At 27.6% G+C, this 72,089-nt stretch overlaps 6 protein-coding genes across 11 annotated transcripts; 5 read left to right on the top strand and 1 right to left on the bottom strand.

Annotated features, from left to right (window-relative positions):
• Nucleotides 1–601: 601 nt before the first annotated feature.
• LOC110630993 (probable auxin efflux carrier component 1c) lies at nucleotides 602–4,388 on the bottom strand. Its single transcript, XM_021778670.2, has 6 exons — nucleotides 2,722–4,388; nucleotides 2,303–2,570; nucleotides 2,113–2,198; nucleotides 1,622–1,779; nucleotides 1,047–1,123; nucleotides 602–940 (listed from the first exon to the last, which is right to left on the bottom strand). Exons 1-6 carry the CDS (start codon nucleotides 3,908–3,910, stop codon nucleotides 874–876), a joined length of 1,845 nt encoding a protein of 614 aa, XP_021634362.1. The 5' UTR covers nucleotides 3,911–4,388; the 3' UTR covers nucleotides 602–873.
• Nucleotides 4,389–24,022: 19,634 nt separating this feature from the next.
• Nucleotides 24,023–29,016, top strand: LOC110631070 (phosphomethylethanolamine N-methyltransferase). The gene is made up of 12 exons (XM_021778780.2): nucleotides 24,023–24,297; nucleotides 24,486–24,601; nucleotides 24,764–24,901; nucleotides 25,054–25,191; nucleotides 25,347–25,490; nucleotides 25,945–26,055; nucleotides 26,145–26,286; nucleotides 27,445–27,725; nucleotides 28,131–28,292; nucleotides 28,395–28,448; nucleotides 28,536–28,610; nucleotides 28,705–29,016. The coding sequence occupies exons 1-12, from the start codon at nucleotides 24,285–24,287 to the stop codon at nucleotides 28,801–28,803; spliced, it is 1,473 nt and encodes a 490-aa protein (XP_021634472.1). The 5' UTR covers nucleotides 24,023–24,284; the 3' UTR covers nucleotides 28,804–29,016.
• A 4,415-nt stretch (nucleotides 29,017–33,431) lies between these two features.
• LOC110600389 (WUSCHEL-related homeobox 1) lies at nucleotides 33,432–36,236 on the top strand. Its single transcript, XM_021737235.2, has 4 exons — nucleotides 33,432–34,069; nucleotides 34,162–34,491; nucleotides 34,724–34,800; nucleotides 35,373–36,236. The coding sequence occupies exons 1-4, from the start codon at nucleotides 33,880–33,882 to the stop codon at nucleotides 35,949–35,951; spliced, it is 1,176 nt and encodes a 391-aa protein (XP_021592927.1). The 5' UTR covers nucleotides 33,432–33,879; the 3' UTR covers nucleotides 35,952–36,236.
• A 15,583-nt stretch (nucleotides 36,237–51,819) lies between these two features.
• LOC110631110 (thaumatin-like protein) lies at nucleotides 51,820–53,017 on the top strand. The gene is made up of 2 exons (XM_021778826.2): nucleotides 51,820–52,012; nucleotides 52,167–53,017. Exons 1-2 carry the CDS (start codon nucleotides 51,946–51,948, stop codon nucleotides 52,844–52,846), a joined length of 747 nt encoding a protein of 248 aa, XP_021634518.1. The 5' UTR covers nucleotides 51,820–51,945; the 3' UTR covers nucleotides 52,847–53,017.
• Nucleotides 53,018–56,990: 3,973 nt separating this feature from the next.
• Nucleotides 56,991–62,297, top strand: LOC110630870 (thymidylate kinase). Of its 6 annotated transcripts, none has more exons than XM_043950569.1 (7): nucleotides 56,991–57,193; nucleotides 57,306–57,453; nucleotides 57,660–58,016; nucleotides 60,398–60,509; nucleotides 60,598–60,657; nucleotides 61,137–61,241; nucleotides 61,908–62,297. In XM_043950569.1, the coding sequence occupies exons 2-7, from the start codon at nucleotides 57,416–57,418 to the stop codon at nucleotides 62,016–62,018; spliced, it is 783 nt and encodes a 260-aa protein (XP_043806504.1). In that variant the 5' UTR covers nucleotides 56,991–57,193; nucleotides 57,306–57,415; the 3' UTR covers nucleotides 62,019–62,297. The 6 variants fall into 6 exon arrangements, with proteins under 6 accessions (XP_043806504.1, XP_043806505.1, XP_043806506.1 ...); XM_043950570.1 differs by having other exon boundaries at nucleotides 57,398–57,453; nucleotides 61,721–61,940; XM_021778498.2 differs by having other exon boundaries at nucleotides 56,993–57,130; nucleotides 57,398–57,453.
• Nucleotides 62,298–63,760: 1,463 nt separating this feature from the next.
• On the top strand, nucleotides 63,761–64,577 carry LOC110630947 (probable calcium-binding protein CML26). Its single transcript, XM_021778606.2, has one exon. The coding sequence runs from the start codon at nucleotides 63,765–63,767 to the stop codon at nucleotides 64,464–64,466; it is 702 nt and encodes a 233-aa protein (XP_021634298.2). The 5' UTR covers nucleotides 63,761–63,764; the 3' UTR covers nucleotides 64,467–64,577.
• The last annotated feature ends 7,512 nt before the right edge of the window (nucleotides 64,578–72,089 follow it).

Genomic DNA, 72,089 nt, shown 5'->3' with positions numbered 1-72,089 from the left:
ATCAAAACCCATCTTGTAATTAAAAGCATCTCCTTAATTAACATTGCTTTTAATTTTAAAAAAAAAAAAAAAAAAAAAACCATTGCTTTCAAATTAAATTGTATTTCACAAAGCAATTAAATTGTATTTCACTCTATATATAATGTATTATATTGATAACCGCCAAACGTTTTATATTTGGACAGAATCAAACTCTAAAAAAAAGGTCTTACTCAAGCCGACCAACCTCACACTGCGCATCCCAGCCCGATAACATAAAACAAGTCAGATAGACCATACAAATGGATGAAACAGGCCAATAACATAAAACAGGTCGAATAGACCATGCAAATGGATGAAATAGGTCAGACAAACCACGCAAATGGATGAAACAGATCAGACAGGAGAATTAAATAGCTACATGACGTTAAGAGGAATTCTAACATATCTGTACGTACGAATCTAAATGATAGAAATAAATGGTACTGTAGTAAAAAATACATCACGATTATACGTTACTAGTTGAAAAAAAAGAAAAGAAATAAAATAAAATAAAATTTTTTTTCCTACCAAACTTACACCCACAGTAAACCCTATTTTCTTAATCTCAAAATGCTATAAATATCTTCAACATCTATAAATTTTATATAATTAAATTTAAATATTCATGAAAATTTTCAGCACCCACATCTTGCATTTCCAAAAGAAAAAAAAAACAAGATTTAAGCAAAAAACTAAATAGAAATTTTTTTCTGGGGGCTAAATAATTAGACTAGAAACATTAATTTTACAAATTTCACTAGGAAAATAAGACATTTTGCAAGAAAATATTCATATCTCTCTCTCTATCTCTCTATATATTCTTGGAAACAATTTCTTGATGAATTTGTCTCTTCACAACCCCAACAAAACGTAGTACACAAGAGTTATTGGCAATGCAATTAGCATTCCAAATATCACCCTGCAAATTTGAAAAGAAAATAAGATGAAATTAAGAAAAAAAAACACAAGGATTATGTTAGATATGGTGTTTTCTTTCATTTTCTTTTCCTGGAAAATATACTCACCCTGTGCTGAGAATATCAGGGTGTACATTGTATTCCTTGGCAAAGACAAAGGGGACAATTCCTTGTGGTAGAGCTGCCTGTTTGTTTTGATTTTTAATTCCAAACACAACCAAACCAAAAAGATATGTTAGTTTTGTACAAATGTTTGTTCTTCATCACTAACCCCAAACAAGTCCTTGCTTAATTATAACTGTGGATTAATTATTGCTCAAAAGATTTTCAAAATCTAATTGAATTAATAAAGTATCAATCCTAGATCTCAACAGCAGAATAACACGATAATAAAATTTTTTCCAACCCCAATAAAATTTTTCAATGAATAAAAAATGGGGTTGGCTTGTTTTCTTCATTTATCAATATTGAAGTAGGAAGAACAAGTTCTGCAACCATGAGAAAGATTCAATGTTTATTGCACTAGAAACCAAAGGAAAAAAAAAACTGACAAATTCAAAAAAAAAAAATCTTATCAAGAGATGAGCAAGAATGAATTTATTTATTTTAAAAAAGAAAATATTGGAGTTTTGTAGTTAAGTAGGATTGGTTGTGTCAGAAGGAGGCAAGAGAGAGAGAGTGACCTGGACAATGGCAATGTGTAAGAGAGTTCCTCTAAGACCAACAACAATAGAAGCAGCTGCCATAACAGCTGGACCTGTAAGGAATCTCACAGCCATTGCAAAAGCTGCTATGGAATTTCCACATGCTATGATCCTTGGTTGCAAAGCCATGAACAGACCTGTCATCACATTTAAGAAAAAAAAAAATTACTAAAGAAAACGAAAGCATGCCCATCACTTACACCACCACTATTTCTTTGTCATTTGTCAGATTTCTTAAAAAAAAAAAAAAACCAATCTTTTCTTTTGAATGACCTTTCATCATCACTCCCACCAGTACCCATCAACAAATTCTTGATTTTTGAAAAAAAAAAAAAACTCAACACCATTATCATCCCCACACTGTTCTGGTTTGCTTTGTTTCTTCATTAATAATGAAAAAGCTAATAGGATTCTCTTCAAAAGTTTCATTGCTAAAACAAAAAGGAAAAAGATTTTGATAATATACTGACCAAGACTGAACATGGCCATGCCAAGCCCTGCATCTGACAGTATAGAAATGGATTTTGCTATAATGGCAGGCATTTCTACATGCCACCTGCAACAAGAATCCCACAATTTTTTTACATAAAATAAAAAATTAAAAGAAACCCAGAAATCAAAACAGATTTTATAGACAAATAGATTTGAAATCAAGCTTACCTGAATGAAATTAGAGACCAAGTGAGACCAATTAAGCTGGAGTAAGTATTAGGGTTTCTAATCAGTTTCCTCCAAACCATGATCAGAATAAGCCTTGTCATTACACTTGTTGGAGGCATGGCTTTGGATTTTCCTTCATCTCCTATAATTTTCTCACCTTGATGATTGTTATTATTCATTTCTCTTTCTATTCCTCTGTTGCCAAAGCTGAAATCTTCTCTTTCCATATAATCTTCATGATGTTGATGATTCTCTCTGTGTCCCTCTACTGTAAATCCAAAACCCACCAGCAGAAACATTTATTAATTTCAAATCAGAGAATAACACTTGTAAAAAACTCATGAATTTTCTTTCAATGAGAAATAAAAAGGAAAAAAGCTGAGAGAAAAAAAAAAATATATATATATATATATAAGAACCTTTTCCTGGAGATACAGCCAATCGAACTTCTTTCTGGTCATGAGCACCATAATCATGGCTACCAAACACATCTGAAACAGGAGAAGCACTAGAACTCCAAACGAACATATGAAGATCTCTGCCACCACCATCTTCAGCTTTCATATGAGCTTGACCATTAGGCTTTTTCGGACCAGCTGCATTATTAGCAGCAACTCCACCCTTAGACCCAGTTGGCGAAAACATGCCTGGGTTAGGTGCTGGATAATGGGTTGCACCACCAGACCCGTGGTAATGGAACCTTGGCTTGTTACCCCCACCATCTTCTTCATAATTTGACGGCCTGGGTGTAGGTCCTCGAGATGCTGATAAGCCATAGACATCTGAAGAACCAAAATTTGAGTTCCTCCCAGCAGCCATCATGGAGTAAAAATCATTGTGGTTAAAGCTAGAGCCTCTTGGAGTTGGATTCCTTGAAGATTGTAAAGAGTAAATCTCTGCATTGGTTAGGTTTGACGGCCTAGGAGTTGTAGAAGATAGCCCTTGAGATCTCCTTGAGAAGATATCTGATCTTGAAGCATTGGATTTTCTTACAGTGACATGTAACTTGCCATCTTCTTTTATCTCTGCTTCAGTTTCTAGAGGTTGTCTACCATCAAGAGACATAATATCAGAATCGACATGGATTGAGACAATGGAACCAGCAGTGTCTGGAAATTGCTCAGCGATGAGCATTTTAGCACCTCTATATTCAAACATAAAAAGCATCAAAGTATACCAAATAATACATTGAAGAACAACTATTTGCACCATTAAACTTCCAGAATATTCACCATACATCCCTTTGAGCAAAGGGATGCCCATCACAAGAGTGTTTGGAAGAGTAGAAAGTGAAAAAAGCGTAATGGTCCATTCCAAGCATCCCCTTTTGCTCAAATTAGTCCACAGAGCTAGGACTCCAAGAACTATGACCTTTTGGAGAGTATCAGCAGCTATGAAACGAAAGTTCATGGCGTAAGGATCATTGGAAGATATGAAGTGGAAAGAGAGAAGGGGGACTGCAAAAAGAGCAACAAAACGATTGATTCCTGAACACTGATCAGGAGTGAAGATCTTCCACCATTTCACTGACCCATAAGCCAATATCATAGCCACGTATAGTGGCACCATTGCAGTCATTACATGGTAAAAATCGGTTGGTGTAATCATCTTCTTCGAGCTAGCTTGCTTCTTGAATCACTAAAAATTAATCAAGATTAGAGCAACTCTTAAACCTGATGGGAAAGAGACGAGCTTTTCAAGATTGGCAAAAAGTCTGAAGAAGAAAGAGAAGGAGACAGCCTCTGCTGCTTCTGCTGCTGCTGATGCTGGTGGAGAAGGCGGTGGAGTGGTGGTGGTGGTGATGATTATTATTACGAGAATGGAAAAGCATGTGGGTTTTGGGGGAAAGTGAAGAGTAATCCTTTTTTTGCACTATACAAAATACAGCTTTGCTTTGAGAGTAGCAAGCAAAGCTTGCACACTTAACAGTCCCCAAAGCAGGCAAAGGGCTTGCTTTATTTTAAAATTAATTTGTTAATTTTTTTTTTTAGAGGGTTTCTTGTTTTGAGCTGTGTTTGGATTTGTATATTAATTTTGAAGTTGGTATATGGTGGCTGTGGAGATGGTGGTACAAAAGGGGTAGCAGGAAAAAGCAGTTTGGGTTGGTGGTGCCTGGTGGGGAGGTGACTGCTCAGCCTTATTTCTACTCGGTAGTTGTTTGGAGATCCTTCCAAGGTTATATTTGGTATTACAATTAGAATCCATGTTGAGAAAAATACTATTTTAGATTATGTTTATTTCATGGATTTCAAATTTCTTTATGTTTAGAAACCCAGAAAAAATAATTGGGCTGATAATATTTTTCTAATTAAAATAAAAAAAATTAATCATTTTATAAAAATATAAATTTTATAATTACACTCTAAACTTTTAAATTTTTATTAATTATATTTTAAATTTTACTGACATGGTAACATTATCATATATGTCAAGTGGTACTGCAATTTGATTAGTTTTTAACAGTAGAATAACGGTAAAATACATTTAAGGTAAAATTTAAAATTTAATTAGTAACTAAATTAATACATATGATATAATTAAAAAATTTTGTAAAGGATATAATTTTTTTAATTATTAACTCTATTATATAATAAAATTTTTGTATTTTTTATAATAATTTTAATTTTTTATCAAATTATTAGTTTATTTAATATTATCTTAACGTTAAAAATATAGTAGTGACTAGTGAGTGTATGCCAAACGTTAATAAAAAAGATTAATATATTTATATATATATATATATATTTATATAAAAAAAGAGAGAGGGAGATGATATAATGATAAGGTCACAATCATGTTTGGCATATGAAGTTCGAAGGACATGCAATATCAAATTCCATTTATTTACTTCACGTCAATGGATCTTCGACTGGACCTTCATAGCATGCGTTCTTGGCATGCATTATTTGTAATCCAAACCACATTTTAATTTTAATTTTAATTTTAATTTAATAAATATTTAATTTTTTTAAAAAAATATTAATTTTAAATATAACTTAATCATATTCATAATTTTAAAATTATATTTAAAAATATATATTTTTTATAAATTTAAATATTTAAATATAATTATAAATATAAAAAAATTAAAAAATAATGATAAAATTTATTAATTAAATTATCAAAAAATAATAATTAAAGTAAATTATTGATGAATTACCAACCATTTGAAATACTTACTGTTAAAATAAAAAAATTGAATTCTTTTATTTATTTTTAAAATAAATAAATTAAATTAAATTAATTAAAAAAGTTTAGATTTCAAAGAAGAATATGGATTAGATAATGACTAATATTTGGTTTAAACTGAAAAAATCGATTAAACCGAATTAATTTAAAAATTCGATTCGATTTTTTATTCATATCAGTTCGGTTTGATTTTTAATTTCAAAATTTTTAATTTGATTTGATTCGATTTTGATAAAAAAAAACTAAAAAAATCAAAGTAAATCGATCAGTGATAATAATATATTATTTTTAATCATACAGAGAGATTAGATGATATTAAAGTTAAAATACTAAAAAATAAAAAATTTATTAAAAATTCAAACCGAATTGAATCGAATCAGACTGATTCAGTTCGATTTGATTTTTAATTAAAATTAATTCAATTCAAATTTTATAAATACTAAAATTTTAATTTTTAATTTATTCGATTTGGTTGAATTTAAAATCCAACCAACCAAATGCTTGTGTTGATGAGTAGATACTATGGAGTTTAGAAATCTGAAGGGTTGGTCCACAAGACAAATCATGAAATCTTTAAGTGGGCTTTTCATACTTAATTTCACACTTGAATTTATCAAGTAATTGCTTTATATTATCATCACAATTCAAATAGGCATCCATATTGGACTGCTAACCTAACAATCAAACATAACCCTAAAATCAAAGGTTAACAATAGTTGTTTGAGATTATTATATTATAGATAAGATTACAAATCACTTGATTTAACTGCTCAAGAAGAGATAGCATACCAATGAATTTGATTTAATGTTAATTTTAAATTATGTTTGGCAATATTTCAATGGGAGGAAAGAAAAATAAGAGGTGAAAAATAAATAACCAATTTACTTATTTATTTTATATTTAATTATTTAGATATATATCATGTATTAAATAAATATTTTATTTTTTATTTTTATAAGAAATATTTGTGTGAATTAGGTTTATTATATACCAAGATATAAATAAGTGGATCCCTTATAAAAAAATAAATAGAATCTACTTTAAAAATCTATTCGGTTCATAGTAGACTGGGGTTAGTAATATGCCCGTAATCAATCGGTTGGTTATAGTTAAATATTATTTTTCATGAAATTTGAAGTGTTTAATACATTTTAATAAAAATATTTATTTGTTTTTAATGTAAAAATAAAGTTTATGAGATTATGCAAAATAAATTATAATGTGATTATAATTTTAAAATTTTTATTTTATTTAAATAATGTCTTTAATATTACTGTCCATATTTTTATTTAGTAATATATCTTATAGTTAATTTGTTGGTTATAGTTTGATATTAATTTTTCATATATTTCAAATATTTAAATATATTACATAAAGATTATTATTTATTTTTAGTGTTAATTTAATTAAATATCGAGTATAAATAAAATCTATGAGACTATATTACTATGAAAAAAAATTATAATGTGCTTATAATTCTGAATTTCTATTGCATTTAAGTAATGTCTCTAAATGTTACTGATCGATGTTCTTATTATGATTGATTGGACAATTATTAGAACTATTGAGACTGATATATATTATATTCTTTCTTTTTAGATAAAACAAACGATCTCATAGGTTGAGATATATGAGATATCTATAACTAATATGTAGGGGCTTATTTTATAAATAAGTGTACTAACCGATCCGTGTGAGAAATTCATATGAAAAATAACTTGTGTCTATGGATTACTCAAGTGATGGTTGTGTAAGTAATCATTTAACTTGAAATCAATAAATAATCTTATATAAAAACTTTTATATTTTGATTCATCTTACACATTACTTAATTCATAAGTAATAAATGAAGATAAATTAAATATATTAGGAACTGTATAAACGTGTTTATATGATTGAGATAGGATTCATCACCTTAGGTTAAATGAGGAAATATCCCATTTGTTCTCTGCTAGTATTGATCATGAAATCCTTGTGTAAGGTGAAATAAAATTAGCAAATGAGATTTAAAATTTCATTCAATCGGTCAATGATTAACAGATGAGAACTAATATGATTTAATATTACAAACACATTTCATGTATTAAATGTTAAATCGGGACATTTGTGATAAAGGAATATTAATTACACTATCAAACCATACATTAAGTTAAATTACTTTTGACATTCCCAATATTTATATTTTACTAGACAATATTCTTTACTTTTAAATTAATTAATTAGTTAATTATATTTGTTTCTAAGATATTTGAATTCTAATGGATCACACACATAAAAAAATTAAATGAGAAAATAAAACGAGAAGTTAAATCAAGTAGAACTTAATTGCATATAAATTGATATTGGGATAAAATTATAATTTAAAAGAATTATAATTTTAATCTAATTAATTAAGTAAGGATTTAACTAAAATTGTCTAAAATTTATATGGCATGTTTATTAAAATCTTGGACTATAGTTGTAATTTAATTAATTAAATAAATAAATTATATTGAAAACAGTAAAAAAGAGCATATTAGAGACCGGACACTTGGACGGTTTGTGATTTGCGACAATCCAACCAAAACGAATGATTTCGTATTTTGTACAAAAAAATAAAATATATTTATTTTCTCTTGAATATTATTATTTTTTTCGTTTAAACGTGATCTATATTGGTGAAAAATTTTATTTTTCTATTTCTTTCACTGCCGATTGAAACCCAACATATTGGACAATAATTAGAACTGTTGAGACTGATATATGTTATATTCTTTCTTTTTACAGAAAGCAACTGATCTCATATATTGAGATATATAAGATATCTAGAACTAATATGTCGATTTTTATTTTATAAATAAGTGCACTGCTTATTTTATAAATAATTACATTGCGCTGACCTGAATCTATATGAAAAATAATCTATGTTTATGAATTACTCAAGTGATAGTTGTGTAAGTGATTCTTTGACTTGTAATTAATAAATCATTTTATATAGGACTTCTATGTTTTGATTCATCTTACACGTTACTTGGTTTATGAGTACTAAATAAGGATGAATTAGATATAGTAGAAACTTTATAAAAGTGTTTATATGATTGAAATATGATTTACCACCCTAACTTTATTAGGAAATGTTTTATTTATTCTCTGTTAGTATTAATCATGAAATCATTGTGCATGTTGTAATGAAATTAATAAATTAGATTTAAAATTTCATTATCTAATATTTCATTCAATAGGTCAGTAGCTAATAAATGAAAACTAATACGATTTAATATAACAGACACGTTCCATGTATTAAATATTAAATCGAAACATTAATGATGAAAGAATATTAATTACACTGATAAACTATAAACCATGTACTGAAATGTTACGTTAAATCATTTTTATAATTCTAAATATTTGAGTAATCTTAATATGTTGCTAGACAATATTTTTAACTTTAAATTAATTAATTAATTAATTATATTTGAAATCTAATGGGTCACATGCATAAAAAATAATCTAAAAAAATAAAATGAGAAGTTAAATCAAGTAGGATTTGACCTAATTAATTAAGTAAGGATTTAATTAAAATTTTTCAAGATTTACATGGCTTGTTTATTAAAGTTGTGAACCATAATTATAATTTATTTATTTAATTAGTTAAATAAATAAATACATATTACATTAAAACCCTAGAGTTTCGATATAAAAGAATATTTTATGAGAGTTAGATGTTATATAACACCACACACTTTAGAAAGCCTATAGAATTTGCAGGAAAAGATAAGAATTAGCACTTAAAACATTTTCTCCTTCTCAACTTTTAGAACTGTTATAAGGTTGTTTGATTTTTATTCTGTGTGGATATTATTATATACCGTATACTTGAATGTTTTGTGATTTGTAACAATCAACTGAAACGAAAAATCTCACATTTTGTTGCATATAAAATAAAAAGTATTTATTTTCTCTATTTTTATTATTTTATTTGCTTAAATGTGATTCATATTAATAGAAAAAGAATTTTTATTTTTTTATTATATTTAATTCGATTAAAACCTAACACAGTTTGCCCTTAAAAATTTGTTTATTTTTATATCATGGATTTATATTAGGTAGCTTGTCCTCGTTACTGTTCGAGCTGGTTATGCCTTTCCTCTTGTTTGTACAAAAACAAGAATTTCATATAACATATAGGAAAAATTGTAATTTTGTCCAAATAAAATAATTTTCCACTCAAATCTCTGTATTTTCACTTAGATTGAAGAGGTTATTTTTCTTCCTAACTTTTATTTTCTTTACCTTTTCTAAATAAAAGAAAATTATTTTTTTACATATTCTTTTTACTCTTATTTGTTTATGAATCCAAACATATTGTTAAAACAATTTAATTCTAAACTTGAAAATTCAAATTCAAGAATTAGCATGATGGTAGAATGAGTTTTAGTATAAAATCATAATTAAAAAGTATTTCTACTTACCCAAAAGCTAACTCAAAAAAAAGATTCGAGCGTGACATATATTTATGGAAGATCCAATATCAGATGAAAAGACTCGATATCATATTAAATTTGGATAAAATTTAACTCACTTCAAAAACTAACTTGAAAAAGAGAAATGTTTAAAACTCTTATAAGGATATTACTCCAATTTCGAATCGATTTGGGATTAAATAGTTAATAAACGGTTAATGCATGCTTTCACTTAATTATTTATAATATGTTTTGACATTATTATTGAAATTGTTGTTTAGAAAAATAATTTTTAAATATATTAATTAAAAATACAAAAAATAATTTAATAAGATTCTATTTCATATAGATTTTAGTACAAAATACTAAAATAATATATTTTTTTTTCAAAATGATTTTCTTTTTTCTGAAAAGGTAGGTCATTAAAACATATTAGAAATGGGATTGGTTGTAGCTTCATCTCTAGGATTGAAAACTTCAATAGAAACAGATTCTAATCTATATATAGTAAGCTATTTTTTTTAAAGGACTTGATATACGACATCCTGTAATAATTTAGAAGTGATATATAAAGCTCTTTATTTTTAAAAAATTGACATAAAACAGATTGAGAAATGACATTTAAAATTTTTTAAATTAAATTTAAGAAGTCACGTGGGGAGCTCTTCAAATTAAATTATTATTTTATAGAAAGTAATTATGATTAAAATATTAAATTAAAAAATTTATATTATAAATATGTAATGTAATCAAAATTTATACTGACGTCAGAATGAAACTACGTTGTTATTGATTAAGACTTGGAATATAATGTGAGGTGGTAGTAAATATCCACGCCAGTCACTCCAAAACTAAACTGGATAAGATAAAGTATAAAGAAATACTTAGAATTTTAGCGTACTTCTTCTCCCTTTATATTTTATGAGATTAGAATAGATATGGTATTTCTCTAATAATTCAGCGGTAATTCAACCGTTTGATTGAATGAGTATTGTATTTGTTCATTGTTTGTTTGATATAAGATATTGTCACCTATATAGGTGACAATCCTGCGATCACAGATATAATAGAGATATATCAAGCTGTATTTGACTACAGTAATTTTGTGCCGAGATTCACCTTATTGAGAAAGAAATGAGTCTTTTAATGATAATTCGAACATTAAAGTATTTAAATCTTCTTTATTTCAAGATAAATCACGACTTCAATTTACCGAACAATTGTTATGTGAATTTATCTCATAATGACAGCTCATATCTCACTTATGTAGCATCAAATTATAATAGACAAATATTCTTCTAATATGTATATATTAGATGGCAAAAATACTAAAATTATCTCTTAACTATAAATTTTGGGTCAAAAACATTAAATTTCATTTTTAAATTTACATTTCACTTCAAATTATTATTAAAATATTAAATAAATTCAAATAAAATTAAATAAATTAAAAATAATATAATTCATACTCTTAAATTTTTATGAGTAATGATTTTATTTTGATATTTTATTAATAACTTAAAAATAAATTTAAATAAAAAATTAATATTTTTCTCAATAATATATAATTTATAGGCAAATTTAATCTTTTAGCGGTATATATCAGTAATGGGGTGATGAAAAATTTAGGGATTAATTAATAGAGATGAGAGAGAGAGAGATTAAGAAGAAAGCTCTAAAATTTGCAAAAGAAAAGGCCAACAACAATGATGAGTGTTCTCCTTATCAAGAGAGAGAGAGAAGCTTTTCTTGTTGGCTAACGTTTGGATGTCTCCCACTAGGCTCTGTTTGGTCGGCCATTTAATCTGCAATCCTTTGTGGCTGTGTCACGTCTTTGTTACCCTTTCCCTTCTCCTTTCCTTCTTTAATCTATTTCCTTAAACATAATTAATATTATTTGAAATTATAAATTTTAGTATTTTTCCACTATAAAAATATTCAATAAATTTTCACAAAGAATTTTGAAAAAAAAAAATTTGAAGTTATAAAATTATAAATTCAAACTCAATGATTACATTGTAAAAAAATTATTAACCATATTAATCATGCCTTTTTTTTATCCTAGAAAACATATTAATTAGGCTAAACGTTCAAGGCTTCTTATAAAAATATTTATTTTTTTATCTTTTTAATATTTTGATTAATTAATAAAATTAAAATAAAATTATTATTTAATCCCTATAATATGAAAAAATTCATTAATAATTTTTTAAATTTTAAAAATATATTAAAAAACTTTGATATTTTAAAAAATTTACTAATTAATAATTCCATTAATTTTAACCATTAAATATTATAAAATGGTCTAAAATGTCATTGATAGAGAAATTAATTAGTAAATTTTTTTAAAATATAAAAAATCAATTAATAAATTTTTCAGAATTATAAGAATAAACTAATAAAATTTCTAGGTTTTAATTTTATTATTTAAAATAATTTAAAATATACTTTTATTTTCTAATTTATATTAATATGCACATTTAAAAAATTATTCACTCGTCTTTTTCTCTCATTAATAAAAGTAATTTATTAATTTTAAAATTGATTATTAGATTTGATATTTATGGAAATTAATTTTTTTATAATTAAATTTAAAATTTCAATATTTATTTTGAATTTTCATCAAATTAAAAAATATTATTTTATGTGAAAATTCACTATTTACAATATATAAACTAGGAAAGATTTATCAAATATTTAGTCTAATGTGATAGTGAAGGTGGATTGTTGATATGTTTGTTTGTGTCCGAAGATATAATGATAGATAGGGTAAACAATATTCGGTTTAAATTGTAAAAATTGATCGAATCGAATTAATTTAAAAATTTAATTCAGTTTTTTATTTATTTTGATTCGATTCGATTTTTAATTTTAAAAATTTTAATTATTTAGATTCGGTTTGATTTTGATCAAAAAAATTAAAAAAATTAAACCGAACCGATTCGTGATAATAGAATATTATTTTCAATAATATCGAGAAATTATATTATTTAAGATAGGGGTGAGCAGTATTCGGTTCAAACTGAAAAAAAATCGACTGAACCGAACCGATTTGAAAATTTGGTTTGATTTTTTATATATTTTGGTTCGGTTTGATTTTTAATTTTAGAAATTTCAGTTATTTCAGTTCGGTTCGGTTTTGATCAGAAAAAAACCAAAAAAACCGAACCGAACTGATTAGTGAAAATAATATGTTTTTTCAATAATATAGAGAAATTAAATCATATTAAAATTAAAATATTTTAATTAAATTTTAAAATACTAAAAATAAAGTGTAAAAAATAAAAAAAATTATTAAAAAGCGAAACCGATCAAATCGAATCGAACCGAATCGGACCGGTTCGATTCGATTCGGTTTCTGATCAAAATCGGTTCGGTTTGGTTTTTATAAACACTAAAATTTCGATTTTTGATTTATTCAGTTTGGTTTGATTTTTAAACCGAATCAATCGAATGCCCACCCCTAATTTAAAATTAAAATATTCTAATTAAATTTTAAAATATTAAAAAATAAAAAATTTATTAAAAATTTAAACCGATGAAATTGAACTGAATTAGACCGATTCAGTTTGTTTTTTGATCAAAATCAATTCGATTTGATTTTTATAAATACTAAAATTTTAATTTTTTATTTATTCGATTTAGTTTAATTTTGAACCAAATCAAACTGCCCGAACCCTCACCCTAATTACAGAATTCAAACAAGTTCACAAAAATTTTCTTAATTTATAGTGATTTAGGAGAAAAGCTAATTTAGGGATTCATATTTTAACTAAGGTGGCTACTGCTAGCTTTTGTGTGTGGATTACTCATCCTTGAGTTATAATTGACATTTTATTTCAAGAGATTATTCTAGATTTTTTTATTTAATATTTTAAATCTTAAATTGGAGTTACTGGCAGATCTATTGGTCTTGAATTAACTTTAATCTAATTTATTAAAATTTTTCTAAATTATAATAATATTAACTTAAAAAAAAGTTATAAAAAATCTAGTCAAAGCAGCCGCAAATTAGTAATATTACTTACAGCTAAGTTTGTGTAGATATATTTTCAATCATTATATATTACATGCATGGATTTGCATAGTAAAGCTTCATCATTATCAGTCACTAATTATAATTCTAGTCAAAATAATATTTTCATGTTGGATGAATCTAAAATAATCCAAATCACAACTTTAATTCAAAAAATTAAATAATAAAATAGTTTATTTTTTAAAAAAATAATTTCTATGAAGAAAATATTTTTTATATTTAAATAATGTTGAAAAAAGAGTTTTAATTTCAAATTATTAGGGTGATGATAAAAGCCTATATAGAAAAGTCCAAATTTCATGCTTTATGAGATAAAAGGTTGGTCCATTTAGCTCACTCTCAATATAAAATTGATTTTTAAATATTGACAATTTTCAAATTAGTTGAAAATATTTTTTTTAATTACCAAATTCATCTAATCTTTATAGAAAATAAAATATAATGACTTTATATAACAAAATGCTACTAGTTTTTTTAAAAATACATATCGTAAATAAAATCAAAACCGATAAAAAAAATATGTATTGTACATAATAGTTATAAAAAAACACTTAAATAAGTTGGGCTAACTAAAATTAAAATTATTTAATTATATATTTTTAATTTTTTCAAAGAAAAATTTATAATCAAGTAAAAAAATTTATTTTATGTATTATTATATGATACTTTAAAATGTTTTATTGCATATGTTGCTTTTTAAATTGTTGGAAAATTGTAATCATAAGTTTATTCTGGTGGTAAATACATTTAAATAAATTTGAAAAATTTCAGATTTTCTTTCTCCGATTCCCTATTCCTATTTTTTAAAAAATTGTTTGGAAATTATATAATTTGAAGGACGCAAATCCCACATCAATAATATATAGAAAATATAAAAATTTATTAATTGACAAATTAAATTAAAAAGGCCCAAATTTTTTTTGTATGAAAGCCCATATTCAAATTTCAGCTACAAAATGTCTGGCTTGTTTATTGATCCACTCTCCAATACCACAAGCTTCAATATAGAGAAGTTCATCCACTTTTTTTTTTTTTTAAATAATTTTAGATGTTTCAATCCTCTTTGACACGGAGCAATTAAACTTAAATTTTATAAAAAATTGAATTGAGTCTAATTTCTGTTGTCGATGTTCTATGAAGGCCTATAATAACCTTTTGAAAAAAGATTTTCAATACGAATAATTTTAAAAAATATAACGAGAGTTGTAGATCTGTTACAAAGTTTAAGACTCAAATTTTATCATTTAAGGGGTCAATTTTATATTTTAATTATTTTTTAAAATTTTTTTATAATTTTTCATCTTTTCTTTTCTTAACTGTTTAACACACTTTTTAATTTTTAAAAATTCAATAGAAAATTTCGGCTTCTAACATTTCGTTTTCTGAATTTTATCTTAATCAAATGTTATCAGACACAACTTCTGACAGTGTCCGATAGTCCTATACTCTTTATATCATATCAGTCTATTAAGACGGTAAAATATTCCCAATTGATCCATTCATGAGAATCAAATCTTTAATCTAATTAATTAATAAATTATTTGATTAGGTATTATTTATTTTCCTAAGAGTACATTTAGTATGAGGTTAAAGAGAAGGATTATATATTATAGAGTAATAGTGTTAAAATTTACACTAGATTAATATATCACCCATAACGAGTACATATTCATTACACTACCTCTCCTTATTACAACATTTACAGTGACATTATATCATATTAAATGGATTAAATTTTAACCTCTCAATTTTTTTTCTATTTTATTATATTAAATATGAAAAAATTATTAAATTAATAATTACCTATTTTTAATATTAAACTAAATATCATAAAAAAATTGTCTTAATTAACTATTACTCCATAAAAAATACATTACTAAATGTTAACCTTATTTAATTAATCCTATACCTAACATATACTAAGTTAATATGAGTGAGTAAGAAGGGAATGGAGAAATTCAAAATGACATGAAAGGAAAATGGTATTAAAGAATTTACAAATTTTAAATATTGTGAATTTAATATCTAATAAATTTGAATGTTGAAGACCAATTCATATAACCAACTTTTAAGTAATTTTGGAATTAGAATTTAATTATTATTGTTATTGTTGTGTGAGTCACTCAATTTTGAATACAAGTTGCCAATTGAGTTGGTAATAGTTAAAGATGAGCAACCTACTCCTTGTTAACAAAACAAGTAAACAACTTCAAATATTAATATAATATTTTGAGTTATTTTCTTTACATGTAGAAATAAAATTGATATAATTCAATACTCGCTCAAGATATATCACACGAATTTGCGAGTTTTCTTTTTCAAGACTTTTCATGCTATCTCATGTTTTAAATCTTCTACTTGTATAACTTCATTATTGAAATGTGAAATGAAGGTCTTTAGAGACTTACTCTCATCTTGCCGGATTTTTTGGAGATTAGTAGAAAGTTCCTTAAGAGGTATATATATAATAAACTTAAACTTAAAAACTGCAATAAATTGAGTAAAATTGTTAATTGAACTTAGACTTAGGTGTTGGTATCAATTTTTGGCCAAACCTGTTAGGGTAGATGAAAAGGCTCGATATGGTATAAAATCATTGACTTCTTGAAGCTGAATTATAGTTTTGAAAATCGTCAAATGGCTCATGAGATCCGCCATCCTATCATATTTATCAAAGTTAGGCAGGTTGAACTTTAGAGGAAAGGTTTCTACCAAGACCCTTTTAGATAAGGGTGAAGCATTGCCTAAGACATAATCTTCCTCTTGCTCTTTTTAGTAACATCAGGATGGCATGCACCATCTTCCAGTCTATGGAGAGAAGGTTCGGCCGCCGAAGGTGCCGCCGAACTTGCCTGACTTTCGTCTCTGTCTGGGACTTTCGGCCGCCGAAGGTGCCGCCGAAAGTGCCCTGCCCAGCCTTTTCTTGGGTGTTTTCTATGCATGCTTCTATGATGTTTTAGGGGGTTTTTGGGTAGTCTTTTAAGAGTTGTATTGCATAATGTTATTATGTTATATGTTCAGAGTTATAGTATTGTGCTTGGCCCGAGTTGGATAATCCCTTTGTTCATGAGTTTTATTTTTATGTGGATGTATGTTTTAGACCGAGTTTGACATAGAGTATGCTGACCCTAGGGGTTCTATGAGTTCAGTCATAGTGCATACACAGGTCAAGCTGGTTAAAGGTAAAGTAATAAATGTTTCATGGAAATGATTGTTCATGTTTTGGGATTATACCGACTGTACAGGATGCATAGTAGGCTTGCTACGGGTCCCGGCGGCCTTATGCCGATCTGGATCCTAGCGCCGGTAGCCGTCCGGATTTCCGGGTCGTTACAACGTCCCTTGTAGTCTCATTCGACAACTCCTCATCCTCGATCTTAGTCTTACTTTTTTGATTGAGTATGCACTATTTTCGAGTCCTTGGTGCTTCAAAAGAAGTCTCCTATCTTACTCCAGGAGCCCCAAAGGAAGCCTTTTCCCGAACTTTATATTGCTTGAGAACTGCCTGTAGCCTTTTAATATACTGCACCATTTGTTCGTTATTTAAGTTATTAAGGTCCACTTCAGTGACCACAAAAGGAGTGTCATGTCCACTTCCTGGCATGAAAGAGATAATGCCTCCCCTGTTGGCAATGGATATAGTAACTACTCATGAGTTTTTAGGCATTTAGAAATGAGTTAAAGGAAAAATTAGTTTGGAAAGAGGAAAAGAGAAAGCTTAATGAGCCAGATTTTTCCAAATGTTTGAGAGAACTTAATGGGATCCCACAATGGAACCAAATATTATTGTCAAAAATGCTCTCAATACGACCTGACAATCTATAGAAAAGAAAAGGTTGAGGTAGCTGGTGCCTAGAGGCAACCACTCTGATGTTCAAGTAGTAATCTAATTAATTAGGCGAGTGAAATAATAATTGAGAATATTGTAAATAAGTAGTAGAATGCGTAACTTGAACCTATTTTTAGATTTGCTCTTATATTATAAGAAGATCAGGTTAGTTTGTATTTTTTTTAGAATTCGATTTATACTGGCTAATGGATATGAAATTCCGTGATAATTGAAATTTTAAGGATTAATCTATAATAGCCTTTAATGTTAAGGAACATAATCCACGAAGACTCTGCCAACTACCCGAAGTGGGCATGTCAAAATCAGACATTCTAGATACGGTTACACCTAACTCCACGTCTTCGAGTGATTCAGCCTGGACATCCGAGAATCCTGATTATAGAGATGTCATTACTTGGGCCAATAGAAAGTTACCACCATGTGACACATCTTGAGCGAGTATTGAGTCATATCAAAAGTCCCTCCAAATGTCTTTAATTCTTTAGATTCGAAGGTTTACAGCTAACACCAATTGCATGGACACATGTCGCTACTGGATTGGTTTCATATCCCATGTCTTTTCAACTGTCTGAGCGCTTCGTCTCTCAAGGCCCATTATCAACCCTATAAATTCTTCCTTCTTTGCACCACTACCACTTTTGCACACATACTCTTCTTCCTTGGAAAAAATCCCATTCTTCTCCAGTCGTGTTCTTCTTCAAATTCTTCTACTAAGGTAATTCCTTCTGTTGCCTTTTTTTCTTATCAAAATAAATAGGTCTTCTTCCTCATTCTCTTCTAAGGACAACTCCTCCTCTAACGGCCCCATCCATGCTTCAGCTCCTATAGCCTCTTTATGGGCCGTTCATGATAATGAGGCCTTGATGATAAATGATATCCCATCTGTGCTAATAGAGAAAGACGTAGAGCATTTGTATGATGCCTATCATATCCCCTAAGACGTTTTCAGAATCTACACTCCTCACCAAAATGTTCGAGCCGATGACTATGTTCCTACTGAAGATACAGTTATAGTGTATGAGGAGCAGCCAAAGGCCGGTCTTAGATTTCTCGTTGACCCATTCTACTTGGAGATCCTCAATTTTCACAAGCTTTTCAGCATCCAGCTTTACCCTAATAGTTGGCAAATCCTGGTGGTGTTTCAGTTCATTTCTTTTAATAACAATATTAAGCAGAGTGCTGTCCTATTCTCCCAACTATACCAACTAGGTACTCAGGTCAACAGGGAGTACTGGTTCTTTAGCAGAAAGAAGCATCACATGCCTTTCGATTGACTCCCTTCATCCCTTAAATAGTGGATGAACAAGTTTTTTATACTTCGTTACCCAGTGTCTGGGGTTTTGGAAACCTTCAGATAAGTAGAAATCTCTATGTGGAACTCCAAAAGGATAGAGTGAGTCAGACAAGTAGAAACCTCTATGTGGAACTCCAAAAGAATAGAGTGAGGCCCTAGAAAAAGAGGAGGAGGAGTTCCTAGTATTTCTTCAAAAGATGGCTACTAGTCAAAAAATGAACATCATAGTGTTTGTGAAAAATGTCACGCTTGCCTGACAAAATCAAATCCAGGCTGAGCAGTCCAGGAAAAATTGGCCACCTCTCATTATGCCATGCAAGCGATCCTATCCCACCCCAATGAACATAGTATTTATTTCTGAAACCATTTTTTTCCCTCTTTCATGCTTGCTTACTCATTTTTCTAGGTAAAAATAGTAATTAAACATATTAATTTTAGATTATATAATATTATAACACCCAATCATCAATTAAAGCATCTTGTCATCGATTAAAATATATAAATATAATTAAAGAAGTAGATTATTTTGTTGTTAATTAAATAAGTTTTATATTTTTTATTACAATAATTCTTTTCATAACTATAATATTTTAATATAATTGAGAAATTGAATTATAAAATTAGTTATTATTATATTTACAATTAAATTAGAATTATATTATTATTTGATAAAATCAATAAATTTTGAGTGAAATTTAGAATTATATATAGAAAATATCCAATGGTAATAAATTTAGATTATATAACAATTGACTATGGATGTCTATTGTAATGAATATGGATGTCCTTTTATTATCATATAACAATTAGAATTATATTATTCTGTTGTAATAAATATCTATTTGTAAGAATCTTTAAATCTTCATTTAATAATATATCAATCTTGTAACAGTCAGCTGCCTGCTTGGCGGAATTGCGGCAACTGACCGTCCCACATCGGAAGATTGAAAAAAACACTAATTTGTATATAATAGCTAGCACGAAACTACTAAATAACTTGGGTTAACCATTTTGGGCCAAGTGGAAAGTGGGTTCAAAAGTTATTTGGGCCAGTTCGGGTCCGGCTGTTTCAATTGGTATCAGAGCCACCCTGGATCAGATAAATTGTGCGGAGCTAGTGGACCTGCGAGAAAGGGCTACCCGTGAGAGACGAAGTGGAGCCACCCGAGGTACTAGCGAACCACAATACCTAAGGGTCCAGTCCTGGTTAGCAATTGTAATGGATTCAGTTGCGACGAGGACGTAGCAAAATTTTAGCGGAACCGAGTGTAACAGTCAGCTGCCTGCTTGGTGGAATTGCGGCAACTGACCGTCCCACATCGGAAGATTGAAAAAAAAATTGATTTGTATATAATAGCTAGCACGAAACTACTAAATAACTTGGATTAACCATTTTGGGCCAAATAGAAAGTGAGTTCAAAAGTTATTTGGGCCAGTTCGGATCCGGCTGTTTCAAATCTCTTCCAACCTGAAGATCTTCATTTAATAATATATCAATCTCTTCCAACCTTTAATTTTATCCTTTAATACTATTTCTTTATCGAACCAGGTATGTTTCTCATGTTCAGTAGATGGTGGATCATACTATTGAAAAAAAGAATAATCATTACCCTACAAAGACATCATCTGTTATTAACAATCACGCTAATTTATTCAAATACCACAAATTATCTCTATGAAATAGAGTTACCTCATAAGATTCATATATGAAGAACCTGTGTCCTATATTCCCGACTGTCCATTATGTATAAAGTGTTGCTTTTATCCCATATTGATAAAAAATCATCGAGTCACCCCCGATGGATTGATTTTGGAATGGCAATCCTCCACTTCTAAACATGGACGATATTGCTTAACTTTAGATTCTTCAGTTTATGGACCTTAATAATCGGGGAGATATTATCTAAAAGATGAATGTAAAGTTTTTAATTTGGAGTTAATTTAGGGTTAACGTTTAGAGATTCAATTTGAGAGTTACATTTAGAGGATTAATTTGGGGGTTAACTTTTAGGAGTTTTATTGTTAATATATCAGCTTACGTGGCATTCCCTGTTAGTGATGTAATGGACGTTCGAATTCAGAGTACAAATGGAGCAACTTTAGAAAGTCATGTTTTGATTAAAAAAAATATATATATATATATAATTACAACAATATTTATTAAAAAAATTATAGCTTTTTAAAAAAAAAATTAAAAGTTTTTTGTAATCATATGTTCCACTGCTTCAAAAACCCATTATATGACAATCCAATGATATATTATTCAGAAAAAAATAACAATAAAAATTTAATTGCTACTTTTATCATTTTTTTAATTATCTTAAATTTATTATCCGTTTTTTTAATTATAGCAGCATATAAATTAACTATTATAATTTTATTTTATTTTATTTTATTTTATTTTTATTTTTTTTTTAAATCTCTTTTAATATTTAATAAAATTTAATATATTTAAAATAAGTATAATTAAAAAATATATATATAAAAATAAAATAAATAAAAATAAGACGGATGAAATAATAAATTATAAAATAAAAAAGTATTTATAGAATTTATAAGTTTTAGTTTAAATAGTGATTAAGGTCTAAAATCTCAATTAGGAGGTCAGTTATAATTTTTTTTAATCAAAATTAAAATTAGATTGAAATTAGTCAGTTCAAATTGAGGGTTTAGTTCAATTTTTTATTTCTAAAATAAATTATTTTGTAAAATTATATCATTTAAAATTAATGCATAAATAAATTAAATTATTAAATAATTAAATTTATATTTATTTTTAGCTTATATTATTTATATTTAAATATAATATTAATTTATTTTTTATATTATATGTAATATTATTTATTTTTTTATATCATATAAATTGATACATTTTGTATAATTTATTTATTTAATAAAATATATATTTAATAATATTTAAGATTTATATTTATTTTTTTAGATTTTATTTAAATTTTTTATTTTTAATTTTTTAAAATAAAATCGGATTAAGCATTTATAATTTAAATTTAATTAAAATCAAAACCACGAAAAATTAATCATAATCACTTTAACTTCGGAACAAAACTGGATTAAAATTGTTAAAAAATTGAAATAATTTTAAATAATTTTTAAATCAGTCCGATTCTAATTTGATTTAAAAAATAAATCAAACCATCAACTCGTCTACACGTGGAATGGATTCCGCGAATACAAATTGACAAATTTACTTAATAATATATAAAAAAATACTACTTAATTCTTATAAAAAAATTATTAATTAATTTTTTAATTTTAAAGAATACATTAAAATATTTTTAATATTTTAAAAAATATATTAATTAATTTTTTCATTAATTTTATATAGTTAAATATTTTATCATTTAATTTTTATAATTTTAAAAAATTTATTAATTAATTTCACAGATTTTTTAAAAAATGCATTAATTAATCTTTTTATAATAAAGATATTTTAAATTTTTTATAATATTTAACAATTAAACTAAAGAGAATAAATTTTTAAAATATTAAAAATATTTTAATATATTTTTTAAAATTAAAAGATTATAAAATTTAAATAATATTTTTTTATATAAAATACTAATTTCAATAATAATGTTTAAAAGAATACTTAAATCAACATTTATTAATATCACGTGAATGCAAAGAGTGCAGATATATTTTATAATATATGGTGAAATTTAAAATTCTATAGAATAAAAAATATAAACGGAGATTAAAATGCGTGCATTTGGGAAATCAAATTCCAAAACTTGAGGATTCAGCAGCAATTATTCAATTAAACGACAAATGGTAGGCTTGAAGAAAGTGTCGTTTTGTGAATAAATAAAGTGAGGAATCGGTCTGCATTGCGCTGATCGATGGAAAATGGTGGTCTCGAGATTGCACGTGGACGATGGGCATAGGATCACGTGATCCCATCCCTCCACCTACCTACTACTTTTGTCTATATTTGCAGCTTCGCCCCTTGCCCGTTCGCTGCTAGTTTTGGCCAATAGAGTAAAAGTAGTTAGTTTTCTTTATATTTTAGGAATTAATTTAAAATTAAATTTAATATATTCTAGCTATAAAAATCTTGTAATATTAATATATTTATTTTTAAACTAAAAAAATATTTTTTATATTTTTTGACACAATAATAAATATTTAAAGTGTAAAAATATTTAATTTTTATTTGATTAGAGAATATTTTTTATTAATATTTTTTTAATATTTTAAAATATAAAAATATATATTTTTAAAAAATATTTTTTATTCTTAAAATAAATAAGGTGAGTCTTTTATAGGAAACAATTTAATGTACGGTAACAAAATAAATTTTTATTGTTTAAAATTGATCATTTTGAAAAATTCACTTAAAAAGTGCATTTTATTAGTAAAGTAATTTCTCATAAAATTAATAGAAAATAGAAAGAGTATTAAAATATAAAAATTAAATTGTTAAATTTTTAAAATGAAAATATAATTTAGGATGAAAAAGTAATTTTTATATATAATATAATAAAAATTTTATTATTTCTTTTTTATATTATAAAAAAACTAATTAATTAATTATTCAATTTTAAAAAATACAATAAAGTGTTTTTGATATTTTAAAATTTTTTTATTAATTTTAATCATTAAATATTAAAAAAATTAAAATATCTTTAATATGAAGAAGTTAATTAGTCAATTTTTTATAAATTTAAAAAATTAATTAATAAATTTTTTAAAATTATAAAAACTGAATAATAAAATAATTAATTATTAAAATTAATATATAAATTAAGCAATAAATTTTTTAAAATATTAAAAATATTTTAATATATTTTTTAAAATTAAAAATTTATTAAATTTAATTAATTATTTTTTTATAATATAAAGATTAAATAGTAATTATTTCTTAGTATAATCGGGCAGTAGAGAGGACTGCAAAACTACACACACATATCAAAGCGGCAAAAAGCCCCGAAACCAAACTATAGGAGGAAGAGCTTCTCTTCCTTTGTGGTTGCATTGCGTATTTGGTAATGCAGCAGCGAGGAAGAGCTTTTAACCGTAGATCCAGAAGCTTTTCTAGATCTCGCTCTGCCGTTGAGGGTTGTTAGCAGTTGCACTTTCTCTTCACCCTTAAATCTCATCTCGCTTCTTGCATTTCCTATTCGAGTTTTAGTCTTTCTCTCGTTGAACAATGGCTGCTCATGGTATACATTCCTTTTCCTTTTGTTTTTCTTATCTGGGTTCAAACTGAAAATGAAAAAGTATTGGAATTAGGATCTGGGTTGGGATTAGACTTGGGAATGATAAATGAATTCTGGGTTTCAAATGGTTAGATCATTTTATTCATTTCTATTTTTGAACTGTTCTGCTTCTGTTTTTTTTTTTTTGATAGTTGAAGAGCGTGAGATTCAGAAGAATTACTGGATTGAGCACTCTGCCGAATTGACGCTGGAGGCAATGATGCTCGACTCTAAGGCCTCTGACCTCGACAAAGAAGAACGTCCTGAGGTACCCTGTTCCTCTCTTTTTTGTATCTATGGATTAGCCTTATGATTGCTAAAACCCTGTATGCTGCGAAGCAGCATTCTTCTAGTCTCTCATCTTCTTTTTGCATGTAATCATTCAATATTGATTTTTGCAAGCTTAAAGTAATTGTGGGACTCCGTATAGGTGCTTTCTCTGCTTCCTCCATACGAAGGAAAATCAGTTTTGGAGTTAGGAGCTGGTATTGGTCGTTTCACTGGGGAGTTAGCTCAGAAAGCTGGGCAGCTTGTTGCTGTGGACTTCATTGAGAGTGTCATAAAGAAGGTGAATCTAGTCCTTTATATTCAATTCTTCACGTAGATGCTATATATTTTTCCCCTTTTTCTTTATGCTTGTGAAACAGGAAATGTGAAATATTAGCTCTCGAATCATTTCTATCATTTATTTTTAGATTTATTTTTAATTCATTTTTGCAGAATGAAAGCATTAATGGACACTACAAGAATGTCAAGTTTATGTGTGCTGATGTGACATCCTCCGACTTGAACTTTTCTGAAGGATCAGTGGATTTAATATTCTCAAATTGGCTTCTTATGTATCTCTCAGATAAGGAGGTGAAAGTTCTTTCTGCTTCTAGTATTGATGATTTAGCAAGAGCTAGTGAATTATTGTCTTCTTTGTTCTTTGACAGTCGCTAGCTTTCTAGATTTGTCATGACTAGTTTAATGATGTATTATTCTTTAAAATTACTGTAAACACGGATTGGCAGGTAGAGAATCTGGCAGAAAGGTTGGTTAAATGGTTAAAGATTGGCGGTTATATTTTCTTCAGAGAGTCTTGTTTCCATCAATCTGGAGATGCCAAACGAAAATACAACCCAACCCACTACCGGGAACCCAGATTTTACACAAAGGTTTGCTTGTGTTCCAAATAATTTTTCTGAAAGCAATTTTTTTATGAATATGTATAATTAATTATGTGATTGTGTTTTGTCTTTACTTCGTATGGTTTTGGTTGCTGGAAATAGAATTTTCAGAATGAAAATGTAGCTTTATAATGGCATTAATTCCTGCTGTTAGCTGTCAAGGGCTATAAATGTCAGGGAGCTTGGCATGTAGAGGGACTGGATTAAATTGCTGATTTGGCTTCAAAATCATTGTAGCTTAGCTAGTGGAGAAAAATAATATTGGTAAAAAGCAAGTTTAAAATTCTAGAACATTAATAAAAGATCTCCTTGTAACGACACTGTGACTCATATAGTGCAAATTCATGGCGTGTGTTACATATGATGTGAAAGAAACAAGTTTGTTTTTCATGAGAAGGATGTGTAATAAAATATTTGTCACTAATCTTTATCATATTCATAGGTCTTCAAAGAATGCCATACCAGTGATGGTTCTGGAAATTCTTATGAACTCTCTCTTATTGGCTGCAAATGCATTGGAGCTTATGTGAGGAAGAAGAAGAATCAAAACCAGGCAAGATAAGTTGACATATCTAATCTTGTTTCTTAGTGTCCCATGTGATTTAGTTTACTGACAATGCAAAGTGATGTTTGCATGCACAGATATGTTGGATATGGCAGAAAGTACATTCACAAGATGATAAGGGGTTCCAGCAGTTCTTGGATAATGTTCAATATAAATCTAATGGCATCCTACGCTATGAGCGTGTCTTTGGACAAGGTTATGTGAGCACAGGAGGAATTGGTATGGTGCAGTTTCCTTTTCTAATTTTCTTCAGTTGGAGGAAAATCCAGTTGCCTTTTTTACGCCATTGCTTAATGTCCTTAGCACAATAATGAAACTGGTTTTGAATTTTGCAAGCTAGAGGATAAGCATAGACAACGCGAATGCTTTAAAGGAAATTAGAGCTTATTTGGTTTAACTATTAGATACAGTTGATTACTATTGTTCATAGTTGATAGCCAGTAACTGATATTTGATTGTAACTAATAGCCGATAATTGATTATATTTTATATATTTTGGGTTTTGGTAATTTATATCTAACTCTTATTTTTGGTATGCAAAATGACTAATAAGAGTATATATCAATTTATTTCATTTATAAAATAAATAAAAAAGTGCACTATAAATATATATAACAATTAAAAACATAATTTTTAAAATATAATTGTTTTTCTTGCATATACATCCTTTTTTGCCACTTTAATTATTATTTATAGTATTTTTAATTCATTTATTGTCTTGTAATTTTAAATAATTTATTAATGTAAAAATTTAATTTAAAAAATTAAAATTAATAAATTTTAGCAAGTTAATATAGTCTAAATAAGAAATTAAATTAAATTACCTACTAACTGATAAGAAACAACTAATTCTAGAGCTAATCTAAAATACAGCTAACAAACCTCATGCCAGCCGCCTATCAGCTATCATTTAGTTTTTTTTAAAGTTTGCCAAATATCTTGATTTAGCTATTTAGATCTCTAATTGCATCTAAGGGCTAAACTAAACATCTCAGAAAATATGATTGTTTGCTTGCAACTTATGCACTTGCTGATCCATCAAAATTTTATAGATCTTCGCACAAAAACCCACACGTTGATAGAAATAAGCACTCAAGGATGATTTATATCATTATATGTGATATATGTCTTACTATGCATAAAAGTGAATATAGATCCTAAGACACCAAAAGATATATATACTTTGTTGGTGTGCATTTTGACAACTATCCTTTAATGCTTATTGTTTAAATATGCCTATTTTAACAGGGTTTCCTGAAAAAAACAGTTCCTAAAATATAAACTTATGAATGTGGAAAACTATTTGAAAATTAGGGTAGTAATCTCTTATTACTTTTTACTTTTGCTGTTTATAAATGTACTTTTGCATTTATGCAGAAACAACTAAAGAATTTGTGGCAAAGCTGGATCTTAAGCCTGGTCAGAAAGTCCTAGATGTTGGATGTGGTATTGGAGGAGGTGACTTTTACATGGCTGAGAACTTTGATGTGGATGTCGTTGGCATTGACCTCTCCATCAATATGATTTTATTTGCTCTTGAACGTGCCACTGGACTCAAGTGCAATGTTGAGTTTGAAGTTGCTGATTGCACAAAGAAGACATATCCTGACAGCACGTTTGATGTTATCTACAGTCGTGACACCATTCTGCACATTCAAGTAAGACTCTTCTGATGTTTTTATGTATTTTTCTTTCTTGCCTTTTGAATCCCTTAAATTTTATATGTGGCACACGTCGGTTCAAGACTTTACCTTCCCTAACAAATTAAAACTATTGCTAAAATAGTTACCAGTGAAATAGGATTCTTTGTTTCCCTTCACTTACTGGATAAAATTAAGCTCTGGTACCCTCTTCTCATTCAAAATTGAAAATTCACCTGTCTAATATAAAAAAGCATAGATCCTTCCATTGTATCTATAATGGAAGAGATTCGATAGCGTTATTTACTTGTTCAATGAATGGATGCTGTATTAGGCAGCTATAAAATTGACGCAGTCTGGTATTTGAGTTGATTAAGTTTACATATTAACATGTGTATACATTTTGCTTCTACAATAATTCAGGACAAACCTGCATTGTTTAGATCATTCTTCAAGTGGTTGAAGCCTGGAGGTAAACTTCTTATTAGCGACTATTGCAAGAGTGCTGGAACTCCATCAACAGAATTTGCAGAGTATATTAAGCAGAGAGGATATGATCTTCATGATGTACAAGCATATGGACAGGTATATTGTCATGTGGGATAACATGTTATTTTCCTTTTGCAGTTGTTTGGTTACATTTCTGGAAATGCTAACCTTTTTATTCTTTTCCGAAACAATGCATAGATGCTTAGAGATGCCGGTTTTGATGATGTGATTGCAGAGGACAGAACTGATCAGGTTTCACTCAAACCTTTTGTCCTGTGAAGCTTGTACAAATGTAAACAATGTCGCTTTGCAGTCTAAAACTTGTTACTTATGCTGCAGTTCAATCAAGTTCTGCAACGGGAATTAAATGCTGTCGAGAAGGGGAAGGATGAATTCATCCGAGACTTTTCTGAAGTGCGTTCAACTCTTATTTTCATTCATCTTATTTTATCTTAAACTTTAAGAACTCATTATTTATACTCTTTTCTTGTTTATTATCTATATCCAGGAAGACTATAATGACATAGTTGGTGGATGGAAGGCAAAATTGATAAGGAGTTCATCAGGTGAGCAACGATGGGGCCTGTTTATTGCAAAGAAAAATTGACTGCTCACATGCTCTTCTTCTAAAGCATTAAATAAATGTCCTGAGCAATTAACCATCTTTGTTTGATGATTGTATGACTCAATCCCTTGGCTGAAGTTTGAAATTCTAGAATTTTCATGTCTTGATAAAACTACCCTTTCATTTATACATGAGATTTGAGTCAGAGACGAATTGGCTAAGGTTGAATGTGATTGAAAGGATACTTGAATCTCTTATCATCTTTTCAATTCTCAGACTTGCTTTAACAGAAACTCTGCTCCTTATCTTCATCCAATGCTTATGTAGTTACCAAAGATTGATTCTTGATCCTCTTAAACCACTAAATCAAAACCATCGATTTGGAAATGTACTAAACCGACAGGCATGAGTAGAATATGCGTAATAAGTTTGGACTATATTAGGAGAAGCAAGGTACAAAAACAGTAGAAATTGATTTCTCAATATATTATCCTATGGAAACAAAATTGCACCACACAATAATTAAGAAATTAAACAAGAAATTGACCCAAACAAAGAGGACAAAGAAACAATCCCAAGTTGAAATGGAATGATTCATCTTAGTGACCAATGGACTTCTGAATCATATCCGTATTTAAAGGTACAGCTGTACTGTATGGGTATTTGCAAGGTGAGTATTCGATTTTCTTTAAAATTGAATCAAATAACGGAAAATTTTAAAAATAAAAATTGAATTGAAAAAAAAAATAAATCAAAAATTTAAATTAATTCAATTTGATCGATTTTTTCGATTTAAATCAAATACTACTCCAAGTGTTCTCAGATTTGGCAAAAATCTGGAGAAAATACTAACAAATCGATTCAAACTATCAACACTACTTTTAAGAGGGTGTTTTTACAACATTAATATTTAAAAAAAGCTCAACTAATGGGTGTTAGACCGGTTGGATTGGAAACCAGACCATGGTCTGATTTGATTTAAGTTATTAGACTTCTATTTGATAGAACTGGATCAACTCAGTGCAAACCGACCAGGTTTTGATCAAATTAGATGCTTTGAATTTGATTTTTTGTAATTAAACTGTTTCTCATTCAATTAAAAAAATATACTTGCTTTTTAATAGAGATTGAATCCACAATCACTTCACATATACTTTCTTAACCAATTGATTCAATTCTTTTATTTTGATACACTTTCACTTAAAATATATATTACACAGTTTAGTTTGATTTTTAATATTCTTAAATTATAATTTGTAAATATTTATAATATTTAAAGATTAATTTATAAAAATATAAAATTTTTTTATAAATAACTATAATATTAAAAGTTCAATTCACATAAAATATAAAACTTATTTCAAAATATTATAATTATTTAGAAATTAATTTATAAAACTAAAATAATTTATTTCAAAATATATTTAGAAATTCAATAGTAAAATACAAGAATTTAGGGTCAATTTAAGATTTTATCTCTAAATAATTATAAAATATAAGAAACAATTTAAAAAATTATAGATACTTTATTATAAATTTAGTAAAATTTCACTATATTATTTTAAATTAAAAATATATATTAAAGGGTACTTTAATTATTTTTATTAAAATAAATAGTAAATTAACTGAGAATTTGTAATTTATTTTTTTTTAAATGTGAAGAATTAAATCATAAATTTTTAAAAATATAAAAGTTAAAATGGATATTTTATTAAATTAAAAAATTAAACTGTAATTTATTCATATTTATAATAAACTGAGTTTAAATAATAATTTTTTTTATACTATTATGTATAGAAAAAAAATAAATTTAAAATAGAGATGATAGAATAAGATAGGGCAAAGAGGGTAGAAAAGAAAGAAGGGAAGATTCCAAAATGAGAGACAGTAATTCTGATAACACAGAAAAGTGTAACATCATTCTAGCCTAAAAAAAAAAAAAAAAAAAAAACAGTAAAATTTCTACTTCCACTCCCCTTCAGCATATATAAGACTTATTCCATGGCCACACTCAATAAGCAAACACAACAAAAACAAATAAATAAATCGACTAGAATCGAATCAAGATCGTATTAAATTTTAAAATAATAATCGGTTAAAATTTTTTTGAATAATATTAATATATTTAAATTTAATTTATTTAAAAAATAAATTAAAATTATCTAAATTTTTACTAGTCGAGTCTTAATAGTTTATGAATAACTCTACTCATTTATAAATGAGTCTAAAAATAAGACTCGAATTTTACTTATTTAAAAAAATAAATTGAATTTGATAAAATTATAATCGAGTAGTTTTTCGTAGGGGTAAATAGTATTTGGTTCAAATTCAAAAAACCGATCGAACTAAATTAATTTAAAAATTCAGTTTGGATTTTTATTCATTTTGGTTTGGTTCGATTTGATTTTTAATTTTAAAAATTTCGATTATTTCGGTTCAGTTAAGTTTTGATCAGAAAAAATCGAAAAAATCGAACCAAATCGATTAGTGATAATAATATATTATTTTGAATAATATTGATAAATTAAATCATATTAAGATTAAAATATTTTAATTAAAATTTAAAATATTAAAAATAAAGTGTAAAAAATAAAATATTTATTAAAAATTAAAATCGATCAAACCGAATTGAATCAAATTAAATCAGACTAATTTAATTCGATTCGATTTCTGATCAAAATTGATTCAGTTTAATTTTCATAAATAATAAAATTTTAATTTTTGATTTATTAAATTCGATTCGATTTTGAATTAAACTGATTAAATAATTATCTCTAATTTTTCGGATAATTAATTAAAATTTGATTTATTTTAGATTAGGAGAGAGAAGGGGTTAGATTAATATTAATATTTTTTTAGGGTTGAAAATGGAATGAGAGGACGAGAGACAAAGAGAAAGCCGTACGTGGAAGAGAAGAGAGAGAGAGAGTAGAGAAATGAGAAAATGAAAAGAGAGAGAGGGAGCAGTTTGGAAGGAGAAGAAATGTGAAAGGCACGAGACATGGAGGAGAAGTTAATAATAAATGAGAGAGTCTTATGATATGATAACACTCATCATCGTCAAGTCTTTTTTCTTTTGCTTCTCCCAATACTCTCCCCTCCCAGAATTCCACGCTTTCTCTTCTTCCTTTTTCCCCCTTCTTTTTCTTTTTGTCTTCTCTTTCTCTCCTCTTCTATTACTATTCTATTCTTTCTTTGTCTCTCTTCCTTCACGTTTAGGATATGTTTGGTATGGGTTAAAAATATATAAATATAATAAAAAAATTATTATTTAATTCTTATATTATATAAAAACTTATTAATTTGCCATTCAATTTTAAAAATTATATTAAAATATTTTTAAAATTTTAAAAAGTCTACTAATTATTCATTCCATTAATTTTATCTATTAAATATTATAAAAATATATAAAATATCTTCGATATAGATGGAGAAATATCATAGACGTTTTAATATATTTTTTAAAATTAAAAAATCAATTAATAACTAAATAATAAAATTTTCCTATAATAATTAACCTCATTTAGCTATTAATTGAATTTAGATTAAAATTTATATTATATTGTTAATATATCCTTTTAGCGAGTGCATATTCATTATATTAATTGGTTAAAATAAGTTATGAGCTGATATAATCACAATATAGGTTTATGTGGCAAAAATATGATAAGTGGGTAATAGGGTCCTGCTCGAACATCTTAACACCCGATTTATTAGTAAGACTCGCTCTCTTTTAAATTAGTTGAGTCTCGTTACAAAATCACAGTTAAATAGGATCAGTCCAGCATATTTTTATTATGTATGTAATTGCAGAATCACTAAGTTATTAGTTGACGATATCCCTTATTAAGCAGTCGGCCACATTATCATTGAATTATCGAAAAATACTATATTTATCTTCCCCTTTCTTACAGTATAAAAGGAGAAAGAATTACAGAGATAAATGTACACTATTCTCTTACACTACTCAAATTCTAAGCAATTTATTATATTCTCTCTATTTTTCAGTATACTGACTTGAGTGTCGGTCTCTCTATTTTTCAATATACCAACTTGAGCATCGGAGTGACTGTCGTGAACATTCACCACCACTTCATTCTTTTTTTAACTCTAACTAATTACAATATAACTCTGTATTTTGACTACATAAGTATTATATCTAAATTAAATTCTATTTTTCATTTTATTATACTAAATATAAAAAAAAGTTAATGAAATAAATTGTTTCTTTTAAAGATTAACTATTATTCCACGGAAGATGCACCATATACAATAAAACCTTATTTTGTTAGAAGAGAAAAAAAAATAGTAACTAATTATAAAATTCAATTTCAAATTCATATGTGAGGAACGAGAAGTAATTAATATTTATTATATTAATTACCATTTTTCTCTCATTAGTTAATTATTATTTTATATTCTTCAATTAATAGATAAGAGAGTATTAAACGATTCTGATTACTAACATTCCCTATTTAAAATTTAACGTTTCTTATTTTTAAAATTATTTTGTCAATTTTTTTATTATTTTTTTATAATTTGTTTTTTCCAAAGTCTCAACCCTATGAAATTTATCAGTAGCTGAAGACCCATTGACGTCAACCTTCATATCATGCTCTTACTTTTTGATGTTATATAATAAACCAACACATATGCAACCTTTTCCTTCTCTATCTATCTCGTTGGAGACGTGGATGAGAATATAGAGAGAATCATCATCAATCCCCATCTCTTTTCAAAACTCGATTCTTCCACCATATTTTCAGCTCAGCTAACACTTTCCAAAACTAGAACTCTCTTTATTAGCCTCTTCTCTTCTCTTCTCTTCTTTTGCATCTCTTCTGAGTCATCTTCTTGCTTTGTTTGCATGTTATATTCCTCTTCTTGATAACCCATCACCATTTCTGCAGCCCTATCATATCAGCACACACATTCCCCTCTGAGGAAATAAGAGAGAACCTATTTATTACTCTTCTTTTTCGTCTTCGTCTTCTTCTTGCTTTTATTGCCCACTTCTGCAGCTAAAACTCCCTTACTGTATACGTTTTCATTGAGAGAGAGACAAAAGAATTTAGTACCCTGTTTCTTGTTTAAGATTTTAGCTGCATCTATATCAAAATGTGGATGATGGGTTACAGCGATGGTGGTGAGTTCAACGTGCCAGATTCCTTCAATGGGAGAAAGCTTAGGCCACTCATTCCAAGGAATCCACCACTGCCTCCTTCTCCAAACAATACCTCAAATTCTAGCCCTCCTACACTTAGTCTTCTCCATGGCAATGAATTCTTCTCACTAAATCACCATCTGGGTAGGCATTATTTTTTCTCTTTCATCTAGGTTTTTCTTGGCTTTGAATTAGTTTCTTTGGATCTTTTTATATAGATTATTTTGTTTGTGCAGCATCTATGGCTGATCAAAGCAAAAGAGATTTCCATACACAACCAGTTGTAGTGAGCTCGAGATGGAATCCAACACCAGAACAGTTAAGGACACTGGAAGAGCTATATCGAAGGGGAACAAGAACTCCATCAGCAGAACAAATTCAACACATCACAGCACAGCTTCGAAGATATGGAAAGATTGAAGGGAAGAATGTGTTCTACTGGTTTCAAAATCACAAAGCAAGAGAACGGCAAAAGCGACGTCGTCAAATGGAATCTACAGCTCCTGATCATCATCACGAGCAGCAGCAGAACCGTGAAATAGAAATCCATGGGAAGAAAGAATCAGGTGAATATATCTAAGAAACCCTTTACACAGTTATCTCCAAAATCTTTGCCAAGAAAAAGATAGAAATGTTTGATATGTATGGCCTTTTCCAATTCCATTTAGTTGTTAGTTAGAGATGTTTGATGGGTAACTTTTCAGCATTCCAATTGTTGGGTTTTAGAGAGAGAGAGAGAGAGAGAGAGAAAGAGAGATTGTAAAGTTGTATTCTTTTTGTTTTTCTTTTTGTCTACAGGAACAAATAGGACAGTTTATGAAGGTGAACAGACCAAGAACTGGGCTCCCTCTACAAACTGCAGTGCACTACCAGAGGTCTATTCTTTTATCCTCCTTTGTCTTTCTCTCCATTGAAACTAAATCACCTTTAATCTCCAAAAGGGTACATAACTACTAGCAACTAAGCTTTGATAATGATCTTATCATTACAATCTCTTCCTTTATTTTCTTTTATATATTATTAGAATTCAAAACTAAATTTATACGCATATATATGGATGGAAGGGAAGAAGCAACAAAGAATTCTTTTGTATGTTGGGAAATGTAAAGGGTTTTAAAAGCTGCATTCCTTCCTTTCTGTCGGGGCTGCTGCTGCTATGAGAGTAGCTGAGTTTCTTGCTTTTTGGGTCTTGTGCTTATTATTTAGGCACCCTTTTATATATATTCTTTGTATTAGGGGGCACCCTTTTATATAATCTTTGAATTATAGAGCACCCATCTTGTTGGAAAAGGACACCAGCCCTAAACACTTCTATTGTATATACACATATATATTGAGGAGAAGGGAAATTGTGCATTAATGAGATTTAAACCTTTATTTGTATCATAAGAATATCATATTTTGCATATTGGTTAGTGGGCATTAAAGGGTATTATTAAATTTTTAGGAAGCAATGTCAATGCAAATTAGGGCAGCAAAAGGACTAGTGACAGAATGTAAAGGAGAAGAATGGAACCAATTTGATGAAGTAGAATTACAGCGAAGGAGAAGCTTTATGGAAAGGAATGCCACGTGGCAGATGATGCAGTTGTCTTCCACCTACCTCATAAACACCAGTTGCTCTAGTACTACAACAACAACAAGTAGAATCCTAGCAGAAGCTGAAGCAGAAGCAACAGCATCAACGCCTACAGTATTAGCAGCTGGAGGATCAATAAGAAGATCAATGGATCCAAACAAGCAGCTCATCAAGACCCATAATGATCTTAATATCTTCATAGCTCCTTACAGAGAAAATAGCATTGGGCATGGCCTTATTAACCACTTCATCAGCAATGAAGAAGATCATAATGGGTGTGGGGATTCTCATCAAACACTTCAACTCTTTCCTCTTTGTAGTAGTGGTGGTGGTGAGAGCATTAATGACAAAGAGACAGAGAATTCATCAGCTTCTGTTGCTGCAGCTATGAATGCCAACTTCACTACTACTCACCAGTTTTTTGAGTTCCTTCCATTGAAGAACTAATTACTTATCCACCAAGTTTTTTTCTTTTTTCTTTTTCTGCATTCTTCTTTATTAGAATTTTGCTATGTATGTAAAATGATGGGTTGGGTAGGGTTATGGATTTTTGTATTTTTGTTGGAAATTGGAAACTGCTTTTTTTTTTTTTCTTTTTTCTTGAAGATGATGTTTACATTTCATGGAATTGGTGGAATGGTCTGTGTGGGGTTATGAAAGAAGGGATTGCCCTAAAATGCATTTGGACCATGTTGGTTGAATCAATTAAGAAACTACATTTAAGAGGGGATTTCACAGAGGTTAATGTTGAGAGTATAGGCCTTGTTTGGGTAACTGAAATATGCATGTCTTCTCAGAGAGAGAGAGAGATGGGTTTTCCAATGAAGAGCCTTTTCTCTTCTTATATATATATATTAATTCTAATAAGGATAAGCATTTAATTTCCATTTTTAATTTTTTATGCTTATTTTGGAAATGAAAGGGTTGTTTTGTTCACACAAATTCTAATCCAAAATTCCACAAGTGTCTAAAAATCTTGACCTTTCAACATCATAATATTAATTGTCATCAAATATAATTACATGAATTTAACATGCATGCATAATCACAATTACTAAATAAATCAAGGAAGATCAAATAAAAGAGGTTGAAGGTTTTTTTTCCTTCCTGGAGATAATGAGGAAGAGTGATTTTCTTTATACAAAGAGGCTAATAGGTATTTTCGTAATCAAATTGTGTTTGTTGCTAAAAAAGAAACTATTGGTAATAGCAGTATTGCTACTAAAAGATTTTTTTATAATTAATACTCATAAATTTTATTGTTTTTATATCTTTCACAATAAAACGGATAAATTATTATTTTACATATTTAAAATAACAATGGGTTGAGAACTGCTACAATTGAATGTTATAAATATAACGAAAAGTCAAATTTTTTTCGCTTGTCAAACAAAATAATAATATTAATGTTGTTTTGAGATTATAGTGAGTGTGTAAATTTGGCTGAGAATATCACATTTCTTTCCTTTTATCCCTTTTTCTTTTATCCGTTAGTAACGTCTAACCGCCTCGCTATAGAGCCACCTGTCTCTATTATTCAGATTCGTACGTACGGATGTATCAGAATACCTCTTCACACCACGCGACTATTTAATTCTCCCGGCACGCATGCTAACAGGGATGCGAAGTGACTGGATTCGCTTTTCTTATCTTATGTCACATCACCGGACTAGACTTTTAATGGGTAGGCCCACGCACGTAATTAATTCGGTTCGCATCTCATCATAGGCTGGTCTCGCGATGTTGAGCCAATCTACCTGCGTGTGTATTGATGGACTTTGGACCCATAACCTTATTCAGGGCCAGGCCTCGTCCCCTAATAATGAAAGTTTGGCGATCATCAATTAACACAATAATTTTATAACTGATACTATAGTGCTTAACATAAATTTTAACTGTTATTATAGTATTTTTATATTGTCTGATATACGTTAATTCTTATAGCAGAAAAATTAATACCGTCCTAAAATATTTACGAACAATTCTAACATTGGTTGTATAACTTTATGCGTATGCTAGCGTGTGAAGCAGTAAGTACATGATACGTGGGATTAACATGAATAAAGGCACACATGAGATGAAGTATGCATAATCTATTGTAGTGCAAGTAAAGGAAAGAAAAGAAAAGAAAAGGGTGTTAAAATTTCAGAGATGCACTTATGTTGCCTCACAAGGACAGAAGCAATGAATGCTTTTTAACCTCTGAGAGAAGAAATGAGAAATAAGAGAAGACTCTGTTATATATATATATATATATATTTACATAAAGAAGCATATCTTTTGAAAAGATCATGGTCGGTTCCTCGGCAGTCGGCAATATGCATTGTCACACAAACTTCTCTTTCTTTTCTCTCTTACTTATATATATTTTTTCTTTCATTCTGGCTGCACCCAGCAGAAGCAGAAGGCAGCAGCGAAGCAGAAGCAGAAGCAGAAGGCAGCAGTAGAGTGAGCAACAGCCACATCCCTTAAGCCTATCTTTTTTTTTTTTTTTTCTTTTGGAATCAAACTAGAGAGAGAGTGAGAGTGAGAGTGAGAGATAGATAGGACTTGTTTTGTTTCTCTCTTTCATGCATGCTAGCTTTTTCCAACTCACCTTGAAATTAGGGATGACGATTCCTCTCTTTTATAATAACACAACCAAAAGTGAAGTCAAATGCTCACGTAACAGATTCTACTATCGAGTCAAAAAGTATTTTTATTTATTTATATTTCTCTTTTTTCTAATTTTTTTTAACTCTTTTTATCTTCTCTCCATCATTTGTCATAGTTTGCACTTTGATAAAAATATAAAAGATATTTTTTATTTTAAAATATTTTTTATTAAATTTAATTGACTATATATATTAAATTGGAATAATTAAATTAAATTAAATATGTCAAAAGCTTTAAAATATTAATTTTAATTAGATGGAAATATTAGTAGGAGAGAGCAATATTATTTGGTTCAAACTGAAAAATTGATCAAATCAAATTAATTTGAATATTCGGTTTGATTTTTCATTCATTTTGATTCGGTTTGATTTTTTATTCATTTCGGTTCGGTTCGATTTTTAATTTGAAAATTTTAATTATTTCAATTCGGTTTGGTTTTGATAAAAAAAAAATCAAACTCGAACTGATTAGTGATAATATAATATTATTTTTAAGATTATATTATATTAAGGTTGAAATATTCTAATTAAAATTTAAAATACTAAAAATAAAGGATAAAAAATTAAAAAATTGTTAAAAATTTAAATCGATCAAATCAAACTGAATCGAATCGAATTAAATCGATTTGATTCAATTTTTTTATTAAAATCAGTTCGGTTTAATTTTCATAAATACTAAAATTTCAATTTTCCTTAAATATTAATATGCTTTCTTAGATAAATTAGACCAATTAGTGGCCAAATGCTCAAAATCAACTTTGCCCTAATTCCCTTTTCTTTTCAAGGAATAACATTTACCTAATCATGCCAAGTAATTTTCATTGAGGTTTCACAACTTGGTTAGGTCAAGGAATAACATTTACCTAATCAAGCCAAGTAATTTTCATTGAAGTTTCACAACTTGGTTAGGTAAATTTTGCCAACACTTTGGAATTTTTTTTCTTCTTAATCTAATCAGATGTTTGGAATCAAAATTTTTATAAAAAATTCAATTTAATTTTTTATTAATATTTTTGTTTGAAATAAAAGGATTTATTTTATTTTTAACTTTTAAAATTTTCATTTTCATAAAAAAATAAATCATTCATAATTTATAAAAATTTATTTAAATTATTTTTTTACAAAATAAATCATGGTAAATGGAGAATAAGTGCATTTATTTATTCTGTAGAAATTCAAACCCTTGAGAGTACAAATTTTATTGTAAAATGGATTTCTCTTTATGAATTTGTGTTATTATTAAATAATTTTATTAAAGGAAAATTATAAAATTAGCACATATGTTATTTTATTTTTAAAATTAATATTGACGAAAGGTCCCTCCACTAAAATATTTTTTTCAATTTAATAAAATTAAAATAAAATTTTTGACATAACCTAAGAATAAAAAATAATATACTTTAAAAAGTATTTTAGTCATTTTAAAAAGTATTAATAGAAAATTAATTAAATGACAAACCTCTAATTTAACAAAATTAAAATATAAAGTCTAAATTATTAAATTTTAAAAATAAAAAAGGATAAAATAATTTACCCTTTTATTAAAATATTCTGAATCTTACTTGGATAATGTTGAATACCTAGATTTGGGTAACTTTTTTTTTTTACTCTATCTAATTTATCAATAAATTTTTTAAATTATATTAAATTTATCTATTTTGAAGAAAGACAAAAGCATTTACTCTGCATACTTTTGGTTATTTTCAACTCCCAAGTGGTCCATAAAGTTAGAATGATAACAATTAATATCTATCATCTTATTGTCCCTCTCATAATAAATCCAATTCATCTCTAATTAAATATACCATAATATGGATTCTTAATTCATGGCTTCCGATGACCACACCTGGAGTAAGGGCAGCCCTTAAAGAAGAAGGTAAATCTAAAGTTCATCATATTTTTCTTAGGCAAATCGATTAATTATCGTAAATTCTGATTCGGATATATGGAGCAGGTCAGGTTTATCGTGAGCTCGAATTTGATAGAAGGCAATTCAGTCCGGTGATGTGACGTGAGGGAGAATAGCCGCCCCAGTCACTTTGCAATCATGTCCGCATGCACACCAGGACCTAAAGTCCATCATGCTTTTCTTAAGCAATTGATCCATCACCGCAAGCCCTGATCCGGATATATGGAGCAGGCCAGACTTATCGTGAGCTCGGGTTCGACAGAAGGCAATCCAGTTCGGTGATGTGACGTGAGGGAGAATAGTTACCCCAGTCACTTTGCAGCCCTGTCCGCATGTACACCAGGAGAATTAAATGGTTATTTGGTATGGAGAGGGGATCTGATATGGAGAGGGGATCTGACCGTACGTACGAATTTGAATGGTAGGGATAAGTGACACTGTAGCAGAAAAGGGGTTGGACGTCACTAATGAATAAAAGAAAAAAAGAATAAAATAGGAGAAACGTCTTCCTCTCCATCCAAGTTTACACAACTACCATAAATTTAAATATCAATTTTTTTTTTCTTAATTAAAGGTTTTAAATTTAAATTTTAGATATCCAGCGTTTATTTTAATTACCTTTTTTGTGGGTTGAATAGATGAAGGATGAGTCCTTATCAATGAAGAAAAAATGTTGAAAAATGCATGCCAAAAAGAAGCACACAGTAATGAAATGGGAATATCAATGAATGAGAATTGAATTTGAAGGCATATAATTAAAAAAAAAAAAATTGAAGAGAGAAATACAGGACAAGGTTTTTTTTTTTTTTTTTTTGAATGGGACAATGTTTTCTCTTTCATTATTTATTTATTTATTTATGTATTTGCACCAGATGTGACAGGTGATTGGGTTTATTGTGCATGGAAACAATGGAATGAAGAATGTGGAAAAGGCAGAGAGAGAGTCTGGCATAGAAATTGACAAGAGCTAAGAGTGTTAGACATATGTAGACAATTAAGCAGAAGCAGGTGGACCAAAAAGTTTCCCTCTTCCAGTTAATGCACTCAAAGCCCATCATGTGATTTCCTCCCATTGAGCTCTTCTTCTTCTTCTTCTTCTTCTTCTTCCTCTTCTTTCTCTCTCATTCTCTCCATTATCATGAGCTCATCATGCCATCTCTCATTCCCTTCACTCCTGTGCTTTGTCCATTGCCTTAACTTTCATATCTTTATTTTGGTTAATCCATTGTCCTTTTCATTTTATTACTCTTTGGAATTTTCTCCTTTTCACTAAATTATTGAGACTATAAATCTACTGCATGCTAACTTACTACTTAGTTTATATATCTTTTTAAAATATTTAACATTTAGCTTTAATTTTATCAGTGATTTTAAAATTAAAAAAACTCAATAATTGTTTATTCTGAAATTATATAAACTAAATAATTATATTTTAAAATTACAAGAACTAATTAAATTGAGACATTTTAATCATTTCACACATTAATTACTAATAGTTTAAATAAATAGAGATTAAATAATCGATATAAAATAATTAATTTTATTAAATAATAAAAATTAAGTAATAATTTTTTTAATATAGTTTACGTTAAATTAATAAATTAATTTTTTAAATTAGTTTACTTTATATATATATATATATATATATATATATTAAATAATTTATAATAATACTATAATTCTAATATATATTTTCAATAATATATTTTCTCAATAAAATTATACACATATAATTATAATATTATTTAATTATTAAATATTTTTTACCATTTTATTTAGCCAATTTAGTTAATTTATTCTATTTAAATAAATTTTATATATATATATATACTAATAGAATTATACTGTTAAAATTATAATATTAGAATATAAATTATTAAAATAATTATATATATGTATATGTATTTATAATAATAATAATAATTATATATAATATAAAATTATTATATCTTTTAATTACTTCTTTATTATTAAATGTTTATAATAGTATAATTTAAGTAATTTCATTAGTTAATTAAAATTTATCGTATTTAAATAGATTATATATATACACTACTTCAATATTAATATAATTATATTAATAAAATATAAATTATTAAAATAATTATATATAATTATGTATTTATATTTATTATTAGTAGTTATATATTTATATATAATTATTATGTAGTTTAGTTACTATTAATTATTAAAGATTTACAAAATTATAATATTAACAAATTTAATTAGTTAATTACACAACATTTTGTTTAAATAGATTATATTATACTATATTTTCATATTAATGAAATTTATACTTATAAATTATAAATTATTAAAATTAATTACATGTATATGTATATATTTGTGCCTGTAATTGCTATTATTACTCCTATATATATATATATATATATAATCGTTAACTAGATTATATATATTAATAAAATATAATTTGATAAAATTATAAATAAATTAAATTAAAATAATTGTAACCATTTAAAAAAATATTATATAATTTTAGATATTACTAGTTTTGTTATAAAAAATAGAGGAAACTAAACAAATTTTCAAATATCAAATGAATGATAAAAGTTTGTTTAGTTGGAGTTTATGTATTGTAAAAATATTGTAACAAATTTTTTAAAAGCTCTATTGAGAGTTTTCTTCTTTTTTTTTTATCTTTTAAGAGTTTGAAAATTGTAATAAAAATATTATATTATATTTAATTATTTAGTTCTTTGATATATTTTACATGGAAATATTATATGATATTATGGATGTTTGATATTATTTTAAAATTTGAAGGTGAGACTTGTTAATTTGATATAAATAATATTAGTATTATGTTAGAAGTATTTAATTATTTCGTTCAAATTTAAATTTTATTATAGAATTTGAGAATTATATCGAAATCAAAATCGAAATAAGAATCGATACTAGAATAGAACCAAAATCGAAAACACATATAACCGTACCGAAATTCGATTCTAGTTCTGATTCTAAAAAATTCAAGAAATCAACTTTTGATTTCGATATCGATTCTAATTCCTACAAGAAACCGTCCTAAAATCGGAACAATCTAATTGTAGGTAAAACATTGATCATCGGAATTAAAAAAAAAAATTTCAATATTTATTCTGTATATATCTTAGATGTGTCGATTTAAAACTCGAGTGTTGAAATTGTTTAACTGCTTTATATTGACTTGATCTACTCTCGATGTAGGGTATGTTTTATACTGAACCATGCTAGACATCTCATGATCTTCGTATCTTTCTAATGCTTCAAATGGTTGCCTCAAGGCGCATGATAGTCACTGGTGGGCTCTGCATAGGCCCCTCGCCTCTAAAGGATTCCTTTGTTGCGCTTTCATTTGTTGTTTAGACTACCAGAGGCTCTTACTTGTTTTAGGTTTACAGATAGTTCGTAATTTTTATTTTTCAATTTGTTTAAATTTGATGGTATAAACCTTAGTCGTTCCAATCAGAGAAAAGGTGTACAACTGCACTAAGGTGACAATGAGAGGACTAAATTCCTTTCCCAGGCAGCTCTAAGGTTTCTACCTTTAGGTCTGGGCTTAAGCTTTGGGGTTTCTTTGTTTTTGTTGGGTTGGGCCTTATATAGTTCTGTATCTTCAGCATGTATTCAGCTTCTTCTAATGTAATTTGGGCCTTCAACATAAAAAAAATTCAGAATTTAGGCTTTTATAGAATTTTGACATTTTTTAAATTGCACTCTTTATCACCAATTATTATTTTAATACAAATTGAACCACCATATACTAAATTAAAAAATAAATAAAATCATATATTATAAAAAATAATTTTTTATAATCTTTTTTTTAACCTCTTCAATTGAAATACTGAAAATTACCATTAAAATTATTATCGAATGATATATTAAAGTTTAAATTTGACAACATTTAAAATAATTTTTTGCGAATTGAAGGAATAAAGCAATTAGGATTTTCATTTGGTTTTTATTTTAGGGATGAAGAAGTCATAAAATTCTGCAGAAAACACCTCAAAAAGTTCAATCTCTAGCAGAGAAGAAGAAGAAGAGGTGAAGAGCAGCCAGATGAAGAAAGGATTATCAAAATATTATAAGAAGCCAAGACAGTCAAGGATTTGGAAAAACCACTAGACTTCTGATTACATTTTGGATTACTTGATTTGCCTTTGTCTTTCTGGTTTTTGCAATTATATCCATTTTTTTTAATTTTAATTATTTTATAATTCTAATTCTAACTAATAGTTAAAAGCATTATTTTTTAAAAAAATTATAAAATTCCCATATAAATATTAGTTAGAATTGAAAAAAAAAGGTTTAAATACATTAATCTAATATTTTATCTTAATTAGCTAACATTCAATAAAAGTATGTAAATGAAAGAAAAAAAAAGAAATTGAATTCATTTTTTGTATTATTTGTTACATTATTTTATTTAAAATATCATTATCAAATAAATATTTTAACAAGATAAAATATTTAAATTACTTGTAATTGTAATAATGATAGCTTATAATAATTATAATATTAAAATAATAATAATATTTAATAAAATAAAATAACATTGAAATTAAGATTAATTAATAATATTTCTTGTAATATTTAAAAATTTATGAATTACTAAATTTAGTTAATATTTGAATGTTTATTTATTATTATTATTAATAAAAAGAGTAGTAAAATCAATTCTATTTAAAAAAATAAAAACATAACAATTTTATATTTAATAATTAAAATTAACTATATATATGTATATGATGTTATTAGTGTAAATATAATATTATTAATGAGATATTTAAAATCTATTAAATTTTAATTAAAAAATGAAATTAAGAAATAAGAAAAAAATAATATTTTAATTGAATTAATCTTTTATAATAAAGCAGTATGATTGAGTTAGAACTAACTATTTCTTATCTCTTGTTCTTCTAGATGCTACGGATCGATGGAAGGAAGATGGTGCAACGGGCCTTCTTTTCGGGGCTTTTTACTTATTTAAGATTAAAAAAAAAGAAATTTTGAAATCCTGATTCAAAAAAAATATATTTTTGGATTAAAATAAAAGTGTTTTTAAGTGGGATAAAATTTACCGCACTTTAAAAAAAATAAAAATATTTCTTTTAAATAAATTAAAAAATAAAATTTTACTGCACTAAAATCACCCTCTACCGCATATTAAAAGCACGTAGGCAGTACCGCCTTTTGATGTGCAGTAGAAACAGCCTACCACGTGCGGTAGGGCAGTAATGCCACAATTAATTTAAATTGTATTTATTTAATTTTTATATTTTATTATATTAATTTAATTATATATTAAATTTATATAATTATAGTTAAAAAATTATATTAATATTAATTATTTTAATTTATAATATAATATTATATTTATCATATATATTAATTTATATAATTAATTTAATTATGTATTAAATTTATATAAATATAATTATAAAAATTATATTAATATTATTATAATATTAATTATTTTAATTTATTTAGAATATAACATTTTATTTTTTATATTTATTTTTTTATTTTGTTATTTTTATTAGAATTAATTTATAAATAATTAATATAAATATTTATGAGTTATAGAAACTATAAAAAATTAAATAAATAAATATATGTAAATAATTATTAATTGTGAGATGCAATAAAAATAAAGTAATATATATATGAGTGATAAAGTAAAAAATAATGCTAAGGTAAAAAAATAATGCTAAAGATGTAAATGTCCTCTCGTAGCACATGGACGTCCCCTTTTTTCATGTAGACGTCTAGTTCTATATGGCTGGCGGTCATTGCTTGTACCCTCAACTTCAGCAGCCACATGATCAATATTTGTGGAGGTCATAGAAATATTAAAATCAGGAGTCACCGACCTCATATCTTGTGTTGTAGTATAATGTTATGATAAAAAGATATCATCAGATGCAAAAGTAGAGTAGTGTTGGCCCGATCTGTACTATACAAAATTGTCAGAGAATAGTTGTGTTCCTATAATAGATGATGGATTATCCCCATAATATCGAGCTGAAAATGCATTAACGGAGCTGGCATGTGGACAAAAGTATCAAAAGTACTACCTACCAAGGTCTGCATTTGAAATGGATGATATTGAATACCAACACATTGGAATGACCACTCCGTCGGGTTATATAAGGTGATGGCATATAACTACCATGGGTCCACATAGTATAATCCGGTCCACTGTCTTGTGGAACACTAGGTCCTGCTGATTACTGTCCAACCTCACTAAATGGTCAATGAGTATGGAATGAAACAGGTGCCGGAATTATGATATTTGTCGGGATAGCGGTATGTGTATCAACATCAGCTTATTGGTGTGAGTTATGTCTACGCCTAGATCTCCTCGACGGGTCAACAGGCTCTTCAGGGTCATTTGGCATAGGTTGTATCTGAAGAGCAGACTATGGTGTAGGTATATCAGTAATTCGTTTCTCTTCCTCTATGGCATAAAACATAACTGTTATTTATTTTTCAATAAGATTGTATCTCGGATTAGGAAATTGTCAATTTATCAAATCAATATTATCGATAGCGTCATCATGTTGGCATTATATAATTAAACAATGATATTTTAAATAAGTATAAACATATGAAAATTTATTGAATAATAAAATATTACCACTGTGCCACTAGCTGCACCACGATACGATATCATCGACAAAAAACTCTTCTATACCATTCCAGGTACTCTGAATGATAATGAAGTTATCTATCTAATGATGTTGCTTCAACCAACCTCTGTCATTTATCTTTTTATATGATAATTTAACGCGCATGAACTGTAATCCAATTACAATCAGATGACCGTAGAGATGTATTGTGAAGATTAACTGGCTGGCATGGTAGATTTGATATTGATTGTTGCATGCCGAATTGACGCAACACTTTATCTAGTTGATGTTATAAGCAAATCAAGGGAATCACTGCTCTCCAAATATCACGTCATTGCATACAATACAATGGTAATGATGCAAAGAGTTTATCGGAATATAACTCACATACTATTTGAAAAAAATAGATTTATTATAATAACATAAAAATATCATACTAATCAAAGTGCATAAAATATTATATATAATACCTCTGGATAGCCCATTCTGTCAAATTTATAGCGTATCTCTATCAAAACATGTGTCACGACTTGAGTGATACGTCGTACATTACTCCACCTGAAATTATTATAAAAAAAACCTCTAGAATTTAATGTGAATGCATCATATGCAAAACATAATAATATCATAATAAACATAAAATACTAACCGACTTCCAAGTGGGACATCGTTATATGAATCTCGTATATTGATAGATGGTATTATTGAAATAAATCGGTCTCATGTCCATATCTGGAGGATTGCCCTACACCTAATTGAGACACTCTCAGATCAGTGGCCCGACAAAGTTATCTATATAATCAAGTAAGGCAAGCTGAACTCCAACTATATATGCCGGCTCTATGTAAATTAGCAATAAGAGGCAGAAACATTAGGCCAACCCTAATATGATTCCTATCAGTGAAAAATGAACTCCTTATAATTCGCAAAATATAAGCACATGCATATTTTTGGACCACTTCTTCATCAGCATCATTTGATAGCTCATTAAAAATTTTTACTAACCAAGTTAATGGCAAAGAGTTACCATATATTTTATTAGCGGAAGGTACAAGACCCAACAGATCTTAACAATACATCATCCAATTTATAGCAGAGTTACCTACAACAACATCTCCATCTATAGACAGACCCGAAATAACACCTACGTTCTGGGGAGTAATTATACACTCTCCACTGGTCATAAATGTGTGTATTTTTGGACATCATCTCTCAACCAATACTGTAATTAAATAATGATCTAGTGAAAAAAAACTTAATCTGACATCACCGTAAAATTCAAAAATTCTGAGATATGCCTCAATATGGGGGTAGAAATCCTATTTCAAAATATTCGCAGATCGCCTACAATATAGTGGCTCATTTGTAATTTCCACATTCTAAACTAACTGCAATCTATGAGACTGTTGTTGTGTCGATAAAAACTGATCATGAGGGCCAGACTCGTGTAATCACGGTAATTTTGTCTCTTCATCATATCTATAAAATAAAATATGAATAAATAAGTCATAAATCCATAATAATTATCATTAATAAAGTATTGTATACCATTTGTAAATTGTAATGAAAAGAATTGACAAACATTTTTAAAATTTAATTTTATCATTAAAAATAAATAATTATCATCATTAAAAATAAATAAAAATAAATAAATTTTATCCATAATAATTATCATTAAAAATAAATAAAAATAAATAAATTTTTAAAATTTAATTTTATCATCGATAACTCTCATTCTTCTTCTTTTTTCTCAATAACCTAATTTCTTTTTTTTTTTCTCAACAACTCAATTTTTAAAAATCAATTTTTTTACTTCTTTGTTCTTCTTTCTAGATAATTTAATTTTTTATTTCTTTTTATTTTTTTCCATAATTCAATTTTTAAATTTCAATTTTTTTATAAAATTGAAAAAAAGAAAAAAATAGAATAATTTAATATTTTAATATATTTTAAACAATAAAAATAAACGAAATTAAATAAAATAACTATTTTATTATTAAAAAAAATATATATATATATATATTTTAATATGTTTTTAAAAATAAAAAAAATTTAATTTATTAATAATAATAATATCTAAATACTAAATAATAAAATTTTCAAAATATAAATCCAAGTTTCCCAATACAAATCCTCTATTATACGCCTGAAGATCTGAAAATCAATAAGAATAAAATAAAAATATATCTTTAATTTAAAGCAGTAGATTTATTTGCTTAAAAAATTAAAATAATTTTTTTTACATAGATTTATTTGTCTCATAAGATTATCATGAAAAGCGGATGGTGGAGTGGAAGTAGACCAATCACTAATCAACTTTGCTTTTCTCAATGTGTCTTTTCTGTCCGTTAGCCAGCTCCACATTTTGATGTCCTTTTTTGAACTCCTAAATAATTAAATTAAATATATTCCAATAAATTAATAATAATATTTAATAAAAAACATTAACGCAGATTTCTCTCTATAATGTTTTTTACCTGATATTTTTTTTTCTTTTTTTTAATTTAACTATATCTTTTTTTTCATAAAAAAATAACATGTATCAATTAATTATCAATAAAAAGGGGAAATATTATTGTTCTATGAAGCGTTTCAGATATATTCTGATCGTCACTTATAATTTTTATATGGTAGAACATATAATCAAATCAATTTTCAGAATATACAGACTTTTTAATAGATTTATGATATTTTTTGGAGTGATATTTATTATGAATAATTTTTTAATAATATTGATTTTCTTTCTTTTCAACAGAATAATGATACTACAGTTTTCCTTCCTCTAAATAGATTGCCTCTAACTACATTCCTGCAAATATTAATTTAATAGGTAACGGTGAAGCGGCTCATCCCATCAAAGATCGGAATAGCCGAAAGCAATAATTGTTCTGTATTGGAACTGTCGAGAACTCGACAAACCTCGGACAATTAATATATTGAAGAGTTTGGTTACTAATTACAAGTCGGACCTTTTATTTTTTATAGAAACAAAAATTTTAGCTCTTTGTCATTGTTTGCAATTTACGATGGAATTTTTGTCTTTTAATAGCCTCATTTTTGTGAATTGTTTGCAAAAATTTTAGCTCTCCGTCACTATTTCCATATTTAGATATTTCTAAATTGGGTTGAATTTTAAATAATTATAAATTTTTGTTAGATCTTGAAACTGATATTTATGTTAAATGGTTTATCGTCGTACCACTTTAACTGCTCATAATTTGATTAGAAAATTTATTTGGTATGATCGTCTCTATTTGGGATGATATCTCTCTTTATTTAATAGAATTTTATTAATATAATCCGTAGTTTTACTTAAAAAAATATTTTTGTATAATTAATTCTAATTTTATTTTATTAGGAATTGAAGGTTTTTATATAATAATTTATTAAAATAACAGTATTATTTTTAAAACACAAGTATAAATAATTATAATTTAAATATTTTCCTTTTATTAATTATTGCATAAATATCATTAATTTCTATTTAATTATTATTTAAACCTTTGAAATTAAATAAAATTATTAAATGAAAAATATAGTATTTCTTTTTTTTTTTTTTTTTTTTTGCATTAAGTCAATTACATAATTATATTCCCTTTGGCTTATTTCTGTGTGTGGTCCACCACAAGGCATGGTATCTCCATTGACGGTGGAATTTTTTATTTGTTTTCTTTTTATTTTTCTGAAACTGGTGGCTGGCAGGGAAGCAACACAAAATCAACTCTACCAAAAAAACTTAAGAAGCTCAATCTTTTGATATGTTGATTTAATCTAAAGAATGAATATTTTAATTTCTTATTTTTTGAATTAAATTGAAGTTAAATTAAAATTTTATAGTTAAATAAAAAATTTAAGAAGTGAAACGTTCATGCTCAGTTGCTCACGCCGAAAGTCTCAAGTAAAGTCTAGGTTGCAGTCTTTGTCTTTCGTAAGCATTGACATTGTGTATTTTCATAGCGAATCAATTTAACCGTTTCAATCCCTTATTTGAGATGCAGCATTGCAGGTTTTAGGTTGAATTGGTGGGTTGAACCAAACTAGGTTTCTGCTCATTGCCACCCTTGGAGTTACATTGTTGAGCCTAGTTTAGCGTTGTGTTTATAGTTTGATGAGTTTGAGTCTTGTAATTTGGTTTCTATTAATTGATGTAATTTTCTTCTAAAATAAATAAATAAATAATAATTTTAATTTAATTGTGGTCCTCTGGTGGTGGGAAAATCTGTAGAAGAAATTGGATGGACATAGGCATGTGAAGGGTTGGTTTTGGTTTTGGTGGAAATGCAGAGGGCACAGCAGAGACAAGCTTTCCTCCACTCATCTCTCTGACATCTTTGGTATTAGTGCAATTTTTCCTTCCGTCACTTACCACTTATTTCCTCTCCATTGCCTCTAAATATTATAGGCTTTGCCACCCTCCCCTTCATCAAGTTGTAAAACCAATTCATCTGGTGTTTTTTTTATTTTGTAAGTCCATATTGGAAGAAATATAATACGAATGGGATCAATGTGAAAAAAAAAAGAAAAGAAAAGTTTAATTTTATAAATAATAATGAGTGAAATTATTTATTCTAAAAATAGTCATAATTATCAATAAATAATTTTTATTATTTATAAACATTAAATAAATAGTTAACAATAACTCATGTAGTCAACGACTGGCACCAAGGTTCCTGCTTACAGACTATAAAGAGTAGCTTCCTTCAAATAAACTAAAAATGTCATCTCCTCTTTACCTTAAAAAATACTTAATTCCTTGCATAATTTTATCATCTTTTTATTTTAAATGTTTCAAAAAATTTTTACAATATAATTAATATATAAATAAATTATTATAATCTTATTTTATTTTCAACGTAATACTCTTATTAATTATTTATTTTTTTTCAAATGACCATTTAAATTACCTTTTATATTTAATTCTTAATAATAATTTTATTATTTTAATAAAATTTAATGTCCCCTTTTATGTTAACCCCACTTCTCTTATACGTATGAGGAGGCCCAGCCCAATCAATCAGATGGGACCACATTTAACCCCACTTCTCTTTTTTTTTTTTTAACTGCACTTAAACTTACCAACTTATTTACCCTAACCCTTTCTCTTCTCTTCTATAAAAATCCCTGCCTTTGTTAGCTATCAAAACAGAGAGATAGGGACAGAGAAGCAACTCTTTCTTCTCTGTTTTCCATTACCTACATTTTCTGGTCTTCATTAACTAGTCTCTCACTTCCCAGCTCCTTAGCAAGCCATGGCCATAGTGCTCAGATCTCTGCTCAGGCTCTTCCTCTCCATCCTCATTCTCTCCTACATTACAGGTACCAACTTCTCTTCACTCCAAGATCTAAAACTACCATGCTTTTTAAGCTGGATTTTAAACTTTTTGTTGATTTTAAACTTCTGGGTTTTGATTTTCTCTACTGGTTGATCTTGAATCTTGAAGAGCTTTCTACATTTTTCTGTTTTTTTCAGAGGTTTCTTCAACAACCATAACACTATACAACAAGTGTACCCACCCAGTATGGCCAGGGATTCAACCAAGCGCAGGGAAGCCTGTCTTAGCTCGCGGTGGCTTCAAGCTCTTGCCCAACAAGGCCTACTCCCTCAACCTCCCACCTCTCTGGTCCGGCCGCTTCTGGGGTCGTCACGGCTGCATATTCGACGCCTCTGGCCGTGGTCACTGTGCTACAGGAGATTGTGGTGGTGCCCTTTACTGCAACGGTCTCGGAGGCGCTCCTCCAGCTACATTAGCAGAAATAACCCTGGGAAATGACCAAGATTTCTACGATGTGAGCCTCGTAGATGGCTACAATCTTGCAATTTCCATAACCCCATTTCGAGGATCAGGTAAATGCAGCTATGCAGGATGTGTTAGCGACCTGAACCTGATGTGCCCAGTTGGGTTACAGGTGAGGGCAAGGGACAACAGAAGAGTTGTAGCTTGCAAGAGTGCTTGTTTTGCTTTCAATTCCCCGAGGTATTGCTGCACAGGGAGCTTTGGAAATCCTCAATCTTGCAAGCCAACTGCATACTCTAGGATTTTCAAGGCAGCTTGTCCAAAAGCTTACTCTTATGCCTATGATGATCCAACAAGCATAGCAACCTGCACTCGTGGGAGCTATTTGGTGACTTTCTGCCCTCACCATCGCTGATTAAGCATGATTAAGAGTTAATTAGATTTTGATTTAAGAGTTAATGGTGTGGTTTTTAATTAATTAGCTGTGTTTTCCCCTGCAGTTCAGTGCACTGTTGTTGTTATAGAGATTAGTGTGAGATTATACATATGGTAGCTTGATTAATACAATATGGTATGATATGATGATTATGGATGTTTTCTTTCTCCGTTAAATGCATTATCAATTTACACTAAAAAAATCAATTGGGACTTAATTTTTATAATAATTATTTAACTTATAAACTTTGGAAAATATAATTATTAATCTTATAAATTATAATTATTACAAAGTTTATGTAGAAATGATAAATTTTTTTTTACTAAAAAGCTAAATTTTGCCTTAAATCATATAATTGGTAAATTATTTTTTTTTAAATTATCATTTAAAGTTAAATAAATTTATTATTTATCAAAATTTTGAAATATAAATTACGCTTTTCTTAGTGTAATTTTATAATAAAACTCTATTTATTTATTTAACATTATTCATCATAATTTTTTTTAGTTTATTTTCATGACCAGTTTGGGGCTATGCGCCTTTGTAGATAATTTTAAGATAAATTTAAATTAAAAATAAAATTTAATAATTTTACTGCAAATTCTTGTCTTTTTTTGAAATTAGATAATTATTTTTCTTGAATGAATTAATTTAATTACTTGGCAGCTTTTCCGAATTGAAAAATGGATTGCCAGTTTCTTTATGTGCTTTGGAAGTGGGAATATGCCACAGTTGGATGTGACTGATGTGCACGTGATCATCAGAAATCCTGAATCTGTGTCTTGTCCTTTGAACCCATTAATTCAAAAAAAATTGAAATTTGCTGGATTGAACTTTTTACTTTTTATAAAGACAATTAGTATTTTTTATACATTTAAAATTTAAAATAAAAAAATTACAATATAATTTTTATAATATTAAAAAATTTACTAATTAATTTTTTAATTTAAAAAATATATTAAAATATTTTTAATATTTTAAAAATTCTAATAATTAATTTTTATATTAATTTTAATTATTAAATATTATAAAAAAATTTAAAATGTTTTTTATGTGAAAAATTAATTAATAATTTTTTAAGATTATAAAAATTAAATAATAAAATATTTAATAATAAAATTAATGAAGCATAGTGAATAGTAGACTTTTAGAACATCAATAATGTTTTAATAATTTTTTAAACTTAAAAAATTAACTAGTGAATTTTTTTATAAAAATTAAATAGTATTTTTTAAAAAAAATTAATTATTTAATTTATATATTATAAGAAAAATTAATTTATATTTATATTTTAAAAAATATATTAAAATATTTTTAATATTTTAAAATTTTTAATAATCAGTACATTTATTAATTTTAATATTTTTTTATTATAAAATAAATATTACTTTTCTATTTTATAATTTCTATCCATCTTTATTTTTTTATTATTTCAAATTTATTATTCATTTTTTTACATTATATAACATATTAATTTATTATTATAATTTTATTTTATTTTATTTTATTTTTAAATTTTTTTAAAATCTCTTAATATTTAATAAATTTTAATATTCTAAAATGAGTATAATTAGAAAATAATTAAAAAATTATCTTTCTTAATATGTGTACAACATAGAGTTGATAAAAATTACGAGACCAAAGAAATATAAAAAAAGTTTAAAATGTCCTAGATAAACACAGATAGACTAACTAAATATATTTTTTAAAAGTATGCGAATTTAATTAATAAATTTTTTAAAATTATAGAGATTATATGATAAAATAATTAATGATTAAAATTAATAAAGAAACTATTTTTTTTTTAAAGTAACACTATTAATTGTGTTAATAAAATTTTATCAAATAAATAAAGATATCTATCTCAAATAGATAAACGATTATATCTAATAAATTATCTAGCCAAAGTATGAGTCGTTAGGGTAGCATTACGACGAATCAATCTAATATAAATATCAATTCTAGAGTCTAATAAAGATTTACAATCATTTAAAATCAAACTCCTGCATAAGATAATTTGATAAAAATACTTTTCAAGTGCTTGTCTAAATCCCTAATTTGGTAAAAATGCTTCTCCATCTTTCTCATCTCTCGAGCATAAATCATTAAAATCTCCTGAATAAAGCCATGGAAGAGAGTTTATACGAGATAAAACTCTAATAAGGTTCCAAAAATGACGTTGTCGTTGCGATTCTGAAAACTCATAATAACTAGTAAACTTCTATTGAATATTACCTTTCGAAATAATCAAATCAATAAAATTAAAAAAAAAAACAACTAAAACAGACACATGACTCTTCCACATTAACAAAAAGTCTTTTTTCAATTATTGTCTATTGATTGAGAAACAACCATCAAAATGTAAAAAATTACGTAAAAATTTCATACGATAACTAAGAGCTTTTATTTCCATTGATTGGATTATATATGAGAAATACAGAAATTATAAATGACGATCGGAATATCTCTGGAGTTCTTAATAGGGACAACAATATATTCTTTTTCATCGATAATCAATTGATACAGATCATTTTTCATGTGGGAAAGGGGAAATAAAAAATTAGGTTTAAGAAAGAGGAAAAGGCGATAGTATTGAGTCAAAAAAACCAGCGAGGGAAACTTGAAATTTTATTTATAATAAAGAAACTAACTTATAAGCTTTTTAAAATATTAAAAATATTTTAATATATTTTATAAAGTTAAAAGACAATTTAATGAATGTAAAATTAGATTTTCTTAGTTTTATAAAAATTAAATAGTAATTTTTTGTTATATTTTAAGGTGAAGTTATTTATAAGCAAGTATAATTAAGTCTTGTATTTTTGCTTACTAGTTAAATGAGATCAATTTAATTCAGTATTTTTGTTCGATATATAATTAAATAATATCAATTTAATTTGTTTTGCCAATTAAATCTCTTAATTTGGTTTAAGGCGCACATAGATTTGACTTAATATAATATTTTTTATAATTTACAATATAAAAATTTTAGTATTTTAATTAATATAAAATATAAAAAATACATAAAAATAATAAATAATTTTAAAAATTAAAAAATAAAATTTATTAATAAAAAATAATATTTTATTATTAAAAAATATTATATTAAATTAAAAGTTATTTGACTTTTAAATAAAAATATAAAAACTTAATTGAAAAATAAATAAATTAGACTTATTTAATTTAGACTTAAATAAAAAAAATAATTAAAAAAATTATTACATAGTTTTGTGCATTTTCAAGAAAGATTATATACTTATAATTAATAAAAATAATCATGCACTTTCAAGCCGTTAGTAAAATTAGAATTTTTATCAATATTGTTAAATATTACTGATAAATTATAATTTATTTTTATTAGTTATATTTTAATTTTTATATTTTTAAATTTATTTTATTAAAATTTATTTGAATAATAAAATAATTTCTCAATTTAAATTTTATATTTTTACTTCATTAATAAATTAATTCTTAAATATTATAATTACTAATAAGTTTTTATAATTATAAATTAATTTCTTTATTTACTAAATTTTAATATTTTACATGTAAAAAATAATAAAATAAAAATGAGATAAAAGATTGATTTTTTTTATTTTAATTAATAAAAAAATATTTGAAGAAAAAGAAAAATTATCATAACTTTATATTATTTCAATTATTTTTTTATATATTAATGATTATAATTAGATATAATTTTAAAAGTAAGCATTTAATTGATTTCGTTCAAAATTAAATAGAATCAAATTAATTTTAATAATATATTTTAAAAATTAAATTAATCTGATTTTAATATTTTTTTAATAATGACCATTAAATAATATAAATAAAAAATATAGCAGACAACATAGTTTGTTTTACTATTGATTTTGATTTTTTTTTTTACATAAAATTAAACTAAACCGGTTAAATTAATATCTTTAAAACTTAAATTAAATTAAATTGATAAAAATAAAACTGAATTAAAATTTTAAATTAAATAAGTTTAATAAATTATTTCAATTTTAATAAAATATTATTCGAAACTATTTTTTAAATATAACTAAAATAAGTTATAATCAGCTACAGCTATCAACGACATATCAGCGGCACAAAAACCAACATTCAGTATTTGTTTCTTTAAAGTTGCCGATTAGTAGTGTGTACAATAGGCGGTGAAAATATTATTCCGAACCGCATTGAAAGGGAAAAACGCGGTAAAAAGGCGTACGCGAGGGTTTTGGCGCTCTCTCCCGCTCTCTCCAATCTCCACCAGAGTTTCAGGTATCTCTGTCGCCGACATCTCTGGTTTTCCAAAGTCACACTTGAGAATAGTTCAATTTCAAGGTACAAACCCAAGAGAGATCGCTATGTTGTTATCTCATTTTTGCGTGATTTGGATGCATTTTGTTATCTGATTGCTGTATCATCTCTACATTGATCCATAACACATATGCAGTTACATTCGAAATTTCAAAACTCTAATTTCACTTGCCAAGTGACTTGATTTGAAGGCCCAAATTTTACTAGATTTACTGGTTGTGGTTGCAGGTTAAATGCACAAGTGACATGAAATGTGCATCCTCCTTTACATTTTCTAAGGCTTTGTAAGTAATCATTTCTCTCTTTCAATTTCAGTTTCCATTCATTAGTTTTTCTTTCATGGGTTTAAAATCAAATTATTTTGGTTACAAACCAGAAAAGTTTACATTTTCCTTAACCAAAAGAAACTAAGAGAAGAAAAGAAATTGTTTTTCTGTTCTACTCAAGTGATTTTATCTGATAAATGACTTGTTTCTTTGTTAAATTTTAGAAATTTTGGCAGTTTAGCAGCGAGGTCACTGAATTCCTGCATCATTTTCCCCTTGAAGTGTTCTATAAGGACAGGAAGAATGGAAAGCAATGATAATAATGGCAATCTAAAGGATAATGATGGTGGTTCAAGAGGTGCATTCATAGTTCTAGAAGGTTTGGATCGCAGTGGAAAGACTTCACAATCCAGCAAGTTACTCTCTTTCTTGGAGGGACTAGGGCATCCGACTGAGTTATGGCGTTTTCCTGATAGGACAACTAGCATTGGACAGATGATATCTGCTTATCTCTCAAATCAATCTCAGTTGGATGATCACACAATCCATCTTCTATACAGTGCAAATCGGTGGGAAAAGAGGTATTTTTTTATACCATGCGTTACAGTGGTATGAACAAGATGTTTGTGAACCCTTGATTTTGTATTGGTCTGTCTTCTACTATAATACAGTGCTAGCTAGCTTCCATTAGATGGTTGCTAATTGTATAGGTAACCTAAGATGAAATCCCGTTTAGCTGTTCGTACTAATAGGCTAGGCGTTTGCCTATCTGGGTCATTACCATTGTCATGTCAGCTTGAATTCTGTTTTAGCTGGTTTATACACAAGACGAGTCTACCTCTCTGTTATGTCTTATGGAGAAATCTACTTCTGTCATAGAATATAGGACAAGAGTGTAAATTGTTTCTTACAATATTTTTCAAAGTAATTCATTAAATTCCAAGAGTGACTACTTGCTTATAAAGTATAATTATTATGGACACTTCTACTGTTTTCTGTCCATATATGTGTGAAGTAGATGCTTATGCATTGCCAAAGTTTAGAAACATCTCCAAAGTTCTACACATGCCATCTTCAGCACTTTTAGCATTGTACAAATTAGTTGTATGTGTTTTCTGAAGGTGGAGACTGCATCTTCCAAAGTTGGTATAGAATACCGTCATTTTGTAGTTGATAACACTACTGTGCTAGAACCAACTTGTTTTAATGATCTCCTGAGGAGCATATGCTCATTTGTGGAGTTGGGACCCAACAAGTATAAATTTTTTTAGAAGTATGAATAGATTATTCCTTCTGAGATTCTGCTTCAAATTTACAATGTACTGATTTCAAATTGAGGATCTCATTCCCTTAATGTTAAAATGAAAGTTTTAAAGTTCTGCTGCATGTGTCTCATCTCTTGGGATCTGAAGTTTCTAAACCATACAAAAATTACATGGTGGAAATGTGGTGCCAGACCCAAAGCTTAATGCATATTTCTATTGCTTGAAGTTCCTAATATCTTGTTGCATTGAGCTATCAATTATGGCTTCACAAGCCATGATATTGACATGTTGAATGAGTGTTTGATACAGGATATTTAAATGGACAGAAAATAATTTGTCTTTATATGTGCATATTTAGTGTATGTTATAATTTAATGTACAAAGGTGTGCTTCACAAATGTGGGAGGTTGATAGTGTTACTAATTACCATATGCTCAAGTTGGGTTTAACTAAAGACTCAAAAAACTATATTCCTGTATGAGGTGAAACTATTTGACTTCATTGAAGTTTTCAAGCAAGTTGAAGTTTCCGTGATGGATTATAACATCATTTTCTGAATATGTTGGATTTTATCATAGGTAAATTACATTTTAGTCCTTAAGTTTTAATATAATTAACGGATCAATTTCTATAATTTTAAAATCGAACACTTAAATCCCTTTGTAATTAATCTATCCAAATTGAAGGTTATTTCATCCATAATTTTATTAGTGAACCGGTCAAAGGGATAATAAATACTTTAAATACCTAAAATACCCTCATAAATACTTAAACCCTTGTCAATGTAGGTGAAACATTTTATATTGCATAAACTACATTTTAGTCTCTTAGTTTTAGCGTAATTAATGGATCAGTCCTTATATTTTTAAAACTGAATTGTCAAATTCCTCTATATTCAATCCGTCTAAAATTATAGTTCTTTCGTGCAGTATAGACATTAGTTTAAAGTTAGTGGATGGTCAAACTTTTGAAAGTATAATTTGTTCATAAAATACTTTTTGTAAAGTTTACAACTTACTTAAAGTTACTTGATACCACTTAAAAATGGCTGAAGTTGTAAACATTTTTTGAAAGTTTTAAAATTATCAAGTACTGAAATATTTTAATGAATGTAAATTGAATGACAAAAAACGTTAGAAATTAGTTGAATGGAGATAAACTGGATAAAAGTTAATGGGGTTTAAGTGTTCTTTCAAAATATTTAAATTTTAATAGATGGGGAAAATAGATGGAACCCTAACCCTTTAACATTTTTAATTTAAAAAAGGGATAATAAAAAATATTTTCACATTTTTAATTATAAGAAATGGATGAAAGGATTGGAGTTTGGATAGACTAATTATTGAGGGATTGAAGTGTTCGATTTTAAAAAAACAGGGATTAATTCCATTAATTATACTTAAATTTAAGGATTAAAGTGCAGTTTATCCATTTAAAAAGGATAATAAAGACATATTCACATTTTTTAATGGCAAAAATGTATGGAAGAACCTCTAATTTGGACGGACTGATTGTAGAAGGATGTAAGTGTTCGGTTTTAAAAATACAGAGATCGATCCATTAATTATGTTAAAATTTAGAGATTAAAGTGTAATTTATCCTTTTATCAAATTTGTTGCATACTTTTGATGCATTTGAATTTCTTGTGCTGTTGTGTTGGATGGTGGGAAACTTAAAAAAGAAAATTGATTATGCAGTTCATTGATGGAAACTCAACTGAAAAGTGGAACAACTCTCGTTGTTGATCGATATTCTTATTCTGGTGTTGCTTTCTCATCTGCCAAAGGACTTGATTTTGAATGGTGTAAGGTGAAACATAATGCATATTTTCCATTTTATCTTTTGAAAATGATGTTTATTTCCTTTGGTTGTTGGTGAATGAGTATTCTTTTTGGAGGCTCCCGAGATTGGACTGCTGGCTCCAGATCTTGTACTGTACCTTGACATACCACCTGAGGTGAACTGTTTATATCATTTATAATCTATATTGTCATATTTCAAAAATTGCATTGGTAGTTTCTGCAGTTGTTCGATTACTTTGTACAGACATATATACAACATCTCTGGAGAGGAAATGAATAATTAAAGTAGGTGAATATATTGAATCCACTAGGTGCAGTCACGGCAATAGGTAGACACTTGTGTTAGTGTATTGATATGGATTGTGGTGGACAATTTTATTGTTGGAACGAGGATACTTGCATGCACATGGACTGTCACACTAGCAAATATAGCAGCATTCGTATAAGAAATTATGCCAAACTCAACTGAATAGAAATTGCTAATCCATTTGAGGAATTGATTACAAAATATTAGAATTAACCAGACAGAAACAAATAAGATGAAAGTTTCAGCACTGATAGTGTTGTTTTTCTCCATTAATCCTTCTCGACTGAGCAATGTCTAAAACTTCAATGTTATACTCGACTTCATCAGAAAGCTGCAGAAAGAGGAGGATATGGTGGTGAAAGATATGAGAAACTTGAATTCCAGAGGAAAGTTGCTGAATGCTATCAGGCCCTCCGTGATCCCTCTTGGAAGGTACATTTATACTTTTATCTATTATAAATTTTGTACGTGGAAATTTGCAGGATCTCCTGGCTATGATGCTATCCTAGGCTCCAATCCTGCTGGCAGACAATTCCACTTCTGGTCTTCTATGCTACTCCATTCTATATTTCTATGCATTATCTGATGTTGGTTTAAATGATACATGATAGTTGATACTGATATGAAAGTAATTTCTGCATTGAGTTCTGTTCATTTTGATGGATTATGTAACTTTCCCATTCACTTTCAAATTTGAAAGAAATCACGTACATTGGTAACGGACAAAATGGCATGAGCATTAGCTAGAAATGTTGGGATCTGTTCACTTGTGGAAGACTAGAATCATTTTTCTTAGAAGATTGAAAAACAAAGTTTCAGTGTTTACATGTACTATTTTCTATTATTGACGAAGTGATTTTCATTATCTTTTCTTATTTCAAATTTTCAATGAAAACTACTTGTTTTCTTAGAAAATAGAAAGGGAGAAACAGATAATTGTTTTGCACAAGTAAACAGGGCCTCGAAATTTCTAGCTTTTTGCAGATACAGTTAATTCCCAATTACTCGGCCCATTGCCCGGTTGGTCATTCTCTAGTCCATTGCTGGTAATATATGATTTGTTCTAAGAGCTAAATTTGGTTCCTAATTTGATTGCAGATTATAGATGGGTGCCAACCCATGGAAGAGATTCAAAAACAACTCCAAGAGATTGTGTTGGATCATGTTTCAGCATGTAAAAAGGGGAGACCCCTTTCTCATCTCTGGTAATGCTATTTCTAGCTAATTTTTATCATTATCAGAGATTGTAATTTGGTAAAAGTTGCTCTCAAGTAATTTGAACTGCTATTACTATTGTGTGAAATATGATAGAGCTTTCCAATTTTCTTTTCAGTTAAATTTGAAATTGTTTTGGTTGTTCAGTCCTTGTTTTTCTTTGGAATACATGTAGCCAAACTTTATAGAATCAAGCACATGCCTTGCACGTGCGACTCTAATTGATATTTTGATTATAATAAACATTATAATTTTAGGCTGGAGTTGTTATAAGGATGGTTGTATTAATTTGCATTTATAATTAAAATTTTCAATTAATTATAATTAAATCGGTTAGGTCATTACAAACTTTAAATATTATAAGATGCTAAAACTTGTATTGATGATGGACGATTGGTCGGAATATGATAGGTTAGGTTGTTTTACTCTCATTTCATTTAAAAATTAAAATTTTACAAGTTAAGAAAAATGTATATGTTAAAATAAATATTTGATAAATTAAAAAATATCATTTAAATTTGAAAATTTAAATATGTAAACTCGTGGTGTTACTTTTTAATTTTATTTTTACTATTTAAAATCTGGAGTTTATCTCAATTTTTCTTGATTTCGATGTTATATATGTTTTTAGTGACTAGTGGTTTTAACTCATAAAATCGTAAATCATATGGGTCAACTCGTGATTTTAATAGTCTTATTACTTGGAAGGAGCTCCTAGCTTTTTATGTCCTGTTTTAGAATGCTTTAAGTTCTCGATTGAGGATAGTGGGGAGTGTTATTGGTCGGTGAACCAATTAGTTAAGTTGTTTTTTTTTTTTTTTTAAATTTTTTCTAATAAATAAATTTATTAAAAAAAAAAGCAATCAAATAGAACATAAGACCAATGTTATTGAGCAACAGAAAAGGTGCTGAGCAAGGCGAGGCGCCACTGTCTTGCTTTGCCTAGCCCAGGCAAAATGGGGTGTCACCTCTTCTCTGTAATTGATTTCTTTTTTTTTTTAGGATTTTCAAATGTAAGAGAAAGAAAGAAGAAGAAAGAGAAAAAAAAAGAGAGAAATATGATTTTTTTTGTTTTTTTTTTTAGTAATAGAAGATGACTTTTCTTTTCTCTTCTCCTCCTCATTTGAGCCTCACCCTAGCCTCTTGGTCTTGTGTGCAGATGAAGTGCTTTTTTTTTTGTCCTTTTCTCTCTTTTTCTCTTCTCTTTTTCCAAACATGTGACAACTTTTTTTCTCTATAACAATTTTGGTTAATTACTTTATACATTTATATTGTTTTATTGCTTGTATTTAAATAACGTTAGAAATTATAAATTGCTTATTTATTTGAAGTGGGTGTTTTTATTGTTTTTAATTTTTGAATTTCAAAATTATAGTTTATTTTTTATTTATATTAGATGACTTTTGTATATGTATTTTGTGTATTTATATTATTAATTTATTTTTTTATATTATTATAAACAATATTTTTTTTCTTTTAAATTATAATATATATCACCTTAGTAAGACCGCATAAAACACATTGCAAATTAACTAGCCAACAACGACACCTCAACACAATTATTATTTATATTTAGTAAAAAAATTAATTAATTATATTATTTTTAAATATTAAATTTAATTATTAAATAAAATTCAGTGAGAGACTAATTTGTATATTTAATAAAAAAAATTAGACTCAATTAGATTATTTTCAATAGCTTTGGGTCTATTCTAAAAGCAAAGTATGCAATACTTTTGAATGCACGGAACACAAGATCACCGTTTTTTGACCTTTTATCGAATTTCCCTTAAAACTCGTCACCCGACACCACGATATTCATATTCCTATTCTCCACACGCGTCCAACCACGTGCCAGGTTTTATCGCCTCCTCTCTTCTTTCTCTCAACCCAAATCATTCATTTCTCACCGGTCCAACAACAATGGCTTCCAAACCCACTTCCTCCTCCACTCTGTACTTCCAAGACATGGACGAGCTCCATAAGGTTTTCAACCAGTTCGACTCCAACGGAGACGGCAAGATCTCCGTTGCTGAGCTCGGCAATGTTCTCAAATCCATGGGCTCTTCGTACACCACCGTAGAGCTCGAACGCGTGATGGACGAAGTCGACACCGATAAGGATGGTTTCATCAATCTCCAGGAGTTCGCTCAGCTCTGCCGCTCCTCCTCCGGCGCCGCCGCTGACTCTGAGTTGAAAGAAGCTTTCGATCTGTATGACCAGAATAAAAATGGACAGATCTCGTCTGCTGAGTTGCACCAAGTGTTGAATCGCTTGGGGATGCAGTGTTCTAAGGAGGATTGCGAGAGGATGATCGGAAGTGTTGATTCTGATGGAGATGGATGTGTGAATTTTGAAGAGTTTCAGAAGATGATGGCTACTACTATCAACAATGAAACCGCCACTGCTCGAGCTGCTGATGGGGTTCAAAACGACGCGTAGTTTTCTTCGGTTTCCATCTGGTACTTTTCTCGATTTTGGAATTTGATTTGATGTGTAAATTTTGGACCATGTTCTGATAATCTAATATTCGGATAATTTTATGTTTTCTAAGGTTTGAATTATTAGAGTTTTGTTTTCAATGTTTGATATAGAAATGCAAATTGGGCATAAGAGTACTCTTTTTTTTTTTTCTTCTTTTTCTTTTTTATAAAAAGAGTGCAGTTACTCTATAAGAATAAATCTATTGGATTAAATATCTACTATGAAAATTTATTTAAATTAAGATATATAATAATTTTTTTTTTGAATCAACTTAAGATATATAATAATTAAATTTATATTAATTTATAATAAAAAATAAATTTATTTTTTATAAAAATAAAAATATAATTAGCTATAGTAAAATATTTTATTTGAAAATATTTTTTAAAACAATTTACTATTTAATTTTTATTTTATAAAAAATTTTTTAATTAATTTTTTAAATTAAAATAGTTTTAATATTCTTTAAAAATTTATTAATTAATCGTTTTGTTAATTTTAAATATTAAATATTATAAAAAAAATGATAAAATGCTATCAGTTAATGTTTTTTTTAAGTTTTAAAAATTAAATAATAAAACAATTAACTATTGTAATTAATAAAAAAATTAATGAATAATTTTTTTAAAATATTACAATTATTTTAAAATATTTTTTAAAATTAAAAAACTAACTGCCTAATAATATTTAAAGTAAATTGTAATTTTTTTGACAAATTATAAATTTATCTGAAAATCAGTACTAGGGATTATCCGAACATGGAGATTGGAACTTACTAATTATTATCCAGAATATTTTAATAGATTGAGACAACTTTGATCTCGAACAAATGTTTCAATATCATCGGTCCTACGTTATAGTAGTCAATAATTATATTGAATTTTATGCAGGTGTTTTATGCTAGTGATTAATATGCAAGTTGTATTGAATGACTTCTAATCTCGATGTTGTATTAACTGTGTGTATTTAATTTTTATTTTATTAATTATTTTATTTTATTTCATCAATTCTTTTATTCATTTATCTAGTTTAGAAATTCTTTTATTCATTTATCTAGTTTAGAAATTAAATATTTTTAATTAATATATTTTAAAATAGAAAAATTACTATTACCTGTTAGAGTTATTTATCTTCGGTGGAAAGGATATCATTATTTTTGTTATTTTTTTATTATTTTAAAATTATTATTTATTAAATACTTAGAAATATTTTTAAAAATAAAATAAAATTATAAAAATATATAAATTGACTATTATAATTTTATTTTGTTTTTAAAAATATTTCTAAGTATTTAATAAAATTTAATAATTTTAAAATAATAAAAAACATTGAACAAATATGATGATATTCTTTTCACCAAAGATAAGATAACCTTAACGTTGTAATTGTAATTTCTCTATTTTTAAATGTATTGATTAAAAATATTTAATTTCTAAACTAGATAAATGAATAAAAAAATAGATGAAATGAAATGAAAGAATTAATAAAAATATATAAATTAATTATTATAATAATTTTATTTTATTTTATTTTTAAAAAATTTTTTAAAATATTTTTATGTATTTAATAAAAAACTTAATATATGGAAAATGAATATAATTGAAAAATTAATAAAAAAAATTATATTTTTTAATATGTGTAAAAAAATAAAATGAATAAAAATTATGAAATGAGATTATTATTATTTATAAATTTTTTTTTCATTATTAAATTATTATTTTATTCACCGTCAACATCATTGGTCTACAATAAGATATAATTTTTTTTTTGAAATAAATTATTATTAGTATTTTAATTTTAAAAAATATATTAAAATATTTTTAATATTTTAAAAATATAATAATTAGTTGTTTTATTAATTTTAATCATTAAATATTATAAAAAAATTTAAAATGATTATGATACTGAAAAATTAATTAATAAATTTTTTAAAATTTAAAAATTAATTAATAAAATTTTTAAAAAATATAAAAATTAAATAATAAAATATTTAATAATAAAATTAACGAAAAAATTAATTAATAAATTTTTTAAAATATTGATGATATTTTAATATATTTTTTAAAATTAAAAAATTAATTAAAATTTTTTTTGATATTATAAAAATTAAATAGTAATTATTTTATTTTATTATTTATGATAATATCTATTTTTTATTTTATTCATGATTGTACTATCTTTGCAGTAGTGTTATATATATATTTGAAAAATAGTTATATACATCCAAAATATTATGCCAACCATTCGACTCTTCTGAAATTAATATATTTTAAATTGTTGATTTTCTCTACCAATTAAAACTTATCGGCATGCTTTTTTTTTTTACGGCATAACTCAGATCTTTATTAAGAAAGATATTTATAAGTTCAGAAAAAAAAAATGTAAAAATATTGTAGTAGATATTAAAAATAGATTTAATAAATTTTTATAAAGTAAATTATTTATAAAATAAAAAATAATAATCATTAATTTTGTTAAATAAAAATTAAGGATTAAAAAAAGTAAAATTTGAGATCTCTCAGATTTACTTAGATATACTTAGTATTAGATTAAATCTATGAGTGTAATAGATTGTTAATTTTATTTCAATTTTATTCTTAACTTCCTATCAGTTGCACCATTAGTAATTACAGTTGCAAATGCGGTCGGAAAATGCTCATATAAAAATTATATTTCAATATACTATCTTATTATAAATTGAATCATAAATCAATGAAATTATAAATATTTTTTTATATTTTATCTTTTAAAAATTTCAGAAAAGAATATTAATTATTTTATTTATTATATCAATATTTTTTGATTGCATCTAGAAATTATTAATTTTTATTAATGGCATGATATCACCAACTATTAAGACAAGCTACAAATTTTGAAGTAAAATAAAGAAATTACAATATATTTTTTTTTACCTTTTCTACTTTATTTTATTATGTTTATAGTAAATTTTATATATATATATAACTTTAAAACTTAAATTGTAATTTTCATAAAAAAAATTACATAAATTTGTTTTAAGAATAAGAATTGAAAGCAGAACCGGAATAAACCGAAACAAAATTGAAGAATCATACCGAATGGAAATTAAAAAATTGAAAAATTGAAGCAAAATTTACCGAATTTTCAGTTTGATTTATTATTTCTAAGTAACATCCCAAATTGGAACAGAACTACACGCTCCTAATGATTTGTGTTTAAAAGGTCAATGAAGACTATGTGGCTGTGCTTAAAAAGGAGAAATGCTATTATGATTAATATATTTATACTACTGTACTATTTTATATTAGTTCATTAAATACCTAAAGTAAAATTTTATCCTAATGAATTCATAAACTTTCAAAAATCATAATAATTAAATGCAAATGAACCGTATTTCATATTACTGAAATAAAGTTGATGGTATGGTTGAAATCGAGCTATGTTGTAATTGGTTAATCTTGCAAGAAATATTATGTGAGTGGTTTTGTGTTAAAAGAAAGAAAAAAATTTTAAAGAAATCTCTAGGTTCGGTCGCTGAACCTTCAGGTTCGGCCACCGAAGGTGATTTCTCCAGCTACCTATAAAAGGCCTTCAGCCCGAAAATGAGTGAGTTTTTTCTCCATTTTCGGGTAGAGGTAAGTTCGTACCCTTCCATTGATGTTCTTGCTGAGATTTCTTCAAATTTCTCCAAGAATTCATGAGCTTTCCCTTGTTTTTGAAGATTTGAGTCCAAATCTAGAGTTTTAAACCTTAGAGACCTCCGGAAATCGTTTTCCCTCATCTCCAAGTTGGGTTGTTGTCACCTTTGCGTCTCCAAGAGGTAAGTTCAAATCTTTGCTTTTCTTCTATTACTGAAAGTTTTAAAGGGGCTTACCTAAAGTTTTAGGGTTTGTATTAGTTTTGATGATAAATGTTTCCTTTTGTGTTGTATGATGGAGATTAGACAAGTCTTAGATGTCCCTTATGCATGTTGAGTATGTATAGTTGATTTTTTAGCTGTGTGGGTGAGAAACGAAGCTTTTGGTGGCTGTATGTCTAGGGCAGAATCGGGTTCTGCCTAAACTGGAGGACCCAGGTTCGGCCGCCGAACCTGCAGGTAGAGGCAGCCTTTTGGCTGCCTAACCTGCCTCCGAAAGTTGTTGATTTTTGGATCTGTGAAGGGTTTAGACCGCCGAACCTGCCCCGAAAGTCACTGACTTTTGGATCTGTGAGGGGCCTTTGGCCGTCGAATCTGCTGCCGAAAGTCTCCTGCCCAGCCTTCCACTGTTTGCTTTATATGTATGTTTTGGTATGTTTTAGGGGGTTCTTGGGAAGTTGTTTAGAGTCTTGTAAAGGTTATGTTTGGTCCCTCATTTGAGTCTGACTGTGCGGTTGTCGAAACCGGTAAAAAATAACCTTTTTGGTTATCAACAATTTTACAACTGTAGATAGTGGTAAAATGATCGAATCCACAAGGAATTGATACTTACTTATTTTCCTTATCAAGACCAAGTAAACAAACTGAAAGTAAAATAAAAGGAGGGTTTTGAGATTGATGAATTGAACTAGAAATAAAAGCAACAAAGTAAAGCAAATAATTAAAGGAAAGAAGATTTAAATATGAGAAAAGCTCTAGTTGAAGAATTCGATCCACTTCAGTTGTTGGGATTGATCATTGGCACAAAGATTCCTTTATTTGATTCACTAAATTAGTTATGGAGGTGGAAGACGCTTCTCACCACCATATCCCTCCTTAAGCATAAATCAATTAGGGAACGTTCTCTAATTAATTACTAATCAACAAGTTGCCAAGGAACGTCCTTGGGCCTTTGGCATCTAACAACTGTCAATTGCATTAAGAAATAGAAAGACCTAATTCTAGCTACCCAAACGTATGGTGATATTGCTAGATCATGCAATTTCTTTAGTTTTTACACCAAGAGTTACTTGTATTTGAATAATTCAAGCAATTACGGACTTAAAACTATCCAAACTAACAAATTATCACTTTGCAATCAAGAATCAATGGGCCCTATTGATCTAAACAAAGCAACAATGGAATTAAGCATGAAATTGCATAAATATTGATAAACAAAAGATAAACAATATATGTCCAGATCTCCCAATCCATAAAACAACTAAAGTTTCACCTAATCTTCAACTAGAAAAAGAGGTTTCAGCCACTCATGGTTGAAACAAAACACAAAATAAAAGAAAGAGAAGAAGAAGGAGTGGCTGGCGGCTTGGAGTGAAGGGACGGCTTGTAATCCGAATGGGAGAGAAGAAGGGAGTGCGGCTCCTTATGTGGCCTTTTATAGTTGAAAATATTGCCCTAGATTTCCTTGATGAGGTGGAGCCTTCTTTTGAATTTTGAATTTTGAATGCTGAATTTTGAATGTTCTCCTTTGAATTTTGAATTTTGAATTCTTGGGAGGCAAGTGCATCTTTTTGAGATTTGGCTTCCTCAATAAGGGAAAAACTTCATAAAGATTTGAAATTTGAATTTCAAATTACTCTGCTGACTGTACTTTCCTTATTTATCTTCAATTCAGCTGCAACTTGACTTAGCCAAACCATGCTTGTTCTCCTTTATCCTCTTTTAGGCAGTTTTAAAAGCATTTTTATCAAATTACCTCTTTACACCGTTTTCTGTAAAATAAGACCAAAACCATAGAATTAGACAGAAAAAGTGTAAATTAATATTAATAACAACATGATAAATTGGTCTAAATTTGGACTAATCAGAGTCCATCTGTGTAGGATCGGACCTGGGAGACCGTAGAGGCTTACAATGAAGTAACTGCATCAGTGTTAGGCAAGCGTCAGCCAGAGGTGAGTAGAACTGAACTGATCTATTATTTTAAAGAAATCAAACTTTTTAAGCATGCTCATGCATCACGAATGCCATGTATATGTATTAGGTTGTTTGCATTAGAAATCACGAATATGATACATTGTCTAATCTATTGTTGTTGTGGATGGATGTTGGATGACCCACTAACCCTCGAGTATGATATGTTATGACAAATATGGAAAGACTAGGGATGCCCATTCTACGCCCCTGGCACTATGTAAAGGAAAGATCAGGATTGCCCATTCTACGCCCCTGGCACTATATAAAGGAAATGTAATACCCTGTTGGAGTCCGGCATCGGAATTCTACTTTCCGATGGAGTCCAGGATGTCGGAGGTCTCTAGAAGGGTTAGAATTATGTTTTTCTTCAATGTTTTGATATGTTCATCAAGTTTTATGCATAAGGAAATGAGTTCTTGAGTGAAATGAACCAAGGCAGAAAAGCCAGGTTTGGCCGCCGAACATGCATGGCTTTCGGTTTCACGTGTGGCCGCCGAAGGTGGTCTGGCCAGCCACCTATAAATGGCCCTCAGTCGGTTGAAGCGGTCAGAGCACCGTTTCTTTTGTCTTCTGAGGTGAAACCCTGTCCTTTGTGAGTATTCTTTCATGTTTTCATTCAATCATGCAAAGATTTGGTTAGTTTTTATGATCTTTTGAAGGTTTTAAGCTAAAAACTCAAAGTTGTGAAGTTTGGAGAATTTGAAGGCAAGTTGCTTCAAAACTCCACGTTAGGATCCTTCATCTACTTGTTTTCACGAGGTAAGTGAAGATCCTGAGCTTGTTTTTATGTTTTCTGAAGGTTTTATGGGGTTTATGGAGAGAGTTGCATGAATAGGGTTATATGTGAGGTTTTGATGATTTTGTGAGTAAAGCTTGTTTCTGTATTGTTTGTGTTGTGTGTTTGGGGTTTTTAGGTAGGTTTTGACCCCTTTGAGCATATACATGCAGGGACAGTCCAGCAGAGTACAGAAAGAGTAAAGAGATTTGTAATAGCGTAGAGTGGACATGTAATATTAACGAGATGTAATAATTGAAAGTTAGAAATGTGCTTGACTTAGTGATGTATGTTTTGTACATGATCTAGCTATGTATATATGTTTTACTGTATGTGAAAAACCAGGCTTAACAAGTATGAGTTAACTCATCTAGAGCAAGCTCTAGTTAGGGGTACAGAGTACAGAGTACAGAGTACAGAGATAGTGCATGCACAGGTTAAGTCTTGGGACAGAGAAAAGAGTTTTTATTTTTCACAGAAAATGTATGATCATGTATGAGATTTACAGGTACACAGAGAGTATAGCAGGCTTGCTACGGGTTCTGGCGGCCTTAAGCCGACCTGAATCCTAGCGCCGGTGACGGTCCATTTTGGGGTCGTTACAGGAAAGATCAGGATTGCCCATTCTATGTTATGATATGTTTAAGAGAAAGTCATGAGGAGCACCCGTCATGGGCCGGGCACTACTGGAACTTATAGAGGGTTACTGATGACAAATCCATCTTGATGTGAATTGTCTATGTTGTGACACATTTCATTCGATCATATATTCATTGAACTGTTTTTATGTTCTGCTCACTAGACTCTTGTAGCTTATCCCTTTCCCCTAACCCCAGGTTTGCAAGATCAGAGTTAGCTCAGAAAAGTCGGCTGAGTTGCTGGTATAGTCCTTTGTAATTGAATAGCTGTGGACATGTATCGTTTTATGATTTTAGAATTGTGCTTTGCCCTAGTGTTTTGTCCTTGTAATCCTTGTTTACATGATCCTCATATA

Source organism: Manihot esculenta, chromosome 14, assembly GCF_001659605.2.
Source record: "Manihot esculenta cultivar AM560-2 chromosome 14, M.esculenta_v8, whole genome shotgun sequence".
NCBI classification, from domain to species: Eukaryota; Viridiplantae; Streptophyta; class Magnoliopsida; order Malpighiales; family Euphorbiaceae; genus Manihot; species Manihot esculenta.
This window is presented reverse-complemented; position numbering and strand designations above follow the sequence as displayed.

What these genes read in the sequence shown, in the direction of transcription:
- LOC110630993 (XM_021778670.2), bottom strand. Translation starts at nt 3,910, where the DNA reads ATGATTACACCAACCGATTTTTACCATGTAATGACTGCAATGGTGCCA. An exon ending in TGGTCTCTAATTTCATTCAG is followed by an intron (nt 2,199 to 2,302) that starts GTAAGCTTGATT and finishes TTCTTGTTGCAG; the next exon opens with GTGGCATGTAGAAATGCCTG. An exon ending in CATGGCCATGTTCAGTCTTG is followed by an intron (nt 1,780 to 2,112) that starts GTCAGTATATTA and finishes ATGTGATGACAG; the next exon opens with GTCTGTTCATGGCTTTGCAA.
- LOC110631070 (XM_021778780.2), top strand. An exon ending in TGTATCTCTCAGATAAGGAG is followed by an intron (nt 25,192 to 25,346) that starts GTGAAAGTTCTT and finishes ACGGATTGGCAG; the next exon opens with GTAGAGAATCTGGCAGAAAG. An exon ending in AGAAGAAGAATCAAAACCAG is followed by an intron (nt 26,056 to 26,144) that starts GCAAGATAAGTT and finishes TTGCATGCACAG; the next exon opens with ATATGTTGGATATGGCAGAA.
- LOC110600389 (XM_021737235.2), top strand. Translation starts at nt 33,880, where the DNA reads ATGTGGATGATGGGTTACAGCGATGGTGGTGAGTTCAACGTGCCAGAT. An exon ending in CTCACTAAATCACCATCTGG is followed by an intron (nt 34,070 to 34,161) that starts GTAGGCATTATT and finishes TTGTTTGTGCAG; the next exon opens with CATCTATGGCTGATCAAAGC. An exon ending in ACTGCAGTGCACTACCAGAG is followed by an intron (nt 34,801 to 35,372) that starts GTCTATTCTTTT and finishes TTAAATTTTTAG; the next exon opens with GAAGCAATGTCAATGCAAAT.
- LOC110631110 (XM_021778826.2), top strand. Translation starts at nt 51,946, where the DNA reads ATGGCCATAGTGCTCAGATCTCTGCTCAGGCTCTTCCTCTCCATCCTC. An exon ending in CATTCTCTCCTACATTACAG is followed by an intron (nt 52,013 to 52,166) that starts GTACCAACTTCT and finishes TGTTTTTTTCAG; the next exon opens with AGGTTTCTTCAACAACCATA.
- LOC110630870 (XM_043950569.1), top strand. Translation starts at nt 57,416, where the DNA reads ATGAAATGTGCATCCTCCTTTACATTTTCTAAGGCTTT. An exon ending in GCAAATCGGTGGGAAAAGAG is followed by an intron (nt 58,017 to 60,397) that starts GTATTTTTTTAT and finishes TTGATTATGCAG; the next exon opens with TTCATTGATGGAAACTCAAC. An exon ending in TTGATTTTGAATGGTGTAAG is followed by an intron (nt 60,510 to 60,597) that starts GTGAAACATAAT and finishes TTCTTTTTGGAG; the next exon opens with GCTCCCGAGATTGGACTGCT.
- LOC110630947 (XM_021778606.2), top strand. Translation starts at nt 63,765, where the DNA reads ATGCACGGAACACAAGATCACCGTTTTTTGACCTTTTATCGAATTTCC.